Here is a 72,089-nt window from a genome sequence, read left to right on the forward strand (position 1 = left end):
GGTCTGGTTTTAGCTATATGAATTATAATAATAATAATAATAATAATAATAATAATAATAATAATAATAATAATAATAATAATAATAATAATAATAATAATAATAATAATAATAGTAGTAGTAGTAGTAGTAGTAGTAGTAGTAGTAGTAGGATATTTAATATTAAGGTAAATAAATAATTAGCGAAGGTATGTAGCTATTAGGGGAGCTAGGCCCACACGTTTAAATGTAGTAGTAGTAGTGGTAATGATAGTAGGGAGTAGTATTAGCTTCTTATGTATTAGGATATTTAATATTAAGGTAAATAAATGGCGGCGAAGGTGTGGCTATTGGGGGAGGCTGGAGGCCACTTTCAAAAAAAAAAAAAAGTAGTAGTAGTAGTAGCAGTAGGTAATAAAATTGCGGCAAAGGTGTGGCTTTTGGGGGAGACTGGAGGCCACGTTTATACCTTTAAAAAAAAGTAGTAGTAGTAGTAGTAATAATAATAATAATAATAATAATAATAATTATAATAATAATAATAATAATAATTATAATAATAATAATAATAATAATAATTATAATAATAATAATAATAATAATAATAATAATAATAATAATAATAATAATTATAATAATAATAATAATAATAATAATAATTATAATAATAATAATAATAATAATAATAATAATAATAATAATAATAATTATAATAATAATAATAATTATAATAATAATAATAATAATAATAATAATAATAATAATAATAATAATAGCCGTAATAATAGTATTAACAGTAGTAATGCTAATAGTAAAGCAGTAATAAAAGTAATAAGAGTAATAATAATAGTAATAGCAGCAATGCTAGTAACACTGGATATTTTATATTTAATTGCCTGACAAAATCTCGACATTAAGTGACTCAAACCTGCTCTGTGTTGACACTTGACCTAATTACTGTAACTATGAAAATCCAGTAAATGTCGGTTTGCAGTCGTAGTCGGAGTTTAGACACTGCTACATAATTTAGACACTGTACAATGATTTAATCCTTGTATGATATAGACCACTGGCCCTCAAGAGTTGGACTGCGGGCATTGTGGGTAAAGACCGTGGGCATCATGAGACAAGACCGTGGGCATCATGAGTCAAGAACGTGACCATCATGAGTTAGGTCCATGGGCATCGTGAGCCAAGATCACGGGTATTGTGAGTCAAGACCTCGGGCATCATGAGTAGGGGCCGCGGGCATCATGAGTCAAGACCGCGGGCATCATGAGTCAGGACCACGGGCATCGTGAATCAAGACCACCACGGGCATCATGAGTCAAGGCCTCGGGCATCGTGAGTCAGGGCCATGGGTATCGTAAGCTAAGACCACGGGTATTATGAGTCAAGACCTCGGGCATCGTGAGTCAGGGCCATGGGTATCGTAAGCTAAGACCACGGGTATTATGAGTCAAGACCTCGGGCATCGTGAGTCAGGGCCATGGGCATCGTAAGCTAAGACCACGGGTATTATGAGTCAAGACCTCGGGCATCGTGAGTCAGGGCCGCGGGCACAATGAGTCAAGACCACGGGCATCATGAGTCAGGACCTGGGCATCATGAGTCAGGACCTGGGCATCATGAGTCAGGACTGTTGGCATCAAGAGTCAGGCTTAATCTTAACCCCCATCAATGAAGCTAAATTGTTCCCAGGTAATCCTCACTAATGAATTCGTCCACCTGCTCCAATTTATAAAGTGATTATCCTTAATTTAGACACTGCTGCATGATTTGGGCATTGTTTCATAATTTAGATACAATATTGCATAATTTACACAAGAGTGCATGATTCAAACAAACATGCATGATTTTGATACACCGTTCCTTATTTTACACGCACTGACTCTTAGTCCAGACACAGGGACACAACCCCTTCCACCACCCTAGTTTAACACACCACTCTCCCTCTCCTGGGCCACCTCCATTTCTCCCCTGCATATTTGAATTAGTTGAACAGTAGATCTGCTGCTATTTGCGGGGGGTGCGAGGGGCTCATGTCACCCCTCAGGGACAGCATTCTATGACTGGTACAGCAAAGAAGGACATGATATAGTACGCTTTATAGCCTGTTGTAAAGTTATTTTGTTAGGATATGATCGATCCATGACGACAAGTGTTTCCCTCCCACCCATCAAATCCTCTTGTGTTATTTTTTTGGATTGAAAAAAAATTCTTATTCACCTATTCTTCCTCGTTACAAGAACATAAGAACATAAGAATTTAAGAAACTGTAGCGAGCCTATTGACCCATAATGGGCAGTCCCATTTACACCCAACCCCTATTGCTCATACATCCATCCAACCTATGTTTGAAGCTACCCAGCGTATTCGAGTTAATGATGATGTTTGGTAATGTGTTCCACTCATCCACTACTCTATTTCCAAACCAATGTTTACCTATTTAGCGCCTAAATTTACATTTGTCAAATTTAAAACCATTTTTACGAGTTCGCTACTGGTTGGATATAGTTTGAGTACCTTTGTTATATCCCCTTTGTTTAGCCCTTCCATTTATACACGTCTATCATATCGCCCCTCACTCTACGTCTCTCGAGGGAGTGCAAATTAAGATGCTTTAACCTGTCTCTGTACTCGAGGTTCCTAATGCGCCAGATTAGTCTTGCCATTCTCTAAATTTTTTCTAAGGATTCTATATCCATTCTGTAATTACGGTGACCAGAATTGAACTGCGTAATCCAAGTGAGGTCTCACAAGCGCAAGATATAGTTTCAGGATGGCCTTTCTAATCTTGTAACTAACACTCCTTTGCATGAACCTAAGTACTTTATTAGCCATCTTTCGAGCAAATACAAGATTCCTACTTATCATTACTAATAAATATTTTTCACATTCGGATTTGTCTATATTATCGTTGTTCGTCTGATATCTGGTTTCTCTGTTTAAATTTCCTAGACTAAGTACTTTACATTTGTCCACATTGAATTTCATCTGCCATATTTCAGACCATTCGAATTTTATTTTTTAAATCTTCCTGTAGTTTTGCGGTGTCTTCGTCAGATTTAATTACACGCCCCATTTTAGTGTCATCAGCAAATTTACTTATGTTGCTGTCTATGCAGATATCTATGTCGTTTATGTATATAATAAATAATAATGGTCCAATCGGATTTAGTGCCATTAATGCTCACTCACTGTCTTCTGCCCTGTAACCACGCTCTAATCCATTTTAGAATATCTACCCCAATGCCGTGAGCCTCCACTTTTCTTATTAGTCTTTCATGGGGGACTCTGTCGAAGGCTTTACTAAGGTCAAAATACACCACATCATAGTCGTGCCCCTCGTCCACTAATTCGAAAATAGCTGAAAAGAAAGTTAATAGATTAGTTAGACATAAACGCCCGCTTGTGAAGCCATGTTGGGAATTATTGATCAACTTGTGTTCTCCAGGTGATTTCGAATAGAGTTTGAAATTATTGCTTCAACTAATTTGCTTGCAATTGATGTTAAGCTGATTGCACGGTAGTTAGAGTATAGTGATCTATCTCCCTTCTTGAAAATCGGTATTATGTTCGTTATCCTCCAGGATTTTGGTATTACACCCATTTTTAAGAACATGTTAAACAATTTTGCTAAGGGCATACTAAGCTCTTCCTGACATTCCTTTAATACTCTGGCAAATATCTCATCGGGACCTGGCAACTTATTAGGATTTAACTTGTCTATTTGCCTACTAATGTCGTTACTAGTCACTACTATCTCGCTTAATCTATTTTCTTCATTATCTCTGTACAAGTAGAATCGTCGCCCTCCTGTCGGCTCATCCGCTAGGCAACGGTAGGACGCCACCCTCCGGGAGGCTGCACATTGTCTCACTCTTCAGTCCACTAAACTTCTTCTTCCATCAATAGTTCATTAACGGTGTATGTACTGTAAGTTCCACCATGTTTTCACTACAACGGTACAGCAAAGTATATTTTTTTCGCATTAAACTGTTATTATTTTATTGTATAATCATTACTACATATTACACTACCCACCATCACTACATATAACATCATCCATCATCACTACATATAACACCATCCATCATCACTACATATAACACCATCCATCATCACTACATATAACACCAACCATCATTACGACATATAACATCATCCATCACCACTACATATAACACCATCCATCATCACTACATATAACACCATCCATCATCACTATATATAACACCACCCATCATCACTACATATAACTACATCCATCATCACTGCATATAACGTCATCCATCATCACTACATATAACACCATCCATCATCACTACATATAACACCATTCATCATCACTACAGATCGGTAAAGTAGTTCCCGAGATTCTCGTGCGGACACACACTCAAATAGACATACTTCATTGTTTTATATAGATAGATTGTCTGATCATCACTAAAAATAACACTACCCATCATCACTACATATAACAACATCCATCATCACTACATATAACATCATCCATCATCACCACACATAACATCATCCATCATCACTACATATAACAACATCCATCATCACTACATATAACATCATCATCCATCATCACTACATATAACACCATCCATCATCATCACTACATATAACACTATCCATCATCACTACAGATCGGTGTTCAATGTTCTAGGTAATAAGTTCAATATACAGGAGCGAACACAAACACCTGTATAGATTTTGTAGGTTCTATTTACTGGATAAGAGATATGTACACAAAGGGAGTAGTGCTCTCCGACCTGTCCACTGGTCAACTGCTCTATAGACGACGTATGGCAAGTGATACATTAGCAGCTTCCATACGTCGCCAGGCACATTAATTAAGCATGTGGGACATGGTAATTACATTGGAGATGTCGGGGTCGATGCCAGGCCGAACACAGTTCGTTCTTGGCTCGCCTTCACGACAGTCACCGTGGAGCTGAGGCCACCAAACGACGTGCAAGACAGACTGTGTTCCGGCCTGGCATCGACCCCCGACATTCCAATGCTGTCCAGGTAAGCCCCGCCACGTATTACATAACCCAGCCAGCAGCAGGAACTCCTTTATGAGTGACGACAACCCCACCCGCCCCTTGAGTCTGCCAGGCGTCGGGCCGACTTTTCTCTGTGTCAGGAAAGTCCCCTGTTATCGCCGACCGTCTGGCTGCTGGCCGGTTGTCATCAAGTGCGGTAATGACACGACGTCTGCCGCCACCATCAGCAAGTTCCGCCACTACTTCCGTGACGTGGGCGTTCCTGTACGCCTGCGAACCGACGGAGGCCCCAGTTCGCTGCTGACTTCGGCGTTCTGACCGATGGGGAGTCCGGGCATGTGTTGTCATCGCCCCATTACCCGCAGTCCAACGGGTACACGCTGAGGTTGCTGGTCAAATCCCTGAAGCACCTCTATCCCTTAAGGTGGCCACTTCTGGGAACATTGACTGCGAGGCCTTTCTGACTTTGGCCTTCTTTGGAACTCCGCAACACACCGAACTACACCGGACGCCCTGTCCCTGCTCACCTCAATCCTTCTCTCCAAGGAGTGGCAGGCCAAGACAGAGGATTGTGATCGCCGAGCCGCCGAACGTGTTCAGGACGCCGTCGCCCGCTACGACGACCACGCCTGTTCTCTCCCCAGGTTAAGAGTGTCACCCGCGTGTTCAGGACCTCGACCTCCCTGGCTGCTGTAGGGACAAAGTAGGCGAGTCATGGGTCTCGCAGGTCACGGACTACCAGGTGCCGTTACTCCAGGTCGTGTGTGGTGGAGGAACCGCCGTTTTCTCCGCCCCTGTAACAATGCCTCTGCTGACCCCTGCCACCAGTGTTGGAGTCCCACTCTTCCCAGTGATCTAGTCCTCGACGCCTGTAGAACGGATCCAAAGAGGCGGTCCGCCAAGACTTTGCTATGAGCGTATAGGGGGATAGAGGTATGTATATTCTGTATGCCGTATTTATATTATGCTATGTATATTATGTATGTGCTCCATTTATGTATTATTTATTCAGCCTAGCTAGCAGCGTGTGGCAATGTAATTACCATGTCCCACATGCTTAATTACTGTGCCTGGCGACGTATGGAAGTTGCTACACGTATCACTTGCCATACAAACAGAGCAAAGGACCAGTGACAGGTCGGAGAGCACTACTCCCTTTGTGTGTACACATTCTCTTATCCAGTAAATAGAACCTACAAAATCTATATACAGGTGTTTGTGTTCGCTCCTGTATATTGAACTTATTACTCAGGAACATTGAATACCGATCTGTAGTGATGATGGATAGTGTTATATGTAGTGATGATGATGGATGGTGTTATATGTAGTGATGATGGATGATGATGTTATATGTAGTGATGATGGATGTTGTTATATGTAGTGATGATGGATGATGTTATGTGTGGTGATGATGGATGATGTTATGTAGTGATGATGGATGTTGTTATATGTAGTGATGATGGGTAGTATATTTTTAGTGATGATCAGACAATTCATCTATATAAAAACAATGAAGTATGTCTATTTGAGTGTGTGTCCGCACGAGAATCTCGGGGAACCATTTTACCGATCTGTAGTGATGATGAATGGTGTTATATGGAAGAGATGATGGATGGTGTTATATGTAGTGATGATGGATGACGGTTATATGCAGTGATGATGGATGTAGTTATATGTAGTGACAGATGGGTGGTGTTATATATAGTGATGATGAGGAAAAGATATGTAGTGATGATGGATGGTGTTATATGTAGTGGTGATAGATGTTATATGTCGTAATGATGGTTGGTGTTATATGTAGTGATGATGGATGGTGTTATAGTGATGATGGATGGTGTTATATGTAGTGATGAGCTTTTGGATGATGTTATATGTAGTGATGGTGGGTAGTGCATATGTAGTAACATTATAACAAAATAATAACAGTTTAATGCGAAAAAATATACTTTGCTGTACTAAGTTGTAGTGAAAAAACATGGGGGAACTTACAGCACATACACCGTTAATGAACTATTGATGGAAGGAAGAAGTTTAGGTGGACTGAAGAGGGGAGATACAATGTGCAGCTTCCTGGAGGGTGAAATCCTACTGTTGTTTGAAGTGGATGAGCCGACAGGAGGGCGACGATTCTACTTGTACAGAGATAATGAAGAAAATAGATTAAGCGAGATAGTAGTGACTAGTAACGACATTAGTAGGCAAATAGACAAGTTAAATCCTAATAAGTTGCCAGGTCCCGATGAGATATTTGCCAGAGTATTAAAGGGCGAATGTCAGGAAGAGCTTTAGTATGCCCTTAGCAAAATTACAGTTTAACATGTTCTAAAAATGGGTGTAATACTCAAAAATCCTGGAGGATAACGAACATAATACCGATTTTCAAGAAGGAGATAGATCACTATACTCTAACTACTGCAATCAGCTTAACATCAATTGCAAGCAAATATTGAAGCACAATTTCAAACTCTATTCGAAATCACCTGGAGGAGAACACAAGTTGATCAATAATTCCCCAACATGGCTTCACAAGCGGGCGTTTATGTCTAACTAATCTATTAACTCTTTTTTTCAGCTATTAGAATTATTAGTGACGAGGGGCACGACTATGATATGTGGTGTATTTTTGACCTTGCTTCCTCTGACAGAGTCCTCTATGAAAGACTAATAAGAAAAGTGGAGGCTCACGCATTGGGGGTAGATATTCTAAATGGATTAGAGAGCGTGGTTACAGGCAGAAGACAGTGAGTGAGCATTAATGGCACTAAATCCGATTGGACCATTATTATTTATTATATACATAAACGACATAGATATCTGCATAGACAGCAAATATAAGTAAATTTGCTGATGACACTAAATGGGCGTGTAATTAAATCTGGACGCAGAAGACACCGCAAAACTACAGGAAGATTTAAAAAATAAGCCCGAATGGTCTAGGCCATGGCAGATGAAATTCAATGTGACAAATGTAAAGTACTTAGTCTAGAAATTTAAACAGAGAAACCAGATATCAGACGAACAACGATAATATAGGACAAATCCGAATGTGAAAAATATTTATTAGTAATGATAAGTAGGAATCTTGTATTTGCTCGAAAGATGGCTAATAAAGTACTTAGGTTCATGCAAAGGAGTGTTAGTTGGTTAAGATTAGAAAGGCTATCCTGAACTACATATCTTGCGCTTGTGAGACCTCACTTGATTACGCAGTTCAATTCTGGTCACCGTAATTACAGAATGGATATAGAATCCTTAGAAAAAAATTTAGGCAAGATTAATCTGGCGCATTAGAACCTCGAGTACAGAGACAGGTTAAAGCATCTTAATTTGCACTCCTCGAGAGACGTAGAGAGGAGGGGCGATATGATAGACGTATAAATGGAAGGGCTAAATAAAGGGGATATAACAAAGGTACTCAAACTATATCCAACCAGTAGCGAACTTCGTAAAAAATGGTTTTAAATTCTGACAAATGTAAATTAGGCGCTAAATAGGGTAAACATTGGTTTGGAACAGAGTAGTGGATGAGTGAACACATTACCAAAAACACTCATCATTAACTCGAATACGCTGCAGCTTCAAACATAGGCGTTGATGGATGTATGAGCAATAGGGGTTGGGTGTAAATGGATCGCCCATTATGGGTCAATAGGCCTGCCATTTCTAAATTCTTATGTTCTTATGTTCTTGTAACGAGGAAGAATAGGGTGAATAAGAATTTTTTTCAATCCAAAAAAATAACACAAGAGGATTTGATGGGTGGGAGGAAACACTTGTCGTCATGGATCGACTATATCCCAACAAAATAACTTTACAACAGGGGCTATAAAGCGTACTATATCATGTCCTTCTTTTGCTGTACCAGTCATAGAATGCTGTCCTGAGGGGGTGACATGAGCCCCCCTCGCACTCTCTCGCAAATAGCAGTAGATCTACTGTTCAACTAATTCAAATATGCAGGGGAGAAAATGGAGGTGGGCCCAGGAGGGAGAGTGGTGTGTTAAACTAGGGTGGTGGAAGGGTTGTGTCCCCTGTGTCTGACTAAGAGTCAGTGCGTGTAAAATAAGAACGGTGTATCGCAAAATCATGCATGTTTGTTTGAATCATGCACTCTGTGTAAATTATGCAATATTGCATCTAAATTATGAAAACAATGCCCAAATCATGCAGCAGCAGTGTCTAAATTATGATAACCTCACTTTATAAATTGGAGCAGGTGGACGAATTCATTAGAGAAGATTACCTGGGAACACCTCTAGCTTCATTGATAAAGTTAAGATTAAGCTTCCGACTCTTGATAAGAACCTGACTCCATGATGCCCAGGTCCTGACTCCATGATGCCCAGGTCTCCGACTCTACATGCCCAACTTTGACTATTGTGCCTGCGGCCCCGACTCACGATGCCCGAGGTCTTGACTCATAATACCCGTGGTCTTAGCTTACGATGCCCATGGCCCCTGACTCCACGATGCCCGAGGTCTTGACTCATAATACCCGTGGTCTTAGCTTACGATACCCATGGCCTGACTCACGATGCCCGGAGGTCTTGACTCATAATACCCGTGGTTCAGCTTACGATACCCATGGCCCTGACTCACGATGCCCGAGGTCTTGACCTCATAATACCCGTGGTCTTTAGCTTACGATACCCATGGCCCTGACTCCACGATGCCTGGAGGCCTTTGACTCATGATGCCCGTGGTGGTCTTGATTCCACGATGCCCGTGGTCCTGACTCATGATGCCCGCGGTCTTGACTCATGATGCCCGCGGCCCTACCATGATGCCCGAGGTCTTGACTCACAATACCCGTGATCTTGGCTCGATGCCCATGCGGACCTAACTCATGATGGTCACGTTCTTGACCTTATGATGCCCACGGTCTTGTCTCATGATGCCCACGGTCTTTTACTCCACAATGCCCGCGCAGTCCAACTCTTGAGGGCCAGTGGCCTATATCATACAAGGATTAACTCATTGTACAGCAAGGCTCCAATTATGTAGTATGTCTAAATCTCCGACTACGACTGCAAACCGACATTTACTGGATTTCAGTTACAGTAATTGTAATGTCAAATATTAAGAGCAGGTTTGAATTTAAATATAAAATATCCAGTGTTACTAGCATTGCTGCTATTACTATTATTATTACTCTTATTACTTTTTATTACTGCTTTACTATTAGTATTACTACTGTTAATACTATTACGGCTATTATTATTATTATTATTATTATTATTATTATTATTATTATTATAATTATTATTATTATTATAATTATTATTATTATTATTATTATTATTATTATTATTATTATTATTATTATAATTATTATTATTATTATTATTATTATAATTATTATTATTATTATTTTATTATTATTATTATTATTATTATTATTATTATTATAATTATTATTATTATTATTATTATTATAATTATTATTATTATTATTATAATTATTATTATTATTATTATTATTATTACTACTACTACTACTACTTTTTTAAAGGTATAAATGTGGCCTCAGTCTCTAAAAGCCACACCTTGCCGCCATTTTATTACCTACTGCTAATACTACTACTACTTTTTTTTTTTTTTTTTTGAACGTGGCTCTAGCCTCTAATAGCCATATGTTCCTTTCACCATTTATTTAATTTAATATTAAATATCCTAATACATAAGAGTTGCATTACTACTCCTACCATTACTACTACTACTACTACTTTTTTTTTTTTTTTTTTTTTTAAACGGCCTCCAGCCTCCCCCAGTCATTCACCTTCGCCACCATTTATTTACCTTAATATTAAATATCCTACTACTACTACTACTATTATTATTATTATTATTATTATTATTATTATTATTATTATTATTATTATTATTATTATTATTATTATTATTATTATTATTATTATTATTATTATTATTATAATTCATATAGCTAAAACCAGACCTTATCCAATCATGGTCAATAATCAAACCATTCCATACGCAGAAAATGAGAAAATCTCGGCCTCAAAAATTACATGAACGCATACTACCACATATCAGCTAAGAAAGAATTGTAAAGCAAGGTCCAACTAACTACAAACTCAGAAGATTCCGCAAATTAAACTCTGCCAACTACACCTTTACAAAGCACTAGTCAGACCACACCTGAATCCCCCCAATTCGTATATAACAAAATCGAATAAACTCAAAATACAAGCAGTTCAACACGTAGCCCTTAGAAGAGCAGCAAAACTCAGACCACCATATACAAAAAATTCCAGAGAGCTACACACAGAACATAACCTAACCACAATCAACATCAGAACACATAATCAAGCATTAGCAATATGGGAAAAACTACAAGAACTAGAAGACCCCATATTCCAACAATTAATGCAAGAAGCCATTACCAGAACACACAAGTGGTGGCCAAAGAGCATAACATATGACAACACAGAACCAGAACTAATATACACGAAATGAAAACCAAGAGACTCAAAGGACATGGAGGGCCCCCCTCCCCAAACACCACAAACTACCTTAGCTTAGATTAGCTTGGCTTCCCTTCCCTTGCTGTACAATAGTGGACCTGAAAGGCTGACATGGCAGACTTAACCCCGTCCCCGCAAGGTGGACAGCCCACCTGCTATCACTCTCCCTCTTTATTTCCCACTTCCTAACCTTTACCTTCCTCCTACACCCTCTTCCACCTTCCTGAGCCAATTGCTCTCTTCTCTCCATCATCATCATCATCATCATCCTTAGTGGACTGCTGGACCCGGAGCTGTGAAAACTTGCCTTTTTTCTGCTGCATGGACTTGCCTTTTCTGCTGCATGGTTGAGCAGTCTGCAACTTCGTTGTGATTGGACACTCAATCCTAGTGATTGACCTTACCCGTCATAGCGACTGTGCAATTACCATCTCAGATTGTACGAGAAACAATCACGCCTCTGGAAATCATATATTGGGGCTCCCCAAAATTTAGACTATTCCCCATGAGCCTACGTCCAGGATTGACCAATCAGCGGTGCCCCACGGTGGCGTGATACATGCAAATTTACTGCGGTGCTCTGATTGGCTGACCAAACGTGGCGTGGTAGGGAGACTGTCCCTACTCTCTAAGACCTCTTCTTTTCCTTCTTCCATCCCCCTCATGCACTCCGTTCCTTAAATGGGAGGCGGGGCTTAGCGATACGGTCGATCCGGCAAGGGAACCTGTGATAGTGCAGGGCACCCCTTGTCCGGGAGTCACTGCAAGGTGGCAACATATATAGACTCAACTTATAGTCACAGGTAACCTGGGTGCAGAACCCTACGAGCCCGACGCCCGTCCAAGAGGGGGGGGCGGGGTCACTGCTCCCAGGCAGGAGCCCTGTGTTATAGGCAGGATTGTGATGTAATCAGGGAAGATGACCACAAGCATTAGGATTAAACATAGAGATAAGGGACACTCTATTGGAAGAAGAAAAGTGGCAGAAAACACTTATTACAAATTACAAGTCCCATTAACAAGAATATTTAGTACCAACGAAGGTCTCAGAATAATCTGTAAAGATGACTTTGATTCAGACAAACTCCTCTCAAAAGAAGCCAGAGACTTTTTTTTACAATGAAGGACTTGTTGTTGTCATGCCTCTAGAACAAAAAGCAGACAGATCAGTTTTTTGTTCGCCAAGTCGACCAGGAGATCGGGAGGAAGACATCTGAAGATCTGAAAGATGAGCTTGAACGCCAAAACAGTTGGATGAAGATCGAGGAAGTTATCAACATTACACTCATCTTTTCAAGATTACCTTCGAAGAAGTCTCAATGGCTGAAAAAGTAATAAAACAAGGCTTTCTAATATTTAACATGTCAGTAACACCTCATCAAATATACATTTATCAATCTGCAAACTTGCTTTTCTTATTACGAGTATGAAGAACACACAACGAGAGACTGTCCAGAAAAAGAGAAAAAGTACTGTGCAGGCGACGACCACACTGAATGTAAGACCCACATGTTGGCTGTCTCAACTGTAAGAGAAACGGGAATGCACATATAGGATACAGAACGTTAGCAATGGCATGCCCAATGAAAAAGCACATGATAAAGTACAAGGAACAAGAAACAAGGAAAAAGGAACAAGAAAAGAAGGACACGACATACGTTGAAATAGCCAAGAGAACAACATAAAACTCTTTAACTATTATGTAAACCAAAGAAATAAATCGGGCGAGAAAAATGACGGAGTAGCTATAGCGGTTAAAAGAAACTTAAAATATAAACTAATCGATGACTTCCAGGATGAATTTCTAGCAATAAAAATAAATACAACTCAAGGAGACGTAATTATTGCTACTACTTATCTGCCACCGAGACGACCCTACTTACCTATAGAAGACCTATTAAAATTGGCTAACAATAGTCATCCGATGTACATCTTAGGAGACTTTAACGCCAGACATAGGATTTTCGACAATACAAATAATAACGCCGTGGGAAACGCCCTTAATCAATCAATAAACCTAGGGAAAATCAATCATCTAGGTCCTAACTTTCCAACCTGGAGAAATCACAATACATAATCGACACCAGACAAAATTTTTACCAACAACAAAGCCTTTTTCAATTCCCATATAAAACAAGGACCTCTCACAGGCAGTGACCATCTATCAATTATACTAAGACTGTCAACAAACCCCATACAGATACCAATAAAAAGAGACTGAAAATGAGTAAAACAGACTGGGACAGCTTCAAAGACGACTTAGGTAATCACCACTCGATTAACCTACAAGGGAAAACAACAGAAGACATAGACTCAGAAATTGACAGACTGCACTCAGCAATAAAAAACATCTACAACCAAACACACTCCTACTTCACACTTTAGAACATTACCCAACAACAGGCTAACAGAAGAAGTTAAATTAATCCAAACCCATTACAATGAAATAAACAGGTATATGGAAAGACACGGCAGTAACAGATGGCTATATACGACACAGATAGCACTACAGATAAAATTAAGAGACGCATGTAAGGAAGCAAAAAAAAAAAAATGGAATGATATTATGAATGGCCGACAAGACTAAAGACACAAAAACATTTTGGACTTCCATAAACAAGATGATGGGGCACAACAAGCAATACACACCATACATTAAAGACCAAAATGGAACAAAACTGTACGAGGAAAATGAACAAGAGTCAGCATTCAAAAGGGAATGGATAAAAGTTTTTAAAATATCATATGAGGAAAATGTAGATTTTGATAGTGAACACGAAGAAAGGATAGAAGAAGAAATGGGAAGACACATACATAGAATCACCCCAAGGCAATATATAGACTATAACTTATTACCTAATAATCAAATAATAACCATGGGAGAAATGATGCACCGTCTGAGGAAATTTAAGGAAAAGGCCCCCAGTCTCACAGGTATTACACGATATATGATTATAAATCTACCTGAAAACATCTTAAAAACATTATTAAACATTTATAACGCATGCTTAATATCCGGTTACTTTCTAGACAAACTAAAATATGCAAAAACGATATTTATTCCCAAGGAGGGTAAGGACAATAAGGAAATATTAAAGTACAGGCCAATATCTTTATTAGAAATAACCGGGAAACTACTGGAAATTTTTTTAAATTCAAGACTTATAACCTTTTTAACACAACATGGGAAAACTAACAACAGACAACATGGATTTATGCCCAATAGAAATACCCTAACTGGAATAGCTACAATAACGGAAATAATTGTAATAGAAAAAAGCAAGGGTAACCAGATCAATATAATTTTAAGGGACGTTTCTAAGGCTTTTGATAAAGTTTGACATTTAGGCTTAAAATACAAAAATATTAAAATTGGGACTTAACGAACATTTGCTAAGAATATTGTTTAACTATTTAGATGTTAGGAAAGCACAAATTCAAATTGGAAACCTTATGGGAACTATGTTTAATCTTGAGAGTGGAGTACCTCAAGGAGGATGCCTTTCTCCAACACTTTATAAAATATATACCGCAGACATACCTCAACCAACCCCCTTTAGCGAATATGTAATGTTTGCTGATGATATTATTCAAATAGTATCATACCCAGGAAAACCAACCCAATTTATGGCTCTCTACACGGTAAGAGCGATAAAAAAAATAAATGACTTTTAGAAAAAATGGAAAATCAGGACAAATAAGAACAAATTCAAGATAATACCAATAGCCAAGATCAAAACAAGTCCAGTAATAGTCGACCAGGAACTATACCCATACGACACTGAAGGCAGGATGCTTGGACTAAAACTAACAAAAAGCGGATGTATATCATACATAAAAGATAAAGAACGACAGGCAAGAATAAGATTATAAAAAAATAAAACTTAGCCCTTAGTAAAACGAGCATTAAAAGTTTACAAACAGTACAAAATATAGCCTTCAAACTTTTATATAACGGAGATTGACAGGGGTTGAAGAAAAAGTGGTGAAACTGAAATAGAATAGGAGTATAGGAGTAGAAGGAATCTGGGCTCAAAAGATCTCTTCATCTTTCCTATTAGTGTTTTATCTTTGTTTTGCTCCCTTGGGTCGTCAGACCTTTGTATTAATATTGTTTTATTTATATAGTGCTGCTTATTATACTTTTTTCATTTTTTATACTGCGATGGAGTATATATATATATATATATATATATATATATATATATATATATATATATATATATATATATATATATATATATATATATATATATATATATATATATATATATATATATATATATATATATATATATATATATATATATATACACATATATATTATATATATATATATATATATATATATATATATATATATATATATATATATATATATATATATATATATATATATATATATACTGTTAAAAAACTTGTAAAATTTACAGGTATATATACTTATATAAAAAAAAAAAAAAAAAAAAAAAAAAAAAAAAAATATATATATATATATATATATATATATATATATATATATATATATATATATATATATATATATATATATATATATATATATATATATATATATATATACTATATATATACTGTTAAAAAAACTTGTAAAATTTACAGTAAATTCTCTGGCTATAATGTTGCCAAACATTTTCTGTATAATTTACAGAGATTCTGTATATATTTTTACATAAAATATCTGTTGATTTAACAGATTGTTTGTAAAATTTATACAGATTCTGTATATATTTTTACATAAAATATCTGTTGATTTAACAGAATGTTCCTCAAATATACAGAGATTATGTATATATTTTGACATAAAATATCTGTTGAATTATACTAATAATTCCGTGGTAAACTAAAATACCATGTTATATCTGAAAATTACAACTTCAGAAAGTTTGGATTCTCCAAACTATCCAGCACTATTTTGAATATTAAGATGTTTCTGTTGAAAAAGAAAATATATTTTTTAAAGTGTCTTTTTCACCACTTACTAATGCAATTTGTTGCTAAACAAAAAATAATTACAATATATACACCATAAAATCTTCAAAAAATATCTTGGAATATTTGTTTCTACAACATCAATTATTTCTTGTTGTCCTGGTTCCTCTGTAAGTATATTATTGGATTGTGAGTTCTAAACATAATTGCTTTCATATATAGGCCATAACTTTCTTGAAAGAAGTTTGGCCTACTTTTAAACAAATGTTAGAACAAAATATATAGGAGCAGAAAATGTAGAGGTGTTGAAAAGACTTTATTGAGTACAATGCCCTTAACAATAATAGAGAAAACAATATTATTTACTAGAAACTTATATATTTATGCATATATATATATATATATATATATATATATATATATATATATATATATATATATATATATATATATATATATATATATATATATATATATATATATATATGTATATATATATATATATTTCATGTAGATCCACAATGACAACGTGGATAAGATAAATCTTGATAAAATCACACGGGAAGATGGAAACAACGGAGTACCTTAGCTTTCGTCTTTATTCAAGACATCCCGTGTGATTTTATCAAGATATATATATATATATGTATATTGTTACGACAGTGTCGTATTTTTCTATTTTTTTTTTATAACATGCTTCCATGTTGTTGCATATTATTCCTGTAATGATGTGTTATATTTACTATTATATAATCTAGTCACCTTACCCTGTGCTGTTAAGGTTTTAACTGTTATTATTTGTTCAAGCCCATCTTATTTCTTCATTTAGTATTGTAACAAGCATTCTTTATTTCTCTAACGACCATCTGCATCGTTAAACGACCCATGTTTCACCGGCATGGCGGGAGCCGACCTTATATATAGGACCCACCAGCAGACGGAGTTTAGTCCAGTCCCTCTGCTCATTCAGTTCACGTTGTTTTGAGTGACACTTGTCACCTGTTACTTATACTTCATTTTATTTCTGTGTTGTTCCTGTCACCACCAATGTGGTATATCTATGTGAGTACCTATTTATGTCTCTTATGTGTCTATCAGTGCTTGCTTAGTTACATTTAAGTAATTCAGTGTTGTTTCCCGTTAGTTAATTTCAGTGTTAGTTATTTTATATGTTTATGTAATGTTAACGTAATCCAGTGCTTTATTTTTATTCTATATATTTAAGCAGTTCTTTTGATGTTTCGATGTTTAGTATCATTTGTGTCTTAAAAGTTTCGATAGTGAATCTATTTGTTGTGACAGCCTACGAGGCTCTTTATTGTGTTAATATTTAATTTAATTAAATTCTTAAGGGTTTACTTTATTTATTTCTATTCCCTTTTAATTTACTGGTTATCAAAGTAAATTAAGAGACGGCGTAACAATATATATATATATACTGGAATCGCCGCCCTCCGGGCGGCTCTTTCGCTAGGCCACGGTAGGACGCCACCCTCCGGGAGGCTCCACATTGTCTCACTGTAGTGCATTAAGGTGTCTGCTTTGATTCTGACTCTGTACTCGACAGAAGGCATGTTTTCCAGGGCATTTTTAAATAACTGTACATACGTGTTGCGCTCATGCAGCATTTCTTGGGTAGATAGGACAATGTCATGTCTGACACCTTGAATGTTGCCACGCCCGATAGTAGTCTGCTTTTCATGATCTCCCATGAAGTAGATTTGGAGGAACTTTGCCTGCTCATCTTCCAGTGGTAAGAGGGATCCTGCTTTGTGATAGACTTGACCCTGGACTTTGAATGTGGGCATGTATCCATGCTCACGAACTACTCTGATAGCTCCAAAGGACGTCATCTGGAAGCATGAATTGTACTTCCGTATATTTTCCAAGAAGTGTTTTGAATCTGGTGTTGTTCCCAGCATGAGAGTCTTCAATGGTTGTGGTGGTTTTTCCAAATATGGCAGTCGTACTTTCCCATGAGAGCAGCACAGTCCAGTAGATTCTCCTTTGTACTTCTTTGCACCGCAGTATTCACATTTCTCATCCATGTTGCCAATGACAATAGAGGAATACTTTTCATATTCTATATATAGCATCATCCATCATCACTACATATAACACCATCCATCATCACTACATATAACACCACCCATCATCACTAAATATAACATCATCCATCATCACTACATATAACACCATCCATCATCACTACATATAACACCATCCATCATCACTACATATAACCTCATCCATCATCACTACATATAACGACATCCATCATCACTACATATAACATCATCCATCATCACTACATATAACACCACCCAACATCACTACATATAACACCATCCATCATTACTATATATAACACCATCCATCATCACTACATATAACACCACCCATCATCACTAAATATAACATCATCCATCATCACTACATATAACACCATCCATCATCACTACATATAACACCATCCATCATCACTACATATAACATCATCCATCATCATTACATATAACACCATCCATCATCATCACTAATTATAACGACATCCATCATCACTACATATAACATCATCCATCATCATTACATATAACACCATCTATCATCATCACTACATATAACACCATTCATCTTCAGATTAGTAAAGTACTTTCCGAGATTCTCGTGGTTATCAGCATATACCTAGATCACGCGCACCTACAGTGATTTACTTGCATATATATATATATATATATATATATATATATATATATATTTATATATATATATATATATATATATATGTAACCGGTCGGAATTACTGGACTTATCTCTCACTTGACTTGTGGTTTATTATTAGATGGAAATTGCACTGGAAGCGCCCCTCTGAGAAAAAACCCGAACCAGCACAAGAACACTTAAATTTACTAGCAAAATGAATTCTCTGTGACCCGTGGAAGGATAGCATCTGTGATTAGTATGAATGAGACACACTGTAAAATTTAGACACTTATATTCCCTCCAACACTAAAGACACAATCAAATAATGGTACACCAACATATGCACACCTCTTAACCTGAACTTAAAACACTACTCTGGGGAATAAAAGTTATACATGATATTGAAATTATTAGAAACTCAGACAATGCCTCATTAGACAACAATAAATTCAAAGTATTAAGAAGTGTTGCTTGCACACATGAAACAGGCCTTAAGTGTTCTCACCAAAATTATATCAAGCACTGAGGAAATGGTATAAAAATAAGAAAGTATTAAATGCACCATGAATAGGCCTAAAGGGCACTCAATAAAATAATATTACCCCAACAAATGCACACCTCCTAACCTAACTCAACACTACTCTGGGGAACAAATGTTATACCTGAGATTGAAATTATAAAGAAATATTAATTGCATTAAAGGAACTAAATCACAGTATCACTTACAACATAAGGGGGAAAACTCACCTGAAAGAGTTCCCTCATTCTCTGGCATCAATTGGTGACGCAACATTAAAAAAACAATACTATCAAAATTATTTAAGAAATATTAACTACACACAAAATATCACTATTATTAAGAAGTTACTGGGTCCACCAATACCCGTGAACCATGCTTCACCCAACACAACATACACCCACAATAAGGGAGATAAAATATTTCTCTAGGTATCCCCTAGACTCCTGGTCTCAGTTTGTGACCAATAATTTACTCAGATAGCCTCAGTGTACTCTCAGTGCATCCATGGGCGGGAAGAGAGTGAGCCAATCAGCCCTTGTTCAGTGGAGAGAAGCGTTAGCTTCTTGTAGTAAAAGGTTTTCACTAACTGCTTGAAGATATGTGATATTGCGAGCCGAGGTAGAAGAGATCTGGCGACCCCAGACGATCGTCAGTTGTGCACCCAGACAGCTGGTTTCACTTCGGAGATCTCTAGCTAACCCGGCTGACCAGTGACAAGCCTGCACTGATAGTTCCAACTGCGACAATCGCTAATCATCAATCATCAACGGCAGTCTCAAAAGGCAGTCAGTCTCTCCCAGTCAAGTGGGTTCTGATGGAAACCCTGAAAGAACTCACTGTTAGCTCTTGTTTACTTTATCACTGCCCTATCTAAACCCTGTCTGAGATCGAATGAGACTTACTTGTTATACTGCAATAGCCCAACACAGGTGACTAGACCACGTGACCGTTTTGTGGACGGACGGGCAGGTACGTCCTGTCTGTTCGATCGCTTTCGTGTAACTGAGAAACAGATTGGCTCGTGCTTTCCCAAGCCTAGGCCTACGTGACATATTTTCCCGCATAACTGATAGCTTCGTTGGGACACACTTAACATTTTTAGACTGAGAACCGATCTATATTTATATTTCATTTCATAATTCGCCTCCATATTAATTCGGTAAATTACATTTAATATCGTATAGGCCTAGTTCCAGAAATTCTCACTCAGTGCTGGAGCGTTGTCTTCCCTCAGACGACCTTGAACTCAGTATCGCCAATGGCGCGGTGTTTGAAATTACACTGAAATTTCTGAATATTACAATCGATCCCCCTAAAAAAAGACAGCACTGTCCTCAAAGGAGAAAAGCATGCAACGACCCCCAGAAAAAGACTTGTTCGACATGCTGTATCTCACTCTGTAACGGGCAGCGCAGCATTCTCGTCTTGTCTTCTCCCTCTCTCTCAACACACACACACACACACACACATATATATATATATATATATATATATATATATATATATATATATATATATATATATATATATATATATATATATATATATATATATATATATATATATATTGTTACGATACAAAGCGAGTTTTTAACCCGGCCCTCTCATAACAAATTGTTTAATCTGTTTGAAAAGGAAAATTGCCTTAAGAGTTTAAACTTACTATTTATTAACAAAAGTATATCCAAAGCTGATGATGGAACTTTATACAAAATATATACAACACAACAGAAATCAGAAAACTCACAAGTAATAATAAATGAATATTAACATCTTACACATATATATATATATATATATATATATATATATATATATATATATATATATATATATATATATATATATATATATATATATATATATATATATATATATATATATATATATATATATATATATATATATATATATATATATATATATATATATATATATATATATATATATATATATATATATATATATATATATATATATATATATACACCGTGGGAATATTTACACAAGTATCATGGTTAAGGCATTAAATATTAGCTCTGATTAATGTTTTAATTAATATTTATGATGCAAATAAATATTAATAGTTTTACACAACCATAGATAAATAAAAGATTTATCTTTATTATGAATGGACATGTTAACATCTCTTCTATTAGCTTCTCGGCAAAACACATCTGGACATCAATATATAAAAGTTATTGTCAGTGTTTTTGTTGGAGTGTCTGTTCGGAGTCTCTGTTTACAGTTTTAAAGACAGCTGAAATTTGGCATGAAAATTTGTGTGCACCCCAGAAGTGTCCAGATGGTGGGACTATGGAGGTTAGATGAACCCTAATCCCATAGATAGGAACCCCCTCATAAAAACGTTTGGTTTGGTATAGTATACAAGATAATGCAGCGGTGGGGGAGAACTGATGGGAACGAACCCCACCAAATAATGAAAGTATAATGTGGGTGCTTAGCCCTGCAAGGGCCAACCTCCCCCTCATGAAAAGTGAGTGTAAATGATAGTGTAGTGGATATAATGAAGATGCTGGAGAGGATATAGTACGGATATTAGAGATGTTGGAGAAGATACATGGTAGATAACATAGTGGATTGTAGATCATAGTGTAGTAATGGACATGGGCTAGAGGCTGCCCCTCAAAAATAAGCTCAGGCAGAGCCGGGTACTTCAGCTAGTTAACATTACATAACTAATAATGTACACTGGTCTCATTCAGATATGTTCTCGTTCCCTGAAATGGAAATCTGGCTGGCATTCTGTACATCTACTGTTGAACTGTTGTCTTTCTTGTAGTTTAGTGTAACATTGGTTTGGAATGATGATTGTGCTGTAGATCGACCTTCCTCACTGGCCAAGGACAACTTCAGCCCTAGGAATCCACTGAAAACATAAAGGCTGAATATGGCACCGACGAGGTGCTCGTAAGAGGGGTAGAAAGAGAGAGTAGAGGTGTAGACGGCGGTGAAGATGGCGCTGTCCACTACAGGCCACAATACTTCGAGGATGGCCAGAAGCGACATGTATCTTCCTATCTCGTCACTATCACACAGCTGAAACATGAAACTTGCATTATTGAATCATACAGAACATTTTATTAACAAAAGTATCAGGATGAGGAAAAACTTTCAGCGGACCTGCGATTTAGGTGGCGATATAATGGAGCGAAGAGAACACACTCCAAGTGACGGAGTGTCATACTTATAACCATATAGGAAGAGTCTTAGAGGGCTTGATACCAGAGATGTGTTTTATCTATTTTTTTTTGTATTGGAAGGAGGGGGAACCTAACTGTTGTATGATTTTATTCCACTCAATTTAAAACAGGGAACTGTCTGCACAGTAAGAATAGACACATTCAGATAAAAAAAGAGAAATTGTTGATGGAACTCCTCAAATTTACTTGACGTGTCGTGTTGTCTGGTACGTAACTGTGGAAATATAGGTAGTATCACCCAGCCCCACCAATGCTAGAAGAACCTAAAATAATCCTGACGGGAAGAGCGCTTCTAGGAGGTGATGACTTTGCTATGAAGTACAAATCTTCTGGGAAAATTATAGACCTTATCGAGCTTTTGTACCTTCACTATTAGTCCATGGGCCAGGGCATGAAAATATGTAAAATGGTACGTTCCACCTGGGGTGGCAAAACCTACGTAGGATTTCTTAAATGGTTTATGTCTGGGATAAATTTGGACTTGATAATCTGTGCCCTCTCCACCCCCACCGTCCACACACTCCCCCACCGTCCCACCAGACCACCCAGCTGACCACAACTCAGCCGTCTCCACACTGCCAGCTATTCAGCCCTTACTAGCTCCAATATGTCTAAGTTGGCTGCTAGTATCAAACATTCAAATTTCACTAAACAACAGCTGACTCATGTGATAATGGAAGTCCAACAGACTCTCATACAGGACGTCATACAACAAATGAATAAGGGGACCATCAGGAAGCTAGAAGAGGCTAACCGGCGTCTCACTGACCAGCTAAATGAGATTAAAAGAAGCTTGGAATTCTGGCAAAAGGAAATAAGTGACTACAAGCAAAGTTGAACGTTGAAGCTTAAGAGAACCGAACACTCAAGACCAAAGTTCAACAGCTGAGTGAGGAAAATTCCAAGCTCAAAGCGGAACTAACAACAACAGCAGACCGGGTGAATTATGTGGATGACATGGGGCGGCGAAACAACCTCAGGATTGCCGGTATCCCTGAAGACACCCATGAGAACTGGGAGTCTTCCCAACGCAAAATTTCACGCTTGCTGAATGAACATTTTAAACTTCCTGAAGTAAAGTTTGACCGTGTTCAACGCGTCAGGAAACCCAACTCCTCCCGCCTCCTGAAAGGCACCACAATCTTCGTCAACGAGGATCTCTGCCCAGGTACGACTAAAGCCCGTCTACAGCAAATGGACCAGTTTAAAGAAGCCAGGAAACAAGGGAAACATGTGACGTTCAGTCATAAAACTCTTGTTGTGAGGGATTGGGCAAGTGGATACCCGCCCACTCACCCACCTGCTGTACCAACCCCCCAAGCCCCTCGAGAACCCCCTCGAGAACCCCCTTCCCACTGAGGGGGAACCAGCCACTGTCCCTATCACCTTCGGAGTTTCCCCCCCTGCCGGCTAACTCGAGAATTACACGTCTACCCTCTGTGGTGGAAACCAACAACCCTCAAAACCGAGTGACAGGAGCACCTCCCACTCCATCTGGGAATCACCCTCAACAGTACCGGTCATCCTAATTCTGTTGGTTGTAGCACTTGTGAGCACGTTACCCCCCCACTATTATAATGTTCTTAGATCTTCCTTTTTCACACCTCAGTGACCCTGAGTTTTTACTGTTCCTTAATCAATATCAATGTTCCCACAATGATGATGCTAGTGTCATTCCCTTAGATGTGCTATATCGTATGTGTTACACCCCATTTACCCATGGTGTCGACACAATACTCCCTCATATCGATCCTGATGTCTTTCTACAAAACTCACTGGGTTACACCAACCCAAACTGTAACTATTACTTTCCTGACTCCCCCGAGTTTAGTTCTAGTCTCCTACTACCTCATTCCTTTTCCTTGATTAGCCATAACATCAGCAGTATTCCCCTTCATCTAGATACCTTTTTAGATCAGTGTTTATCTTCTATTGCCCATAAATTTGATGTACTTGGATTCTGTGAGACCAAACTCACTAACGATATTGACCATTTGTATAACATTCCTAATTATAATAGACACTGCGTCAACACGTCACGACACAGTGGTGGTGTCGCCCTATATGTTGATATCAAGTAAAACACTTCTGTAAGAGATGATTTAAAGGTTCAGGAGGAGTACATGGAGAGTGTTTTCATTGAATTACGTAACGACACACGAAATATCCTAGTAGGGATAATCTACAGAAGACCCCACACTAATGTAAGGAATTTTCTTGATAAATTTTCGGAGCTTATCTCTATCATAAGTTCAGAGAGGAAAGACTGCTACATCACAGGAGATTTCAACCTTGATCTATTAAAATCAGAAACCGACACCTCAGTATTAGACCTTCTTGCTACCTGTCATTCTAAACTCTTCTTCAACACTATAACCAAACCCACTAGAGTAACTGCCACCTCTGCCACTGTGATAGATCATATCTGGAATAACAACACTCCTAACAACCTTGCAAGTGCAATTATTCATAACAATATCTCAGATCACTTCCCAGTTTTTGCCATGTATAAAACAGCCACAAGACCTGAAAGGTCTAGTAGAGTCTCAATTCAATACAGAGACTACTGCACCGACAACATGCTCCTTTTTTAAAACAACCTAATGATTGCTAACTGGGATCTTGTCTATGCCTCTAGCAACCCTAACGTGAACAGCTGTAACTTCTCTTGCATCTTCAATGCGTGCTTTCATAAATGCTTCCCGCTCAAGACTAAGTCAGTGAAAACTCTATCCATTTCCAAACCCTATATCACAAGCGAAATTAAGATAATGATAAAGGAAAAACACAAACTCCAAAGGAAATTTAAAAAAAGACCCATAACTTTCGATGATGCTTACCGAAGTATCAGAAATAGAGTAACTCAAGCAGTTAGAAATACCAGACGTAACTATTATACAAATAAGCTCCAGTCAGCATTAGGCGACAGTAAAAAAACCTGGAATGTCATAAATTCTATTCAGAACAGGAACACTCAGCCTTCGGCCCCCACTCAGCTTTTATGATAAATGATTCAGTTATAACGGAACCCTCCCCCATTGCCAACCACTTCAATGAATATTTTATTAATGTTGGCAAAAATCTTGCAGAGAGCATCCCTGATCACCATGAGGAATTTAGAGCCTCTGACGTTCGTCTTGATACCCACAAAATGTTCTATCCTACTGAAGGTATACACAAACACTTGTTATCTTAAAAGTAGGTTCTATTCTCGTACGGGAGATATATATACAAAGGGACCCAGAAGCTCACTTCCAAACCACCAGGGCTGGCTGTCTTCACTCTCTATCTATCTATGTATTACTGCGCGCTGGGATGTACAGTTGCCAGCATTCACAAGCTGAATACATACAATGTAAATATGATAATTTATATACATAATATGGTGCACAATAAATGGGAATATTACATAAAATTAATACATGTTCTGTAATACTTTACTATACATAATTAATGGAGTAATATAAGAGTAATATAATAATACACAGTTGAAGGTACTACTTTGTGTCCATATCATACACCTCCCTCCCCCCTATACGCTCATAGTTTCATCTTGAGCGGACCTTTTGTTTCTGAGTCGCTCGGACCTGCGGAGTACTGGGGCAGAAACACAAGGTGGGGATGGATTTACTTTAGAGACATCAACATTAGGGGACTCAATTGGGGAAGGGTCAACACTAAGCAGCTCCACAGGTTGGAGGAAACGACGGTTCCTCCACCATACTCTACCACTAGGAAGACGCACTTGGTAGTCCCTGGACCGGCCAATACCCATGACAACCCCAACCTTGTCCCAGCGGTGAGATACCGGATCTTGAATCCTGATCTGCTGGCCGATACTCAACCTGGGAAGGGGGCGGGCATGACAGTCGTACCGAGCAGCGACATCTGCGGCTCGTTCTGCTGCACGGCGGTCACATTCCTCAGTCTTGGCCTGCCACTCTTGAGAAAAAGACTTCGGGTGGGCAGGAACACAAGACCTGAGATGATGTCCGTATCGAACCTGGGCTGGGGAGCGTCCGGTGAAGTTCGGGGTGTTGCGTAACTCCAACAAACCTTGATCGAAGTCCACGCAGTCGATATTTCCTGAGGGTGACACCTTAAGGACCAGGTGTTTCACAGTCTTGACTGCGGCTTCAGCGTGTCCATTCGCCTGGGGGTAGTGGGGCGAGGTCACGACATGACGGACTCCCCAACGGTCCATGAAGTCCCGGAACTCGTGGCTGGTGAACTGAGGTCCTCCATCAGTCCTGAGGCGGAGGGGAACACCGGCTTCTCTGAAGTAATGCCTGAAGTTCCGGATGGTAGCAGTAGCCGTTGTATCACTGCCACAGGGGACGACAACAGGCCATCCAGACAATCTGTCGGCAATGACGAGGAAGGACTTCCCTGCTACTGCAAAGAAATCGGCCGACACAGACTCGAAGGGTCTTGAAGGGTTGTTGTCGCACATTAAAGGTTCCTGTTGCTGGCTAGGTTGCAGAATTTGGCATGGTTCACAGGCACGGACGGTACTTGCAATGTCCGCGTCGATTCCGGGCCAAAATACAGTCTGCTTCGCCCGTCGCTTGGTGGCCTCCACTCCTCGATGGCTGTCGTGAAGGCGGGTCAAGGTACGGCGGCGTAGGGCAGCAGGAATAACTACTCGTGGACCATACAAGACGAAGTCTCCGTCACAATAGAGGTCCTCGCGTATTTTCCAGTACGGGAGTAGCGATTCATGAAGATCGTATCGGTTAGATGGAAATCCCTGAGACACACAGTCGACGAGCCGGATGTAGGAAGGGTCGGCCCGGGCTGCGGTGCAGAGATCTTCAAGGGTCTTGTCTGCATCCGGTGCTGTAGACTCTTCTGATGTGAAGACGGCCTTCAATGAAACTACTGACTTGAGGGATGCAGTAGCTGTAGAACACAACATCTCGTCCTCTGGGGTGGGGCGACTGACAGGGGCGCAGGACAGGGCATCCGGGATGCACAACAGCTCACCCGCACGCCACACAGCCGTGAAGAGATAAGGCGAGAGCTTCTCTTTCAGACGTTGAAGGCGAGGATTCTCTACTGCATCCAAAGAGTAGTGATTGATTATAGGTATAAGAGGGCGATGATCCGTGAAGAGGGTGAAGTGCTGAAGTCCTATCAGGTAGAAGCGGCACTTTGCCATCGCCCAGACAACAGCCAACATCTCCAGCTCAATCGTGGCATATCGGGTCTCAGCGTCGGTCAGGAACCGGGATCCACACTGAATTAAGCGGAGTTGTCCACCACCATGGTCCTGCAGAAGGGCGTAACCAACGCCGTAGAGTCTGGAGGCGTCAGTCTGAGGACGGTGGGTAGGGCTGGGTCGTAACAGGCGAGGACAGGTGGATTCAAGAGGGCCTGCTTGACTCGCTGGAAGGCCTCTTGATGATCTGGGGTCCACAGGAATGTCCTCCTGGGGCTCAGCAGGGGGCGTAACGGCTGGGCTGCGGCGGAGATGTCAGGTGTAAATTCAGCCAGCTGATTGACCAGACCCAAAAAAGAACGGAGGTCTGTCAGGTTGGCAGGGGTTGGAAAATCCCTGATTCCACTTAACTTCTCCGGGTCAACTGCGATACCTGATGCTGAGAGAGTGTACCCACAGAAGTTCACTGATGGTGCGGCGATTACAAACTTGTCAGCGTTGAGGGTAATCCCGTACTTTCGACATCTGGTGAGAACTTCGTATATCCGGGAGAGGTGGGCACAGTAGTCTTCGTCATGGAGTAAGATATCATCAACCACCTTGACACAATTCGTGACTCGTTGAAGGGCCGCGTCACCACGTTGACAGAATGCATCACCCGTAGCGGCAAATCCCATGGGGCCTCTGCAATACTGATATCTCCCATATGGTGTGATGAATGTAGTCAAATGCTGGTCTTCTTCGGCCAACTCGATCTGCCAATAACCACATAAGGCGTCCATAGTTGTAAAAAACTTCGCCTTCGGGTCCACATTTCGAACAGCTGCGAAGGGTGTGGGTGAAGGGTGGGCTGGACGGGAAACTTGCTGGTTAAGTTTTGACAGATCGGTGGTGATCCGTACTCCACCACGAGGTTTGGCAACGGAGACGAGAGGGTGGCACCAAGGTGAAGGTTCGTCTCCGGCCGGCTTGATGATTCTCTGAGCAACCATGGAGTCAAGCTCTTGTCTAACTAGCTCCTTGTAGGCGTGAGGAATCAAGCGAGGGGTGTGGATGGCAAAAGGTGTAGCACCATCCTTAAGATGAATCTTTATAGGTGGACCCACCATCGGCTTGAGTGGTGTGGATCCTAAAGATTTCTTCGTAACCAACACGTCAGCAAACTCCTTGAGAAGGAAAGCTCTTGCATCAGAAGGGGACGTGTTAGTAGAGATAGGGAATTCCTTCAACCTGTTGACATGGGTGACCTTTAAAATAGGTTCAGGGAATTCCTTGGAAATAATGGCCAACTCTTGACAATGGCCATATGATAAAAGCGGAGTCGGGATACCATCATGAACATCAATTCGGGCTGAGCAAGACTGCTTACCAAAGGTAAGAGTAGCCCAGAAAGATCCCAAAGCTGGAGCCATCTTGGAACCATCAGCTGTCAGTTTCGTTGTCTGAGGAGGGGGCTGTAGGTTGCTCCGGGGTATTCCCAGACATGCTAAGTGTTGTGGACCAATTACTGAGACGTCAGCACCCGTGTCAGGTAACATCTGAAGACTGGATGACGAGTTACCGTAAGAAATGACGACATTAATGTGCTGGGGCGTCGTGTCTGTGGAACAATTTACACGACGGCAGGAACGACTGGACACAGCGTCTTGATGCTTGCCAGAAGGAGGGGGCGCGCCAGCACTACCTGAGGATGACTTCTTGGATCCTAGGTGGTGTCCTTTATGTGTCTTCTTACGACAACATTTGTCATAATGGCCCACACGACCACAAAGTCTGCACTGAACTTTGCTAGCAGGGCACTTGACTGTGTAAGCCCAGTGACCCTGGCGGTCGCAACTTCTGCACACGCTTTGAGCAGCTGGGCACTGGGAGGCATTATGTTGTCTCGCACAGCTGTTACACAAAGCTGCTGCTGAAGGTGTAGCTGGAGGGTGAGGGGTGGGGTTACCTTGCTGCTTCTTACCCTTTCTGTAGGAAGACATCGCCCTCACCTGGTCAGGTTGTGAGCGTAAAGCTGAAGTCGCACACCTGGCGGCCTCGTATGCTCGACATTTTGTAACAACATCTTGAAGGGAGGAAGTGGGGTCAAGGGAAATGAGACGCTGAACTAGCTCTTCATCTCGGACACCCGTTAAAATAATTGTCTTGAGTTGTGTCTCTTTACAGACTTGAGAATGTCCAGGACAAACATCAACTTCCTCTGAACACCTTTTGAGCCTTACAAAAAATGCGTCAAAAGATTCTCCCTCAAGCTGCTTACATTGGAGGAGTTGTCTTCTCCTGAGTGCTTCGTTGCGCTGTCCCTTGACGTGTTCCTGCAACTTGTCGAGCACGGCCTCTACCGTCAGAGTTGTCGTAGTAGGCACTTGAAGTGTGTGCTCGAGAGTACGTTGTGTCTCTAAGGACAAGCACATACGAAGCTGTATCATCTGTTTCAGCTGTGATAAACTTGACAAGTCAACCATTGTTGCGTAGTCTTGCCAACGTCGACGCCATTCCCGAAACATCTGATAAGAAGCGTGTGTACTGCAGCCTTCTGAGGTGTTGTTGATCCGACTCTGGGAAATGAGGTACCAGTACCACTAGTCGTATCAACATTAGTAGTAGCAGACGAATCTTGTACGGTAGATCGTTGTGGGGAGGCTAACAGAGAAATCAAGACTTCAAATTTGGCTTGATCCTCTGTTCTTCTCAGGTCATCCTCACTTCTACGTATGTCTTCGAGTTCTCTGCGTCGTTGTTCCTCTTCATGGCGCCGTTTTTCAGACTTCCTGTAGCGAATTTCTTCCTCTTCTCTCCTTGCAATATCGTCCTGGCGTCGAGAAGTTTCCATCCACTTTACCAGTTGAAGGAGATCTGTGGACGCATGCATCGCAGGAGAGCTGGCTCGCGACGAGCGAGGAGATTCCGTGGGTGACTGGGCGTTGTCGGTGTGGTGTCACGTGCCTGAGCGCTCGGCAACTCGCTGCATCTGTTCACGCTTCCATTTCACACAAGCTACTAATAATTTGTTAATTGTACTTATTATATTATTATTGTTCTTAGCTACTTAGGTTAATTGTATATTTATGTATGTAATTTATATGCATCATTGTCTTACTCTGTTAAGTCAACTCAAGAGTAATATTAATTAATTATATAAAATATCCAGCAAATGTCTAGATCACGTGATATGAGACGCTCCTCCACGGCGTACCCACGCCACGCTCCCCAGTAGCGAAAAATCCGTGGCATACGTTAGACGTGTCTATTCGTTCTCTAGCCTTGACCTTTGTCTAAGTGCTTTATCAAGTCTTCTGCAATGCCCTAGGGGTATCAGGTATTAGTGACACGTTTAGTTAGGCCTAGGAAGGGATCCTGGTGGTAAGGTATCTCCTGTTTGGTAGGGATAATCATTTTGTATTGATTGTTGTATATATATATTTCGTATGTCTTGTGTAATATAGTAATGTTAAGTAATATTTGTTTGGTCTAACTCCTTACAGTATAGTTTCGCCCTTCCGGCATCACTCTTATTTTATTATACAATTACTTATTCACTTAAATTCATGTTTGCTAATCATTACTCCCTTTAAAACATAAATTGAATTAATTAATTATCTTCCCTTTTGTAATTCACTAATTTCAACTGTACTTACTTTTTCAAGTACATTTAGTTGAGTAGGTATTTGGTGGAGATAATTATTGCCGTGTTCCCTGTTTGTACCTTTATTTGTTAATAACTTGGGGTAGGATTCACTCCCCAAGTATAAAGAGTAGTGGGATCGCGACAGTGGGGAGCGTGGGGCCTGAGTGTGGGTGGGGAGAGGTCTCCCACACTAAAACTCGTAACCCGATCGTCCAGGGTATCATTTTGATCCCTGTGAGACATGCCGACTGCTTCTGTACTCTATCTGTGCAAAAGACCGGGTCAGCCCCTCGTAATCTATGCACAGAATTACAGAAGTCTACAGTAAGTCACAAGAATTTAATATAAGGTGAATGCGTGTGTGTGTGTGTGTGCTTGGCGGGAGGGGAGGCTTGGCGCGCTGCCAGACGTAAGGGAGGATGGGCAGTGTCGAGCCCTGGTTCCTCAGTCACCCTCAGACCAGAGACAGGAGAGCACGTACTGTCGGGCCGCTCCCTTAGTCATCTGGCCGCAACTTGCACTGACAATTATGATTAAAATACACAACACAGCACTTCACAAAACACTTCACTTCACAGCACTGTACACAGCATAGCACTTCACAACACTGTAAGTCTAGAGGCTTGTATTAGTCTTGCTGTAGATGGTGAAGCTGAAGACGAGACGCCATTAACAGAGTCTGGGCGGGAAGGCTTGGTCCACTGTATCTCACTGAGAAATAATCACTGCGCCATCTGACGTTCGTCTTGATACCCACAAAATGTTCTATCCTACTGAAGGTATACACAAACACTTGTTATCTTAAAAGTAGGTTCTATTCTCGTACGGGAGATATATATACAAAGGGACCCAGAAGCTCACTTCCAAACCACCAGGGCTGGCTGTCTTCACTCTCTATCTATCTATGTATTACTGCGCGCTGGGATGTACAGTTGCCAGCATTCACAAGCTGAATACATACAATGTAAATATGATAATTTATATACATAATATGGGGCACAATAAATGGGAATATTACATAGAATTAATACATGTTCTGTAATACTTTACTATACATAATTAATGGAGTAATATAAGAGTAATATAATAATACACAGCTGAAGGTACTACTTTGTGTCCATATCATACAGAGCCTACATGCAAAATAGACAGCAAAATGAGCTATTCTTATCCCCTGTCACAGCAGATGAATTACTGGCCATCATAAAAATGTCCAAAGATGCAGCAGCAGGCGAAGACAATATACCAATGAGCATCATTAAGAAAGTGGCCCACTTATTACTTCCTGTTCTACTCCACATTTGTAACTCCTCCTTCATTAGTGGTGTCTTTCCTGATAAACTGAAAATTGCTAAAGTCCACCCGGCAGATAAAAAATCTGGGGACAAAGGTCTCTTCAAGAATTACCGCCTCATATCAGTCCTCCCAGCCTTGAGTAAGATAATGGAAAAGCAAGCATGTAATAGACTAAATTCCTTCTGCAATGCCAATAACATCTTTACAGACTCCCAGTTTGGATTTAAAGGTAAAAGGTCGACTGAGAGTGCTCTGCTATCCTTTACTAATGACATCTAAAATTCCTTTGATGACAGTCAGTTCACAGTCGGTATATTCTTGGACCTCTCTAAAGCCTTCGATACTGTCGACCATACCATCCTCCTTTCAAAGCTTGAACATTACGGCGTTAGGGGCCTGTCCCACAATTGGTTTACCTCATATCTGTCCAACAGGATGCAGTATGTCTGCTATAATAACCCCCAATCTGACTCCTCGCCAATCTTGTATGGAGTCCCCCAAGGTTCCATTCTCGGTCCAGTACTGTTTTTGTTGTACATAAATGACATAGTCCACACCAGCTCACTCATAAAATACAACTTATTTGCAGATGATAGTAATCTCTATGCCAGCAACTCAGACCTCCATTCCATGTTGAGAACTATGAACACTGAATTAACTAAAGTCGGGACCTGGGTAATACGTAATAAACTGACCTTAATCCTTGAGAAAACCCACTACATGATCTTTCACAGAAGGAAAAACTTACCCCCAGACTTGGACCCCCTGTACCTTGGTAATATAGTCCTCAAACGCGAACAAAATACTTAATTCCTCGGAGTTATTGTTGATGAGAAACTTAACTGGAGAAACCACATACAAGCCATTCACAGTAAAATCAATAAACAGTGCGGTATCATGTATCACACTCGACAGCCACTCACTCTCACAGCAATGAAAGAAATCTATCATGATCTTGTTTACCAACGCCTGATGCACTGTCACACACTATGGGGGGCCTCTGGCTCTTCAAAAACACAATCTCTGGTTACTGCACAAAAGAGAGTTGTACGGACAATGACCTACTTGAAAATAACAGATCACACAAACGAAAAATTTGCTATATAGACATTTTTAAAATTCGAAGACATTAACACCTACTGTTGTGCCCTCTTTGTTTAAAATTCTATCAATCACTTGCTTGACGATAATTATTTCCAGTTCCGGAATAATCAGAGATACAACTTAAGGCACCCAGAGCTACTAAGACCACCTCCCATGCCCTCCTCTCAGTCCCAAACCTTCATAAAATATCATGCTGTGAGGGTGTAGAACAACTTACCCCCACACATCCGAGCAAAGACTACGCTCCCTTCCTTTAAATCATTTCTTAAAAAATATCTATTGTTGAAGTATTAATATTTCTTATAACACTTACTATATTTACAGTACTTGCTTTTATTGTACCATCAAAACCGTTTTATCGGAAATTATCATGTAAATAAATAAGTAATTACCATTGAAATAAACGTAATTGCCAACTAGACATAATCTTGACAGCTCTGTCCTCTTGTTCAACTATATTACTGTACAACCCATGTTGTTCTGCTCCGCCATCATACTTATAGCCTCAGTGTACTCTCAGTGCATCCATGGGCGGGAAGAGAGTGAGCCAATCAGCCCTTGTTCAGTGGAGAGAAGCTTTAGCTTCTCGTAGTAAAAGGTTTTCACTAACTGCTTGAAGATATGTGATATTGCGAGCCGAGGTAGAAGAGATCTGGTGACCCCAGACGATCGTCAGTTGTGCACCCAGACAGCTGGTTTCACTTCTAAGATCTCTGGCTAACCCGGCTGACCAGTGACAAGCCTGCACTGATCGTTCCAACTGCAACAATCGCTAATCATCAATCATCAGCGGCAGTCTCAAACGGCAGTCAGTCTCTCCCAGTCAAGTGGGTTCTGATGGAAACCCTGAAATGAACTCACTGTTAACTCTTGTTAACTTTATCACTGCCCTATCTAAACCCTGTCTGAGATCGAATGAGACTTACTTGTTATACTGCAATAGTGCAACACAGGTGACTAGACCACGTGACCGTATTGTGGACGGACGCGTAGGGACGTCCTGTCTGTCCGATAGCTTTCACATGACTGAGAAACAGCCAGGCTCGTGCTTTCCCAAGCCTAGGCCTACGTGACATATTTTCCCGCATAACTTATAGCTTCTTTGGGACACACGTAACATTTTTAGACTGAGAACCGATCTATAATTATTTTTAATTTACTAACTGATATTTCATTTCATAATTCGCCTCCATATTAATTAGGTAAATTACATTTAATATCGTATAGGCCTAGTTCCAGAAATTCTCACTCAGTGCTGGAGCGTTGTCTTCCCTCAGACGACCTTGAACTCAGTATCGCCAATGGCGCGGCGTTTGAAATTACACTGAAATTTCTGAATATATATATATATATATATATATATATATATATATATATATATATATATATATGTAACCGGTCGGAATTTGCTGGACTTTAATTTCTCACTTGACTTGGGGTTTATTAAAATTTAATAGATGGTAAAGGCAGTGGAAGCGCCCCTTTGAGAAAAATCCCGAACCAGCACAAGAACACTTAAATCTACTACACAAAATGAACTGTCCGTGACCCGTGGAAGGATAGCGTCTGTGACTGGGATGAATGAGACACACTGTAAAATTTAGACACTTATATTCCCTCCAACACTACAAACACAATCAAATAATGGTACACCAATATGCGCACCTCTTAACTTAAACTTTAACCACTACTCTGGGGAATAAAAGTTATACATGACATAGAAATTATTAGAAACACAGGCAACAATAAATTTAAAGTATTAAGAAATGTTAATTGCACATATGAACAGGCCTTAAGGGCTTTCACAAAATAATATCAGTCACTTAGGAAATGGTACTAAAAAATAAGAAATTAAATACTCCACAATGAATAGGCCTTAAGGGTCTTCAACAAAATAATATCAGTCACTGAGGAATGGTAATAAAAGATAAGAAATTAAATACTCTACAATGAATAGGCCCTAAGGGCTTTCAGCAAAATAATATCACTCAACAAAATTATAGCACCCCAACAGGTGTACACTTCCTAACCTAACCTAACCACTGCTCTGGGGAACAAGGTTATACCTGAGATCAGAATTATGAAGAATTAGAGGCATTAAAAGAATCAAATCACAGTATCACTCTGGTTCCACTTAATGGCACAAACATTCAAAAAAACACTACTATCAAAATTATTTAAGAAATATTAAACTACACACGTCAAGATAATATCAGTCTGAGGAATGGTGTTAACTACACCCGTGATAAGGAAGATAAAATGTTCCTCTAGGTATCTCCTAGAGTCCTAGACTCACGGTCTCAGTGTGTGACCATTAATATACTCAGATAGCCTCAGTGTACTCCCAGTGCGTCCATGGGCAGGAAGAGAGTGAGCCAATCAGACCTTGCGCAGTTGAGAGAAACTTTAGCTTCCCGTTAGCAAGAGGGTTTCACTAGCTGCTCGGGACATGTGGGGTTGTGCACCGGAGTGGTAAGAACTGATCACCCACTGCTGATGCTGGTCCCGTGTCGTGTTAGTTGTCGGGAGCACTCGTTCACTCAAGAGATCCTTTGCTACCCCGCTAAACAGTGACAGGCCTACACTGATCGGTCCAATGGCGACAATCGCCACCCTCAATCATCAACGGCAGTCAATCTCTCGCAGTCAACTCCGGTCAACTCCAGTCAAGTGGGTTCTGACGGAAACCCTGAAATGAACTCACTGTTAGCTCTAGTTTACTTTACCACTGCCCTATCTAACCCTGTCTGAGATCGAATGAGACTTACTTGTTATACTGCAATAGCGCAGCACAGGTGACTAGGCCACGTGACTATTTCTGATGGACGCGCGGAACGTCTTGTCTGTGTGACTGCTCTCCGGGACTGGGCCTAGCCAGCGTCGCGTCTCCCCAAGGCGCTAGCTTGGGCCTACGTGATATATTTACCGCCTAACTAATAACTCCTTGGGACACCCGTAACATTATTCAGACTGCTAAACGATCTATAATAATTTCAAATTCAATAATAGTCCCTTAACTTCATGAATCGCATCATTATTAATTCGGTAAATCACATTTAATATCATATAGGCCTAGTTCCGCAATCTCTCGCTACGAGCAGGCAGCGCTCCCTCCCCTCAGATGACCTTGAACGCTCAGTATCACTCATGGCGGGGCATTTGAAATTACTCTGAAATTTCTGGATATTACAATCGACCCCCCTAAAAAAAGACAGCACTGTCCTCATGTGCTGAGAAAACATTCATACGACCCCCCTAAAATTTTGTTCTAAGGACTGCACCTCACCCCTTTTGCTAAATGCAGCATTCCCGTCTTCTCTTCTCTCCTTTTCTCTCCCGCTAACACTCGACCCCCCTAAAAAAGACAGCACTGCCCTCATGTGCTGAGAGAACAACTTAAAACCCACCTTCAACTCTGTACTATTCCACTCGCAGCTAGCAACTCCATTTCTTCCTAGCCCAACTCAATACCAACCAGAACATCACGCTCCTCTTTTGCCTGGCCCTTAACTAGAGAACCAATGTCAAAAAAAAATACACAGTCCAAAACAAACATGCTCTCCTTTTGCCTGGCCCTTGAGCTAAGAGGAACCAGTGTCAAAAAAAAATACTCAGTCCATCTCCAACATGCTCTCCTTTGCCTGGCCCTTGAGCTAAGAGGAACCAGTGTCAAAACAATACTCAGTCCAAAACAAACATGCTCTCCTTTTGCCTGGCCCTTGAGCTAAGAGGAACCAGTGTCAAAACAATACTCAGTCCACGTCTCCGAACCTCATGCCGGCAGACCAACCCTCTGACAATGTACCAGCCCATATTAGTGAGGCCCTGGACATTACAACCGTACTCTCAATCCCGCTCATGACAGCAACTCAATCCCGCTCATGACAGCAACTCAATCCCGCTCATGACAGCAACTCAATCCCGCTCATGACAGCAACCACTACTCAACGCACATCTCTGACCTAACCATCTCTCCAATCCCCTCTGCCCTACTCACAACTCCTCCAACTCACCCCCTACAACCTGCCTTTTCTCATTACCATGCACCCTAAACTGTAATCGGTCGGCTTCGTCTTGTCTCTCAGCTGGAGGGCTCGATCAACCTCTCTGAACTACTTACATACCCCTATATTTCCCACTTGGACCTCACACTTCCTTGACTGCTGGACGTGTGCCTGACATTCACCCCTTGTTTCCTCCCTGAACCGTTGAATGTGTGCCTGAGACTCCCACTTGAACCTGTTTACCTGTGCTTGATAATCCCTCTTTAGGTCTCCGAACTCCTCTCTCAGCTGTACCAAGGTCCCGCGGCCGTCTCTCTTCCTCCTCATACACATCTCTATTGTCAAGCCTAACCAACTCAGTCCGGGCACAAGGATGAGCATCAGTGCGAGTTCAATCCCTACCATTGCTAACCAACACATGATGGCGTTCATTATCCCAACCACAGTACTATCAGTCACGACATTAAAAACTACGCTCTGCTACCATTTGTAACCGGTCGGAATTTGCTGGACTTTAATTTCTCACTTGACTTGGGGTTTATTAAAATTTAATAGATGGTAAAGGCAGTGGAAGCGCCCCTTTGAGAAAAATCCCGAACCAGCACAAGAACACTTAAATCTACTACACAAAATGAACTGTCCGTGACCCGTGGAAGGATAGCGTCTGTGACTGGGATGAATGAGACACACTGTAAAATTTAGACACTTATATTCCCTCCAACACTACAAACACAATCAAATAATGGTACACCAATATGCGCACCTCTTAACTTAAACTTTAACCACTACTCTGGGGAATAAAAGTTATACATGACATAGAAATTATTAGAAACACAGGCAACAATAAATTTAAAGTATTAAGAAATGTTAATTGCACATATGAACAGGCCTTAAGGGCTTTCACAAAATAATATCAGTCACTTAGGAAATGGTACTAAAAAATAAGAAATTAAATACTCCACAATGAATAGGCCTTAAGGGTCTTCAACAAAATAATATCAGTCACTGAGGAATGGTAATAAAAGATAAGAAATTAAATACTCTACAATGAATAGGCCCTAAGGGCTTTCAGCAAAATAATATCACTCAACAAAATTATAGCACCCCAACAGGTGTACACTTCCTAACCTAACCTAACCACTGCTCTGGGGAACAAGGTTATACCTGAGATCAGAATTATGAAGAATTAGAGGCATTAAAAGAATCAAATCACAGTATCACTCTGGTTCCACTTAATGGCACAAACATTCAAAAAAACACTACTATCAAAATTATTTAAGAAATATTAAACTACACACGTCAAGATAATATCAGTCTGAGGAATGGTGTTAACTACACCCGTGATAAGGAAGATAAAATGTTCCTCTAGGTATCTCCTAGAGTCCTAGACTCACGGTCTCAGTGTGTGACCATTAATATACTCAGATAGCCTCAGTGTACTCCCAGTGCGTCCATGGGCAGGAAGAGAGTGAGCCAATCAGACCTTGCGCAGTTGAGAGAAACTTTAGCTTCCCGTTAGCAAGAGGGTTTCACTAGCTGCTCGGGACATGTGGGGTTGTGCACCGGAGTGGTAAGAACTGATCACCCACTGCTGATGCTGGTCCCGTGTCGTGTTAGTTGTCGGGAGCACTCGTTCACTCAAGAGATCCTTTGCTACCCCGCTAAACAGTGACAGGCCTACACTGATCGGTCCAATGGCGACAATCGCCACCCTCAATCATCAACGGCAGTCAATCTCTCGCAGTCAACTCCGGTCAACTCCAGTCAAGTGGGTTCTGACGGAAACCCTGAAATGAACTCACTGTTAGCTCTAGTTTACTTTATCACTGCCCTATCTAACCCTGTCTGAGATCGAATGAGACTTACTTGTTATACTGCAATAGCGCAGCACAGGTGACTAGGCCACGTGACTATTTCTGATGGACGCGCGGAACGTCTTGTCTGTGTGACTGCTCTCCGGGACTGGGCTAGCCAGCGTCGTGTCTCCCCAAGGCGCTAGCTTGGGCCTACGTGATATATTTACCGCCTAACTAATAACTCCTTGGGACACCCGTAACATTATTCAGACTGCTAAACGATCTATAATAATTTCAAATTCAATAATAGTCCCTTAACTTCATGAATCGCATCATTATTAATTCGGTAAATTACATTTAATATCATATAGGCCTAGTTCCGCAGTCTCTCGCTACGAGCAGGCAGCGCTCCCTCCCCTCAGATGACCTTGAACGCTCAGTATCACTCATGGCGGGGCATTTGAAATTACTCTGAAATTTCTGGATATTACATATATATATATATATATATATGCAATAAATCACTGTAGGTGCGCGCGGTCTAGGTATATGCTGTACTCACCCTGAAGATGTGAATTATACGAAAGCGCTTGGGAACTTCGTGTTTTCTTTCTTTCCTTGGTTATCATATATATATATATATATATATATATATATATATATATATATATATATATATATATATATATATATATATATATATATATATATATATATACAATCAACAGTTCAACCTGCCAGGATTCGAACTGGCGGGTTGAGGTGTTGATTGTATGTAGAATCACGTATATTGGGCTAATGATATATATATATATATATATATATATATATATATATATATATATATATATATATATATATATTCGTGGGTTTTTGAGTTAATACAATCAGCAGTCATATACTTTGTTGTTGCTAAATTAGTGAAATGTATCTTAACCTAACTTAACCTTACTTAGCCTAACCTTATGTAACCTAACCTTACCTCACCTAATTTAACCTATCCTAACCTAAACTTATCTAGCCTAACATAACCTAACCTTCCTTGGTAACTTAAGGTGATTTTGGAGGTATCGTAAGCTTCTGCAAGGCAGAAATAAGGACGTTATCTCTACTATAAAACTCGTACCAAAACACACGGAGCTGCTGGACTGACGTAAAGCGTCATTAGTGAAGATGGAATTAATGATTGAGTAATACTATAGGACAATGGTTAACGTATGGCCAAAACAATCCAACACAAGATAAGGCTAAGCCAAGGTGCAAATATTACAAGGGAAATTACAATGGGATGATGGAAGAGATGAGGGGTATCCACTAGCCTGACTCATTAAGGCACAAGACCGCAGACACTTCGCTGAATATCATAATTAGTAAATTAACCTATTTGATCAATAAATATATACCAAAGACCAAACCCAGTGCCTCTAGGAAGGGGATCCCTTCACATGAACCATGCGGCGGTTGATAAAGTTAAGAAGAAAACCCAGAAATTCAAGACCTGGGTTGGGGCAAATGATGAGCAGGACAGGAGGATGTATGCAAGAGCCAGAAACCAAGCAAAGATAGAATGTACAAGGGCTGAAAAGGAGTTCCAGAGGCTGGTTGCAAGCGAGGTCAAGTCAAGCCCAAAGGCGTTTTACCGCTACGCAAAGTCGAAATTAAAAACGCGAGTAGGAGTATCAGACCTGAGGCTTGAAGATGGTAGTTATGTACTGTAGATTCTGACCAGGTTAAAGCTGAGGCATTGAACAGCTTCTTTTCCTCTGTGTTCACAAGAGAGGATGCAATTAACCTTCCTGCGTTTGAGGACAGACGGTTCGACACAGCACTGACCCACATTGTGTTCACAGAAGAGGGTATTAGAAATAAACTGTCAAAGCTAAAGGTCTATAAGAGTCCCGGACCTGAAATGGTGCATCCTAGAGTGCTAAGAGGGTTGTGCAACGAGCTTGCCGAGCCCCTGAAGATCCTGTTTTGTAAATGCCTGGATGAGCAAAAGGTACCCAGTGAATGGAAAGTGGCTTGTGTGAGTCCTATCTTCATGAAGGGCGATCGTCACTCCATGAACAACTATAGACCGGTGAGCCTGACCAGCATAATATGTAAAGTACTTGAGAGTATTATCAGAGATGCCGCGATGTATCATCTACTACGAAATAACCTTGTAAAGGATTGCCAACACGGTTTTATGCCGGAGCGCTCCTGTTTAACACAATTGCTCAAGGTATTGGATATTTGGACCCATAGTCTGGAACGGGGTGGTAATATCGACCATATTTTCCTAGATTTTGCCAAGGCTTTCGACAGTGTACCCCACGAAAGGCTGAAAATCAAAGTGGAAGGGTACGGAATTCGGGGAAATGTCCTAGCGTGGATAGAAGACTTTTTACATGACCGCAAGCAGTGTGTGGTGATTAATGGCACGAAATCATCATCCGTACCCGTCACAAGCGGGGTACCACAGGGCAGTGTATTGGGCCCTCTGTTGTTTGTTTGTTTCATAAGTGACATGCCTGACGTTGTACACTCCTCCATACAAATGTTTGCCGATGACGCCAAGTTATTTCGGGAAATAAAGAACCAAGCAGACTGTGAAGAGCTGCAGAAGGACCTCTGTAGTCTCCAAGAATGGTCGAAGAAATGGCTGCTGAGATTCAATGTCACGAAGTGTAAGAGGATGCACCTGGGGCGTACCAACGGCAAGGAGGCGTATCATTTGTCCCAACGGGATGAAGAAACTGCACTATTTGAGACTGTGTGTGAGAAGGACCTAGGTGTGCATGTTGAAAATGAACTGAAGTTCTCGGGCCATTGCGAGAAGAAGGTAAATCACGCAAATAAATTATTGGGTCTTATAAGAAGGTCGTTCAGCTATCTAGACGGTCCGTCCCTCGTCACGATCTTCAAGAGTGAAGTGCTTCCCCATCTGTCACCCCGTCTGGTCCCCGAGATATGCTTGGGACTGTCAGTTGGTTGAAAATGTTCAAAGGAGGGCCACCAGACTGGTGCCTGCACTTCGGCACCTCAGTTACCCTGAGAGATTGGAGCGCCTGAACTTGTCAAGCTTATACTACAGACGGGCAAGGGGTGACCTAATTGATGTGTATAAGCATCTCAAGGGGCACTACTCTGTCGAGTGTCCTTACTTGGAGCTGGCGAACGCTCGCCCCACAAGGGGTCACAGCTCGAGATTGAAGAAGCTGCAAGTCCAGAAAACTGTTTATAGCAAACTTTTTCGGAGTGAGGGTTGTAAACTCTTGGAACAATCTACCAGAAAGTGTTGTGATGTCACCGAGTGTGAGCTCTTTCAAGACAAGACTTGACCAACAATGGAGCGGGTGCATGCCCAGTTCTTGCCAACAGTGCGTAACAGAGACGTGACCGATCGCCCAGGCGGCTAACGAGCCGATCATTTGGTGAAGAGGGTAAAAGAAAAGGAAAAGTAATAAGAGACGTGACCGATCTCCCAAGCGGCTAACGAGCCGATGAGTGGTGAAAAGAATAAAAGTAAAAGTAAAGGCGTTCATGGCATAATACAGTAGGTTAGGTTTGGTGACCATGAGACTTCATGAGAAATTTATCTTATAACAATGACATTAGAAAATGCTAAGCAGTAAGTAGTTTTAAGCCATCTAGCAGTGTGTAAAATGTGCCATATATCTAGTAGTATGATACAACATAAGGGATATTTGATCAACGTTTTAGCAGTGCACAGTACATGATAATGTTTTGTTACTTCCAATTACTAACAATAATGGTTATTCAAAGTGGGCAGAGCTTGAAGAAAAGGAAAACTATGGGGTAAAATACTGAAAAAAACACAAAAGAAACCTTTAAAAACCTTACCTAACTTCTAAAAATCTTAAAACTATAGATGACTTGCCTTATTCTTCTTCTTTTCGGTATTTACTATGTTGATGTACTTTTCGTTGTTCAGATAAAGGTGGATGTCGAGGTGATCACAAGTGCACCCTGCGGGGCCTAATTTTGTGATGACATGATTGGCTTACGTCTCCTACTCAGTTATGTATCAGTCGCAGTTATTGGCCACCACCGCCACCTGTCGGCATTTTAAGAACTAATGCCAGAGCTTGTATGACCACCTCAATAGTTATGAACCGTTAGTGAATCGTTCTTGTGGTAGTTCGTATGGACTTCGGATCTTCCGGCAGCTACTAACTTCGTATCTCAGCAGTGTTAGTGAATCTGGGCCCCGGGCCCACTTTTCTAAGGTATCTTAGCAGTGTGTCTGTGACTCGTCACTGTCCGCAACAAGGCTCTCTGCCGTAAAGGGTGTTTTCGCCCAACGGGTGACTGTTTAGAGTCTCCTCCTTGCTATGGTAAATTTGGAGTTATGACACAGGAGCTGGAACTGGCAAAAATTTATGTTTCATTACATTCTTGATATCCACTTTGAGACCACTTTCATAGTAAGTGATAAGGCACTGAATTACGTCTGTATCAGCTTTCCAAATAACTATGTTGTCCTTGTCTGCTTTGATCTTGGAGATATCATAACAGCTTTCAATGTCGAAGGTTTGTTTCTTTTGAGTATGGTTCTAAAAGGCAAGACAGATTTGCCATCTTTGGTGACAAGTATGTCCTTACCAAACTAAGTTCCTAGCTTCTTGTCCTGCAATAGATCCTCCTGAATAACTTCAGTTGCTAGATCATTGGAACTGTACTTATGCTGTAAAGACACAGATGATGTACTTTTCTTGACATTCTAGCACTTTCACTAGTAGATCTTCAGCTTCTCTGCCTTGCTATTGCCGACCTGATTTAGATTCAATATGTACAGATCTATCCTAAAAGGACTGACATCAGGTAGCCACTAATATTCTTCAGCGAAGATTGCATGAAAGGGACCAACGACTCAGTGCGATGTTTGTTTTGGTGATGCCAACTTTTCCTCCTCCACTTTTCCCAGCTCCAATCAGCCACTTCTCTCCATGGTCGACATCAGCATGGTTGGACTTCTCTGTGAACTCTTGACAACACAGTTATCTTGATGGAACTCATTAAACAATTGCAGTGGAAGCTGCTTCGGATCTGCAAGATAAATGGCACCCAATAATCGATAGTTTTGATGATTATACATTTATGAAGTATGGTAGCATACATAAAAAGCTGGTAAAGCAAAAGTTGATCAATGATTCCCAACATGGATTCATAGGTGGGCGTTTATGTCTGACAAATTTATTAACATTCTTTTCAACTGTTTTCGAATCGGTGGATGACGGACACGATTATGATGTGGTATACATCGACTTTATCAAAGCCTTCAACAGAGTCCCCCACGAAAGACTAATACGAAAAGTGGAGGCTCGTGGAATTGGAGGAGACATTCTAAAATGGATCAGGGCATTGTTACGGGACAGGAAACAGAGAGTAAGCATAAACGGCACTAAATCCGATTGGGGTAAGGTCACTAGAGGAGTGCCCCAAGGCTCAGTACTTGGACCATTACTATTTATTATATAAAAGACATAGATATAGGCATAGACAGCAACATAAGTATATTTGGTGGCGTAATTAAATCTGACGAGGACTCCGCAAAATTACAGGAAGATCAATACAAATTTTTTTCGCATTGTCTGAAAAATGGCAGACGAAATTTAATGTGGACAAATGTAAAGTTCTTCTATGAGAGGTAAACAGAGAAACCAGATATCAGATGAATAAAGTGAAATCCGACTGTGAGAAAGATTTAGGAGTAATGGTAAGTAGGAATCTTAAACCTAGACAACAGTGAGTATTTGCTCGAAACAAGGCTAATAAAGTACTTGGGTTCATACAAAGGAGTGTTAGTTACAAGACTAGAGAAGTCACCCTAAAACTGTATCTTGCGCTTGTGAGACTTCACTTGGATTACGCAGTTAAGTTCTGGTCACCGTACTACAGAATGGATATAGAATCCCCAGAAAGAATTCAGAGGATGACAAGACTAATCCCAGGTATTAGGAACCTTGAGTACAGAGACAGGATAAAGCATCTTAATATGCACTCCGTCGAGAGACGTAGAGTGAGGGGCGATATGATCGAGGTGTATAAATGGAAGTCAGGGATAAACAAAGGTGATATAACAAAGGTACCCAAACTATGCAACCAGGAGTGAGCTCGTAGCAATGGCTTTAAATTAGACAAATTTAGATATAGGTGCGAGACAGGTAAATATTGGTATAGAAATAGAGGAGTGGATAAGTGGAATAAGTTACCGAACTTCATCATTAACTCTAACAGGCTGGGAAGCCTCAAATATAGGTTGGATGGATATATGAGCGATAGGGGTTTCCTCCATTCTTATGTTCTTAAGTTCCCAAATCCCGCTGCGCTCAGACCTAGTGAAATGTGCAACCACTAGTGACTAGTAGGAAAAATATACATTCTCCTGTACCTTTGTATATCAAAAGTATCAATTAAAAATGTCGGAAACCAATAGAAGAAAAATTACAGCGATATTAATTATTTTCAAAGTAGGAGGTCGATTTGTTTTCATTGGTACTTATTGTCCGATATAGCGGTCCGTGTTGCAGGCTACCGTTTGAAGAAACAAAATGCAAACTTAAAGTTGCTGAACTTTTTTTTATTCGTTTTCGACAAATTTGAATTGCGTATTTAGAAAAAGGAGAAAAAACTTCGCTCGAAACAACTATTAAAAAAGGTGGTGACTTGATGAGTGTTAAATTGCAGATTAATCAGTCTCATTTGGAAGGGCATTTCCATATGCATTAAACATTTATGATTCTATCCGATTGTAGTGAAGGCCGTGTCACCCAGGAACAATACAAGAGCAAATACTCTCATTAACTCAAGCATTTTCCCTCCATTTAACATCGTGGTAATCGATATCGTGCTTGAGCAGATTCTTCATGTTTGGAATATACATTTGCAACTGCAGTTGAGACATAATTTAAAGATAACCTTGAGTAAAAAAAGGTGTCAGTAATTTAGTGGCACTTTTCCAGGTCCTGTACATTCAGCAAACTTTAGTGTTAATTTCCTTTGATAGTTAATGCTCTTATTTATTATTACAGATGTGTAGGCTGTTCCTAGTATTCTTAAGAATATCATCAGCTGAATGAATCTCATAAATAGTCTGCAGTTATTATTTTACTGTAAATCTGAAGAGTGGACGCCATGTTGCTATTTTTTTTCCTGTTCCTCCAAAATCAGGTGTTCATTCACTTTAAACTAATATAAATATATTACCACATCAAGGAAATTCATTTATTTTGTATTATAATTACGTTACCTTTACCGTTACCGCCTGCAACGCCGTGCGACGCAAAGGGCCTCCACATACTCGCGCCAGCCATTTCGATCTTGAACCCTTTCTATGACTGTATTCAACTCGTCCTCCGTCTCCCTTCTTATAGTTCGGATCCATGTAGGCCTTGGTCTTCCCCTTCTTGTTCCTCCCACTCTCCACTCGACCGCCTCTCTCAATTCTCTATCCGGAAGCATAAGCAGAACGTGCCTCAGCCACCTCCATCTATTCTTCATCAGTCATTCATCGATATCGGGAACATTTGTGACTACTCTTATTGTCTCGTTTTTAATACGATCATGCCATCTTATGTTCAAGATTCTTCTCAATGCCTTATTCTCGAAAGTTCGGAATCTTCTGTTGTGGGTCGATGACCAGTGCCCGGATGGGCTAATCCCCGTTAAAAAAAAAATCGATACCATTCCTCTCCAGTTTCTACGCTCTCGTAAGTCGCCTTTCTTGGGCAGTTTTATAATGATTCCTTGTTACCACTCATCCGGGACAACCTCAGTGTTCCATATTTCTTGAAATAGCTTTAATAGTACTTGAGATAAGCCATTCGCGTCGGCTTTCAGCATTTCTCCAGTTATTCCATTTAGACCTGGTGCCTTCCAGTTCTTCAACTGTTTTAGTACCCTTTCAATTTCCCTCACCTGCATGACACCCATATGGAAGGCTTTATTCATTACCATCCGGAAATTCTCTTCCCATCGTTCCTTAATACGTTCCTCTGATGTTATCAACTCTCCGTTCATAGCACGTACTGCCTATACCTGCGATGTCTTTAATTATATCGTTTGCTTTACTTACTCCATGCCCATTACCGGAATTAAGTGCTCTGTTTGCTTCTTCTGCCATATTTTCCAGGAAAAGCCGCTTATCATGTCTTGCACATCGTTTAACTTCGCTATTAAGACTCCAGTATTTGGCTGTTTCTATTTTAAGAACATCTTCATCTCCAGGTCTCTTCTGAGATCCATTTCTTCCGCTTAGTTCCTCTCTTTTTCCCAAGAACTTCTTTAGCTGAGCTCTGATACAACTGTTTAATGTCTATTATCAGCATTCCTTATGTTTTCGCCTTCCGACACCGTGGTTCCACTTCATTCAATGTCTCCAATACACTGAAACGGTTGCGGTATTCAACAAACTAATGAAGCCTCAAAGTTGCTACTCGTCCTGACAAACATCCCCAATAGCATGTGTGAGCTGGAGGACCTACCTGAACCACGTGGTGAATGTGCTAAACATCTGCAGCTGTAGTGAGTGAGCGGCCCTAAGCACGACGGCCATCCAAACTATGTGAAGAACTTTGTTGATGTCACTATCAGGTCACAAAGCTGTTTACAAGACCAGCTCCCACAGTACTAGACCTATAGTTAATCTAAAAGTGATCTTGGGCCCTTCGTGCCCTGTGAAAGTTTGAACGCTCGTGCTTAGCTAGCTCGCAACCGCCGTCTGGATGACAGCATACAGCGACAAAATGGTTAATTAATGCCTTCCTAAAGAAACCATCGACATGGGACCGGGTTTGTTCCACTCTACGAATTTTTTGCGATTTTTCCACCAAGTTTGATGAAAAACGATTGTGCCGTTTCGGCTGCCCAGAACAGACAAACAGACACACGGCTATTCCTATAGTATATTTGATATATAATATACTATAGAACTAGCCGTTTGTCTGTCTGTCTGTCTGTCTGTCTGAATTGGACAGCCGAAACAGCACAATCGTTTTTCATCAAACTTGGTGGAAAAATCGCAAAAAATTCGTAGAGTGGAACAAACCTGGTCCCATGTCGATGGTTTCTTTAGCAAGCCATTAATTAACCATTTTAATTACGCTGGAAAGAGGTGTCAGTCTAAGGACTTGGCGCACCCTCATTCGCTGTACGCTGTCAGCCCACGATTGCGTTATCGATTGCGTTATCGTACGGCTCCCTCCTCCTCCCCCCCCCATTTTTTTCTTAGCCTACTTTTTTTTTTAATGTTGTTTGGATAAGTAAAGGAAGGAAGATGAGTAAATAGAAGAATAAAGAAGGGGAAACAGAAAATAGTTAGAGATAACAGGTGGGGGGGGGGAGCTGAGTTTCATTATGCATCTGGATGCGCAGTTTCAACGTTACCAGAGCATTTTCGGACCTTACAGCTACAGTGTGTACAGTATACTTATTCCTGTGGCTGACTGTACATGGAAAAGAAGAAGAGAGAAAAGATAATAACTGGAATGCATGGAGAAGATAGAAAGGGAGAAGAGAAGGAGAAGAAGAGAGACTGAAGCATTGTTATCGTTAAGAGGCGAGGAAAGGAGATGGAAGAGAGGGATAGTGAGAGGTGGAAGTATGAATGGAGGGATGGAAGGACGGAATAAGAATAGTATAGAAGGATAGTAGAGAAGGAGACCAGAGAAGGAGACAAAGGAAGGACAGCGATAAGTAAAACAAAAACCAGAACAAGTATTTGGATGATAACATGTAGAAATTAGTCGGTTAAATGTAGGTAAAAAGAGTAAGAATAATAAGATACAATATAAAGAAGAAAGAGACACTTATTATAACAACCACAACCATGATTATAACAACCACGACCAACCACGACCATGACTATAACAACCACGACTATGATTATAACAATCACGACCATGATTATAACAACCACGACCATGATTACAACAACCACGACCATGATTATAACAACCACGACCATGATTATAACACCCACGACCATGATTATAACAACTACGACCATGATTATAACACCCACGACCATGATTATAACAACCACGACCATGATTATAACACCCGTATGATTATAACAACTACGACCATGATTATAACACCCGCGACCATGACTATATACCACGACCCACGACCATGATTATAACAACCACGACCATGATTATAACAACCACGACATGATTATAACAACCACGATTATAACAACTACGACCATGATTATGACCATATAACAACCACGACCATGATTATATAACAACAACCACGACCATGATTATAACAATCACGACCATGATTATAACAACCACGACCATGATTATAACAACCAAGACTATGATTATAACAACCACGACTGTGATTATAACAACCATGACCATGATTATAACAACCACGACCACGATTATAACAACCACGGTTATGATTATAACAACCACGACTATGATCATGAACATGACTATGATTATAACAACCACAACTGTGATTATAAAAAAAACGACCATGATTATAACAACCACGACCATGATTATAACAACCACGACTATGATTTTAACAACCACGACCATGATTATAACAACCACGAACATGATTATAACAACGATGACGATGATTATATCACCCACGAACATGATTATAACAACCACGACTATGATTATAACAACCACCACTATGATTATAACAAACGCAAACATGGTTATAACCACGACCATGCTAATAACAACCACAACTATGATTATATCATCCATCACTATGATTATAACAACCACCACTATGATTATAACAACCACGATTATGATTATAACAACGACGACCATGATTATAAAGACCACGACTATGACTAAAACAACCACAACTATGATTATAACAACCACGATCATGATTATAGCAACCAACCACGACCATGATTATAACCACGACTATGATTATAACAACGACGACCATGATTATAACAACCACGACCATGATTATAACAACCACGACCATGATTATAACAACCACGACCATGATTATAACAACCACGACCATGATTATAACCACGACTATGATTATAACAGCCACGACTATGATTATAACAACCACGACCATGATTATAACACCCACGACCATGATTATAACACCCACGACCATGATTATAACAACCACGGCTATGATTATAACAACCACGACCAAGATTATAACAACCACGACCATGATTATAACACCCACGACCATGATTATAACAACCACGGCTATGATTATAACACCCACGACCATGATTATAACAACAACGATTATGATTATAACAACCAAGTCCATGATTATAACAACCACGACTATGATTATAACAACCACGACCATGATTATAACACCTACGACCATGATTATAACAACCACATGATATGATTATAACACCCACGACCATGATTATAACAACCACGACTATGATTATAACACCCACGACCATGATTATAACAACCACGACTATGATTATAACCACCAGGACTATGATTATAACCACCAGGACTATGATTATAACAACCACAACTATGATTATAACACCCACGACCATGATTATAACAACCACGACCATGATTATAACACCCACGACCATGATTATAACAACCACGGCTATGATTATAACAACCACGACCAAGATTATAACAACCACGACCATGATTATAACACCCACGACCATGATTATAACAACCACGGCTATGATTATAACACCCACGACCATGATTATAACAACCACGATTATGATTATAACAACCAAGACCATGATTATAACAACCACGACTATGATTATAACAACCACGACCATGATTATACCACGACCATGATTATATACGACAACACGACCATGATTATAACAACCACGACTATGATTATAATATACGACCATGATTATAACAACCGACTATGATTATAACAACCGACATGATTATAACAACCATATGATTATAACAACCACGACCATGATTATAACACCTGACCATATTATAACAACCACGACCATGATTATAACACCACGACCATGATTATAACAACCACGACTATGATTATAACACCACGACCATGATTATAACAACCACGACTATGATTATAACCACCAGGACTATGATTATAACACCAACGACCATGATTATAACAACCACAACTATGATTATAACACCCACGACCATGATTATAACAACCACGACCATGATTATAACACCCACGACCATGATTATAACAACCACGGCTATGATTATAACAACCACGACCAAGATTATAACAACCACGACCATGATTATAACACCCACGACCATGATTATAACAACCACGGCTATGATTATAACACCCACGACCATGATTATAACAACCACGATTATGATTATAACAACCAAGACCATGATTATAACAACCACGACTATGATTATAACAACCACGACCATGATTATAACACCTACGACCATGATTATAACAACCACGACTATGATTATAACTCCCACGACCATGATTATAACAACCACGACTATGATTATAACAACCACGACCATGATTATAACAACCACGACTATGATTATAACAACCACGACCATGATTATAACAACCATACCATGATTATAACAACCAAGACCATGATTATAACAACCACGACTATGATTATATCAACCACGACCATGATTATAACAACCACGACCATGATTATCTTATATACTATATGAATAGCCGTGTGTCTGTGTATGTGTCTGTGCTGGGCAGCCGAAACGGCACAATCGTTTTGCATCAAACTTGGTGAAAAAATCGCAAAAAAATCGTAGAGTGGAACAAACCTGGTCCCATATCGATGGTTTCTTTAGGGAGGCATTAATTAACCATTTTATTTACGCTGGAAAATGATGTCGCTGTACGCTGTCAGCCAGCCCGCGGTTGTGCGCTAGCCAAGCAGAGCATTCGAACTTTCACGCTTTGGTAAACTGTACCACCGGACTCGCCACCGAGCACGAAGGGCCCACGATCACTTGTGATGACTTTATGTTTCTTATTTTTTTATTCTGAAAGTTTTTGTCAATCAAGGGACCCACTCCCCACTTTCACCACATGTAACTTATCATCTCTGTTTATTGTATATTCAATTCAATTTCAATTGTTTATTCCTTGATAGAGGAAGTGGGATCCTAATGCTTTCACTAAGTACCCCTGTACAATGACACCAGAAGCATCTGGCAAGTGTGACAAGTATATACAGTATAAATATTATAAAGGGGCTTACTAAAGCCTAAGGAAGGAAGGATATTCCTTTAACACATAATCAATGTTATTTACAAAATATCTGGCCAGTATGGGGAGGATCATCGTGTCTCCGTCAGGGGGTCGTGGAGTGGTGGTCCAGCAGGCGTCACGGAAACGTTGTGTGTGGGGACATCTTAGGAGGTAGTGGATAAGGGTGCGGCTGTCGGGTCTTCTGCATAATGCACAAGAGCGTTGCTCAGGGGATGCGGGGATACCAATCTCCAAAGCAAAGTCATACCCAATGATGATACGGGCAGCAATCACGTCCCCTTTCAGCGACCCTTTCCCATAGACGTACGAGAGGTCAGGAAGTTTACGGAGGACATCGTACCAGGTGGGCGGGGAGTCCAGGGGGATGGCTGTTTCCCGAGCTCTCTCTGTTTGCGGCGAATTTGGGTCCTAAGCTGTAAAAGTGCTCGAGGAACAACGTAGTCAGGTGTGGCCTTGTTGCAGCCAGTCTTGGCAAGGCCATCTGCTGCCTCATTCCCCAAGATACCGACATGACTGGGTATCCATAGGAATGTTACAGGATGGCCTGCATCCTGAAGTGTGGATGTTAACCCTCGTATTCGGAGGATGAGGTCCTTGTTTTCCCCTGATCCAAATGCAATCCCGTCGAGAGCAGACCTGGAATCGCAGCAGACAAGCAAGGGGCAGAAACCATCTGCTTCTTCCTCAGCGAGAGGGGCAGCAAGGAGGGCTATTAGTTCAGCCTGAGTGGAGGGTGCCCCGTCAGAAACTCTGAGAGACAGTTTGATAGGCTCAGGGGCATCAGGACGGGAGATGTAGACACCAGCCCCGGCCCTACCTGTAGCGGGGTCAACAGAACCATCAGTGTAGAGGACAACCCTACCTGGGGACCAGTGGGCGATCCTGGAGAGTTGGTATTTGCAGAGAATAACAGGGTTCACCTGGGATTTCGGGAGCGGTCCACCGAGGGCAATCACTTCAGGTTGAAAATCCAGCCAGGGAGAAGGAGACGAACCAACAGCAGGGGTGACAACAATTATTGTATATTTTCAGCCTTCTGTCTGCCATTTTATCTTAATAAACCGTTAATTATTATTATCTATTATTATTACTACTATGATACCACACCAGCTCACACCCGACTGTTACTTGCCCCAACAGTATCGTTAATACAGTAGTTCACTGGTGCTCAGCAGTGCTCATGTAGTCCACTAGGGCGGCCCTTATCTCCACTCGACGTGACACTGCTACTTCAACCTCTCATCACATCAACCTCTAGAGCTCCACATTTAGCCTACACATTAGGTAGTAGGTAGTAGACAGCTACCAAACAGGGAGGTACTACCGCATGGGAAGAGATTGGAAGCATTATGTTGTCTAATGGTGGATCCTGCTGCTACATGGCATCACGAAAATTGTGACCAAGTCCCAGGTTGCTGATCTGTCTTTCTGCCTCATTTACACACAATTGCAGGGTCTCAACTGTTTCTCTTAATTTATTATTATTTTTATTATTATTATTATTATTATTATTATTATTATTATTATTATTATTATTATTATTATTATTATTATTATTATTATTATTATTATTATTACTATTATTATTATTATTATTATTATTATTATTATTATTATTATTATTATTATTATTATTATTATTATTATTATTATTATTATTATTATTATTTTTACAGTGTAGTTATTATTAATATTGCTATCATTATTATTTTATTTTTTATTTTTTATTTTTTATTAAAATTTTTATTTACTGTGAATTATTATTATTTTCTGATTGATTTTGTATTTTTATTAAAAATCTTAGTTACTATGAATTATTATTATCGTATTATTATTACATTTTCGCTCCCCAGGCCCCGATGTGGGTCAGTGACCTCTGCCCAGGTGGGCTAATCCCGAAAAAAAAAATAAAAATAAAAGTGAAGCTTATAATTGGTGAGCACTTGTAATATTCAAGTAATTGTACTATAATGTAATATTCCTTAAATGTAATATCATTTTCCTCATGTCTTACAGAAAAAATTCTAGGTCAGTACTTTACCTTGGAAATTTGACTCCTGATTATTGCGGTGGGAAGCTGGTCTGGCACAATAACGAACATGTAGACAACCCACCACTGACTGGCAAGGGTCAATAGTCCAAACGTCAAGTTTCTCAGAAATACCAGCAGTTCTGAACTTGCCCCCATCAGACAATCATGTATTTCCAGTCTGTGAAGAATCGAGGCTGCGGCGAGAACAATAAGTTGCCCTATTAGTTGGTTAATGGTATAATATATGCTGTATTGGTCTTGTCTCCAGTTGAACACCCTGCAAGTCCACAGGTACAGGTTGTGAGGTATAGCGGTATTGTCACCGAGCATAAAAGTCAAGAGAAACAGTAGATGTGATCGTGTACGCCCAGGTCGTCTCAGTAAGGTAATACGGAATAAGTCGACCACATTCTTCGGGTTCCAAGGACTTGCCACCTTAGATTTATTACCTGCGGCTTCACCTTCGAGAGATATTTTATCTTTGACTTTAATTACAGCTACACCAAAAGCGCTGCAGTGTAGAAGGAGAGCAATACTGAAAATCCAAACACTTCCTTCAACAGCATATATTCAAGCTCCCAGAAGTGTACCAAGCATACCTCCTATATTATAAACAGCAGTCATGATGGCTACGCGGGGTGTTCTGGAGTATTGGCTGGTGACGTCTTCCATGTAACTGTACGAAGCCATGAATAACAAAGGCCAGCCTCCGCCGATGCTTTGAAGGAAGTACGCTAGAAGAAAAACATAAGGTGGTCACGACGGGAAGAGCGCCACTAGGAGGCAAACAATACCGTACAGTATATATCCAAATAGTGAGAGAAGGATAGGAAGACGTCGCCCACGCTTATCACTCTAGGACGCGATAAAAGACATCAAGAAGACAAGGATGATTGTATTTGCTTAATTCTAGTAAAACATTAAGACACTGTCGAGATTCTGCATTTTTACTTGCAGGTCTGTGTGGTCTCCGTCGTTGATTACTGCGCATTCCTCAGCAGTCTCATTCAGCGTTACACGACAAAACCTTTCTATTTTGAGGTTTTCTTGTATCACTATTTGTATATAAAATGCTGCATAGTGTAAAAACATTACAGGTTCTACAGTAATGGATGAGAGAAAGTTCCGAGTGACTCTCAGGAGTTGTATCAGTGCACGTCCACTTCCCATGGTTGCCGCTTCCACAACTACTTCACCAGGGTGAATGTTAAGGTCTCATAAAGAACTCAACAGCAACCCTGTCCTGATAATACTGATTAGTTGAGTGTATCACATTAATAAAAATCCTAGCAGTGATAATTATATCCAAGAAACATAAATATGATTGTCGTCTATATGGGCTGACATACAGTTATTAATGCCTTTTCTTATTCTCTCTGTTGAGCAAAAATATTCATATTTAGTAAGCTTCTTTCTTCCTCTCTTTTAACTCACTTTCACCAATATGCAACTGTATCCCATTACTCAACTTCTGTCATGCTTAACTTTTATTCATCTTTTTTATATTAATTTATGGTAATTATGTACTCAGTGATTTAGTATAGTCCCTACTCAGAAAAAAAGGCCAAACCCATCCCCTCTAGAAAGAGGTTAAATGAGATGATATTTATCCAGTTTATTTTTTCTATTACACGAACAACGCAATCCAGTCGCAAATTTAGGGTTTTTGGTCTTATAATTCAGTTCCCCTAATATATTCTACCTGGGGATCGATAAATCACGGGACTTGGTTTATCTGAGGACTAGGTACATTTGCCTTAAATAATTTATTTACCCTTTATGGTGATATTTACGTAAATGTGGCAGAGTCCCAATGCCGAAATTGTAAATGAATGGGTAGTCTTATAACGATGAATCTGATTGGTGGAAAAGTTTGGGTGCTGGACTGGAGATGAAATTTGGGGGAGGGGAGCGGTCCTCCCCATAGGTAAAACTGTGAGGGCTACCCCTTCGCCATAATATCGTGTTAAATAAGTAATCCGTCTCAATCCTCATGACGTTTCTGAATACACCTGTAAGGACGATCCTGATCGCTGCCACGACCACAACACCTCACACCACACTCCACAATACAGGCCTACCACTATTTGCATTAATATGTAACGCCTCTTACGGTCAATATACCATGCTTGCCGTTTTCCCACGATTATCTTATCAAAGGTATTCTGGAGTTTGTAGATTAAGGAATATATGTTAGTTTTGATATAATTTTATGTGTTTCTTTTATGTATCAATAAGAAATGATATTTCAGAAATCAGTAAAAGCTCTCTACTGATAGACATTAGTTGCACCTCTAATGCAGGGCCGTGGGACACATATTCTGTAACTTATTGTATGTATATTCTGTATATGTATTTATATTATGCTATGTATATTATGTATGTGCTCCATTTATGTATTATTCATTTAGCCTAGCTAGTAGCTTGTGGCAATGTATTTATCAATGTCCCACATGCTTAATTAATGTGCCTGGCGACGTATGGAAGCTGTTAATGTATCACTTGCCATACGTCTATAGAACAGTTGACAAGCAGACAGGTTGAGGAGCGCTACTCCCCTTGTGTACATATCTCTTATCCAGTAAATCGAACCTACAAAATTATACAGGTGTTTGTGTTCGCTCCTGTATATTGAACTTAGAACACGAACATGGCGCAGTGAACCGGTTTTACTAGATAATTACGAGTGACAGTGCAAAGTTTGTGGAAAGCCGGCTTACGGACTCCTTCCCTGTGTCAACCAACCGCCGCCCGCCACCCCTCCTCGAAGAATTTAGCAACTTTGAGCAGTGTCAGTGACAGTGATTTTCTGTGAAGTGTTTAGTGCATTGTGTGTTTCGTGCCATTCATGTGTGACCTTGTTCTAAAGGATTCCCAAGGTACACGGCATGTTCTGGGCATTTGTAAGGAGTAGACTTGAGTACACCTCCACTCGCGAAGCCTGGAGGGTAACTGCCGCTAGTCGTCGTCTCCACTCCCCCTCACAGCGTCGTCTCCACACCCCCTCACAGCTCGAGGAGACTGCTCTCACTGCCCGGGACACACACACACACACACATACATGTACTAACACACTGACCGCGGCGATTTCCTTATATATATTTTATATATATATATAATCTACTTATCTATGTATTTAATTAATTTTTTGTCTGAGATCTTGTTGATACGACGGGCAGTACACAGATGAAGTAGTTATGTCTCGTGCCTTACGTAGCCGTGGAGCCAGTGCCCGGATGAGTCAGTCGGATGATAGCCCCGCAGAGATGGATGACCAGGCTGACCATGACGCTCCAGCTCCAACAACATCGCGCAGCCCTTCACCTCGATAATCAGCGTTGTCTCCAGAGATAATTGCTTTAATGAAGTTTATGAGAGATGAAAGGCGCGAGGATGAAGCTAACAGACGTGCGGCAGACGAATGCAGAAGACAAGCAGAGGCAGAACGAGACCACCAACGGAGATTGGAAGACAGTGCACGGTTTGAAGCCTTGATATCTCGCCTCACTGTTAACCAAGCGCCTGGCTCTAACACTGCCTCGGTACTGACTGGTTCAGATACCTCATCAATTCTCTCTTCACGCCCACCAGCCCCACCTAAAGCAGCAGCTCAAACACCACCCATCTTGAAACCTGATGTGAATTTCCAGACTTTTCGTGAATGACGGCGACAGTGGATTGATTATTCTACAATGGTGGATCTCCAGCTGCGTATGTGCCTGTCCTTGGAAATTCAGCGTGTCTTAGAACATACGTTGCAGGTACCTCCGACCTCTTCATTGTCTGTAGAGGAGGTACTGGACATTCTACAACGGCACATCAAAGGACAGCAGAATGAAGCTCTACGCAGGAGGGAATTGTTTAGCTTAAGACAGATGGAGGGTGAGACTTTTGACGCCTTTTATGTACGACTCAAGCGAGCCTCGTAAGAGGTAGATATATGTCCAGGTAACCACCAGCAGTGCGAGGAGACCCAGTTGAAGCAGGTGATCCTGATGGGTGTTAAGGACGAGGAGCTTGTCCAATGCCTCACCTCCCTCGACTCTTCCTCTTCTCTTCAGGATGTGTTGACGATATGTCGCTCCTATGAGGCTGCCAGGTGTGCCACCTCTGCCATCCGAGCTTCCCCTACAGTTGTACACGCTGTGTCCCGGTACAAGAAGGACAAGAAGTCTGCTCCTACGCCTTCGCCCACCACGTCCACGCCCGGTTCATTTTGTAACAACTGTGGTAAGCAGCACGGAACACAGGTGTGTCCAGCTGCTGAGTCTACCTGCAACAGTTGTGACCGTAAGGGCCATTGGTCACTCACAGTGCGGTGCCCAGCTAATTACGTCCAGTGCAATGTGTGCGGTCGTCTGGGCCACTATGACAAGTGTTGCCCTACCCACAAACCCAAGGGACAGCGTCGGCGGAAGCTTCAGCGCCCTTCTACCAGTGAGCGCCGCCCACAGTCGCCAAATCAGAGGCACGACGACCCTGGACAAAGCCCAACCCATATTAGGAGGGTGTACTCCTCGCGTCCCAGGACCAAAGTTCCCCAGTACATCAGTGTCATCGTGACCTATGGCAGTGTGTCATCCCATCTTCAGATGTTGCCTGACACCGGCGCTGATGCTACAGTCATCGGTCCCCAGCATTTGCAATGCTTGGGGCTCTCTCCAAGCGATCTAGGACCGCCTCCCAAGGACCTCTGCGTCACGGCAGATGGTTCACAGATGGCCCCAGCCCTAGGTTCACTCTATGCACATGTCACCTTTGGCAACAGGTCGTGTCAAGCCTGGATTGACGTGCATAATGGTGTCCCGACTCCTTTGCTGTCCTACAGACATTGCCAAGAGTTGGCCATCATCTCCCAGGACTTCCCAACACCGATTCTCGAGGTAAAATACGCCAACAGGGTGCACGAAGGGAGCAGCAACTACCCTGCTGCCGCCCTACCCCGACCTCTGGCCAGTGACACCTCTCCTTCGGTAGTTGTCCCTGCTGCTTCAAGTCTCCACGCCTTGGCTTGCCTCCACGACAGTCACTGTGGAGCCGAGGCTACCAAACGGCGCGCAAGACAGACTGTGTTCCGGCCTGGAATCGACCCCGACATCTCCAATGCTGTCCAGGTGTGTTAGCCCCGCCACGTACTACAACCCAGCCAGCAGCAGGAACCCTTCATGAGTGACGACAACCCCACCCGCCCCTTTGAGTCTGTGTCGGCCGACTTTTTCTCTGTGTCAGGAAAGTCCTTCCTTGTTATCGTCGACCGTCTCTCTGGTTGGCCGGTTGTCATCAAGTGCGGTAATGACACGACGTCTGCCGCCACCATCAGCAAGTTCCGCCATTACTTCCGTGACGTGGGCGTTCCTGTGCGCCTGAGAACCGACGGAGGGCCTCAGTTCACAAGCCGGGACTTTGCTGTGTTCCTCGACCGATGGGGAGTCCGGCATGTGTTGTCATCGCCCCATTACCCGCAGTCCAACGGCCACGCTGAAGCTGCTGTCAAATCCTTGAAGCACCTCATCCTTAAGGTGGCCCCTTCTGGGAATATTGACTGCGAGGCCTTCGACCGGGGTCTTCTTGAACTCCGAAACACACCTAACTACACCGGACGCTCCCCTGCCTTCGTTCTTGTGTCCCTGCTCACCCTCAATCCTTCTCCAAGGAGTGGCAGGCCAAGACAGAGGATTGTGATCGCCGAGCCGCCGAACGTGTTCAAGACGTCGTCGCTTGCTACAACGACCACGCCCGTTCTCTCCCCAGGTTGAGTGTCGGCACCCAAGTCCGTGTTCAGGACCCGACCTCCCTACGTTGGGACAAAGTAGGCGTAGTCATGGGTCTCGGTAGGTCACGGGACTACCAGGTGCGGTTACCCAGTGGTCGTGTGTGGTGGAGGAACCGCCGTTTTCTCCGCCCCGTAACAATGCCTTCTGCTGACCCCGCCACCAGTGTTGAGCCCCATACCCTTCCCAGTGATGAAGTCCCTCAACGCTCAGAACGGATCCAAAAGAAAAGGTCCAGTCAAGACTTTGCTATGAGCGTATAGGGGGGAGGGAGGTGTATGTATATTCTGTATATGTATTTATATTATGCTATGTATATTATGTATTATTTATTTAGCCTAGCTAGTAGCTTGTGGCAATGTATTTATCAATGTCCCACATGCTTAATTAATGTGCCTGGCGACGTATGGAAGCTGTTAATGTATCACTTGCCATACGTCGTCTATAGAGCAGTTGACAAGCAGACAGGTTGAGGAGCGTTACTCCCCTTGTGTACATATCTCTTATCCAGTAAATCGAACCTACAAAATTATACAGGTGTTTCTATTCGCTCCTGTATATTGAACTTATTACCCAGAACACGAACACTTATGATGCATTAATATTACCAACATGATATCGCAATATCTGTGTTTTATTTATCGGATCGTCTACGTATCATTTCGTTTACAGATCATTTATAGATATATAAAATTGGGTGTAATAGACCAAAGATGCAGGTTGGTCATAGCCTCGTGCGCTTCCCTCCCGAAATGCCGATTGTTTTGGCATTATGTAGTCGCTTACGATGTAAATCAATGGAACATTGCAATCAGGTTAGTATAAACTTCGATAGGGCTTAGCAATAGTGATGGACTGGTTATTTACCTGAGTGAGGCATGAGCAACCTCTACACCCCTAGTTCATTACTAAATTTTTTATTCCCTCTGATTAATCTTCTTATGAAGAAAGGTTTGGGGCATCCATTTTCATTAACTTCGTCTGTTGCCCTTGAAAAACCATGGAAGGACAAATTTATCGATTCTCGGGCGTTCCTATTGGATCATCATCACCAAAAAGTCCAACCGCATTGCCTCCCGTGATTGCGGGCAGTGTGCCACCGAGAGCTAGCAATACTGTCAGAGCAAAACAAAGCCTTGAACATTAAACACGAAGAAAAGATTAAAAATGAACAAACATAAAATAAAGATAGGAACATGACTGGTAAATGTTCAAATGTTTGGAGGAAAATGAAAAGATTTCACTGAGACATTTTGTGATTAAGTGAAGTAAGATGGGCAGGTTGAAATAGTATTAACGGTGGTGAAAAACATGAGAGCGGTGTTGGTATTCTTGTAAACCAGAAGTTGAGTAGTAGTGTAAAGGGATATTGGGCAGTGTCAGGTAGAATTTTGGTACTTGGTACTAATACAGGTTTATGTACCGACAATTAATAATGTAGAAAATTTTTATTTAGATTGAAAGACACCAAAAGACACGGTAAAGTTTAATGAATGTCTGATTATAATGGGTGAATGTAATGCAAAAATTGGGGTAGGGAAAGTAGCACCAGAAGTAGGACCACAAGGGTTAGGTAAGAGAAATGAGAGAGGAAAATTTTTAATTGACTTTTGTAAGGAAAACAATATGAATAATTGCAAATACATAGTTTGAACAACACCTTAGGCCTCACTATATATGGGTCTCACCCAAGGAAAATGTAAACAACATATTTAGGAATCAAGTATACTACAGTTTAATTCAGGAAAGGTTCAGAAATTCAATAACCCGAACTGAGACCTTTCCAGGGGCAGATTGTGGGCCAGTTAAAAAGAAAACTATGGACACAATCAAATGGGACTTAGGTAGGCTCAAAGCAGGGGCAGGAATAGAATATGAAAATTAAACTGAAAATAGATTTTCAGTATTGCTAGTGGGTTGCTTTGATGAACAAGGACCAGAAAAACTATATAATAATTACAAAGAAGTAATGTTAGAGACTGGGGAAAAACCTATAGAACGAGACTAAAAGTAAGTGGATGGGAAATTAAATTTCAAAGTAAATAGATAGACGAAGAAGTATGAGAGAAGGAAGTAAGGCTCACATAAAATTTAACAAAGAAATTCAAAGAGAATGCAGACAGGGTAAGAAAGATATTCTTCAAAAAAAATACAAGGACATTGAAGATAATGACAGAAGGCAGAATTATAGATAAATGTACAGAAACATTAAACAAAAGAACCCGAAAAAGGAAATAAATTGGGTAGAGTTATTAAAGCAAAGAGAGTAAGAACCTGTTTGAGGCAGAAGAGGAAAAAGAGAGATGGGCAGAGTTCGTAGAAGAACTATACAATGTATGTGTACCCCGGGTCGGTAATGTACCCAGAGTAGGGCGCGCAACCACCAGCACTACACAAGGGGGTGTAAAAGTGAGCGGGACTCTCACCAGTGTTTCCGGTGTCAAAACCCCACGACTGCGTGTGTTTAATACGTGTGATTGAAAATACACTGTACGTAATAAACCAAAACATGAATAGAGCATAAAAAATAATTTATTAATTTAAAAAGCCTAATGAAAGGGGACATTAACTTCAGTTTGAGAAATGGCTGCTGAAATGTTTTTTATGGCAAGGATTGAAGTACGAGTGAAAAGAGTGGACACTTTCAGCAGACACCAGAAAGAGGTTGGACGCCTTTGAAATGTGGTGTTATAGGCGAATGATAAAAGAGATGGTTGAGGTAACATCTCAGCAAATACAACTATTATATCCCTGTTGAGCCTTGAGCAACTGGCTGGCTAAGAATGAGTTAAAACCAGTTTCTTGGAACAATCAGAATTGTCAAAACGTCCAATCACAACGATCTACCTTAACTCTTAATAGACTGAAAAACTAAAGTACAGTCTGTGTAAAGATAGCCATAAATATATTCATGGAATAAACCGAAAAAAAAACAATCACTCCTATCTTATATGGGAGCTTCCCTTGGCACTGGAGGTCTACCATGTAGTGATGATAGGTGGTGTTATATGTAGTGATGATGGATGGTGTTATATGTAGTGATGATGGATGGTGTTATATGTAGTGATGATGGATGGTGTTATATGTAGTGATGATGGATGATGTTATATGTAGTGATGATGGATGGTGTTATATGTAGTGATGATGGATGATGTTATATGTAGTGATGATGGATGGTGTTATATGTAGTGATGATGGATGGTGTTATATGTAGTGATGATGGATGGTGTTATATGTGGTGATGATGGATGGTGATGTAGATGATGGGTGTTATATGTAGTGATGATGGATGGTGTTATATGTAGTGATGATGGATGGTGTTATATGTAGTGATGATGGATGATGTTATATAGTAGTGATGATGATGGATGGTGTTATATGTAGTGATGATGGATGGTGTATATATGTGATGATGGATGGTGATAGTGATGGTGTTATATGTAGTGATGATAGATGATGTTATATGTAGTGATGATGGATGGTGTTATATGTAGTGATGATGGATGGTGTTATATGTGGTGATGATGGATGGTGTTATATGTAGTGATGATGGATGATGTTATATATAGTGATGATGGATGGTGTTATATGTAGTGATGATGGATGGTGTTATATGTAGTGATGAGGGATGATGTTAATGTAGTGGTGTGGATGGAGTTATATGTAGTGATGATGGATGGTGATATATGTAGTGATGATGGATGATGTTATATGTAGTGATGATAGGTGGTGTTATATGTAGTGATGATGGATGGTGTTATATGTAGTGATGATGGATGTGTTATATGTAGTGATGATGGGATGGATGATGTTATATGTGGTGATGATGGATGATGTTATATGTAGTGATGATGGGTGGTGTTATATGTAGTGATGATGGGTGGTGCTATATGAAAGTATGATGGATACGAAGTAGGCGTAGTGATGATGGATGCGTAGTGAGATGATGGATGGTGGTTATATGTAGTGATGATGGAGATAAGTATGTAGTGATGATGGATGATGTTATATGTAGTGATGATGGATGGTGTTATATGTAGTGATGATGGATGATGTTATATGTAGTGATGATGGGTGGTGTTATATGTAGTGATGATTAGACAATAAAATAATAACAGTGTAATGCTAAAAAAATATACTTTGCTGTACCGTTGGAGTGAAAAACATGGTGGAACTTACATACACCGTTAATGAACTATTGATGGAAGAAGAAGTTTTGGGGACTGAACAGTGAGACAATGTGGAGCCTCCCTGAGCGTGGCGTCCTACCGTGGCCTAGCGGATGTGCCGCCTGGAGGGCAGCGATTCTGCTAGTAATAATAATAATAATAGTAATAATAATAATAATAATAATAATAATAATAATAATAATAATAATAATAATAATAATAATAATAATATTAATTATAATAATAATAATAATAATAATAATAATAATAATAATAATAATAATATTGATAATAATAATCATAATGAAAATAATAATAATATTGATAATAATAATAATAATAATAATAATAATAATAATAATAATAATAATAATAATAATAATAATAATAATAATAATAATAATAATAATAATAATAATAATAATAATAATAATAATAGTGATAATGATGGTGATGATGATGATGATGATGATGATGATGATAATAATAATACTTAATAATTAATCATGAACGGTTTATTGAAAGAGCATGACAGCCGGAAGGATGAAAATATACAGTTACATAATTGGGGAATAGATCACTTAATTGACACACACACACACACACACACACACACACACACACACACACACACACACACACACACACACACACACACACACACACACACACACACACACACACACACACAACGTCGGAGGAGAGGTTGATGTGCATAACCAAGACCGTGGTTATGCACATCAACCTCTCCTCTGACGTTGTCCCAGCCTCCACCATTATTTTAGGTCCCAACACACTCCAGGTAATAGATTCCACTAAGCTCCTCGGCGTCACCATAGACAAAAAAGTAAATTGGAAACCACACGTCAGTGAAGTTGTCAAATCCTCCAGTTTCCGTCTCCACCTACTCTGCCGACTCAAGTCCTTCGGAGTTCCTGCGTCCGAGCTCCTCAGTGTTTACTCAACGTTCATACTTCCTAAGCTCACCTATACCTCCCCTACCTGGTCTTCCTCCTTAAATGCCACACAACGTAAACACCTAGAAAAAGTGCAAAAGAGGGCAAGCAAGATTATTGTCTACCCTTCCTACTCCACATATCAAGAAGCGCTCAACACACTGACCCTCTCGGCTCTCATTGACCATCACCGCGACCTCATCTGCAAATTTGGTGAGAAGCTTCTGCACCATCCTTGTCTCCAACATCCACCAGAGATCCCTCATCCGCGAAGTGCTGTTCGACACCACAATCGCAACCAACCCATACGAGCACGTACTGATCGCTATAAGAACAGCCCAGTCTGAGCCATTATAAAAATTATCAACAACTAGTATTATCTGTTTGATGGCAGTAACTACCTCATTCAGGGATGAGGTGAGATGGGTCAGCTCTGGATGCTGAGGGTCCTGCTGGGTAGTCAGGACATCCACATCGGTGTTTCAGTTGAGCAGTGAATGATAGTGCTCTTTCCAGCGCTGGAGGAGGCCTTCATCGTCTTTAATTATGAAGTTACCGTCAGACGAGCGGAGGGGGGCTCCGCCATGAGTGGTTTGCCCATAAAATGTTTTAATGGAATGTAAAAATTCGCGCATCCTGTGCTGATCTGCATGTTTTTGTATTTCTCATGCTTTATTTTCAAGCCAGTCATTCTTGAGAATGCGAAGTTCCCGCTGGGCTGCCTCGTTCTTCTTGCACAAGGTATCTGCTTTGGTCCGAGACTGAGGGTTGTTCTTTTGATCTGGACGAGGGTCTCCCTGCAGGTTTTTGTCATAACAGTGTTGAGAGTATCCCATTCGGCACTAGGATTCACATTGTTTGCTGTTGGTTGTTTATAAGACCATGTTCCAGCTGATCTCTGTCTGAGTCACGCATGGCACGGGTGATGAGGGCATCTCGGCGATCTCTTTCTCTGACAATGATGTAGTCAATGAGATGCCAGTGTTTGGATCGCAGGTGTTGACAGGAACCCTTGAACTTGTCGACCTGGCGAAACAAGGTATTGATGATAGTGAAGCTGTGCGCAGCATACTTGCCGAGGAGGAGTAGGCCGTTGGCATTACACTTGACTAGTCCATTTCTCCTGATGGTTCCTTGCCAAATGTTAGCATCTCTGCCAACTCTGGCATTGAAGTCACCAAGGAACACAACCTTGTCTTCTGTGGGATAAAAGTTAGCACTCTGTCATGGTAGGCCTAAAAGGCCTCCTTAATGTCGTCCTCTGCATCCAGTGTTGGGGCTTATGCACTGATGAGAGAGGCATGACGAGAGTGATTCAGTAGGACTCGAAGCGTCATGAGGCGCTCGTTGATTTCAACAGGCATTTCAGTTATTCTGTGTAGGATGCGTTGGCCAACTCCATAAATGCGGTTTCTCTCCGCAGCAGGCTTACCCTTCCAGAAGATGGTATAGCCAGACTCCCGATATGTAAGCTGGCCCTCATCTGGGAGCCAGGACTCATTAATGGTTGCTATGTCGATGTTATACCTAGCCAGCTCTTTTGCTACAAGGGCAATTCTTCTTCCAGGACGCTCATTTGTGCTAGTATCCAAAAAGGTCCTGACATTCCATGCAGAGGCCATAAGAGGTTGTTTGGTATATTTTTGTTCGGATCTGTGATTTTGACTGTATTTTCGAGTGCATAAGGATGACCTTACTGGTTGCGGTTGCCTAGTCAGTTTGGGTTTTTAGGCAGGCTATGTTTAGGGCACCGTTTCTAGCCCCCTCCCAATGTGGGGTGAGCAGAGTGGCTCCTCGAAAGGGCTGCTCAGTCGCACAGACAGGACTGGACTGCACTGCTGCATAGATCCTAGTGAATAAACGACCATCTTATCTGTGCCGCTCATGTGCAGAGTTGTTACTAGAGACTCCCGGCAGTCATCTCTGCCTGTTCCCGTCGCCACTCGTCCGTCGCCATAGGACTTTTGGGGGTATAGGGGTTTTGATGGTGATGAGAGGTAAGGGGAACTGGATGATGGCTGTTCGTGAGTTAATTTACGTGGTGAGGCAGGAGTGCAGGCTGCAACCACACATCTTGGCTCTCCCTTTTCTTGATCCAGTGGTGTAAGTGTTGCAACGACTGGGGAGAGGGCGAGTTGCAATGGACTGCCGATAGCCCAGTTTGTTAGGTTTCGCCTAAGTATCTTGTCCATCAGGCATTGCTTTCGTCTGCCGGTGTAGTCGTTGGGTTTCCACTATGGTTACCACTTCCGCCTATACCGCCGTTGGGATCTTATTGGAGCTCTGTAAGCATGTCTGCCTGATGCGGGACTCCACTGCACATTTTTCGTTCGGGGTTTACTTCCATAGCATTACACTTACCAAGGTTAATCCACAAGGTAGCTGGGCAATGGCTGGTAGGCGCCAGAACGTGTCCACATGGCAGTGGGCCTGTGCGCCGTCCCTCTTGGCCCACTGCTATTCTGAGATCCCCTGCTGGTCTAGCCTAGGCGCACGAGGCACCTAGTTACCGTGTATTGCCACGAGGAGGTACAGCAGGAGGTCTTGATGGTGAAGAGGCTGTGTACTGGCAGGGGAATACTTATGTAAGTTGCTTCCCTGTTCGCCACGAGGGCAGCTGAAAGTGAGGGGGAGCAAGCAGTGCTTGTACCTTAACACTAACATAATGCTGCCACACTAGACGCATTTCACCACCGTGTGTGACACACACACACACACACACACACACACACACACACACACACACACACACACACACAGACACACACACACACACGCATGCTCGCGCGCGCGCATTAAAAGAAAAAAACTATATCTTAATAAGAGAATACCTAAAAACACAACAGAAAACAAATTAAAATCATAAGGAAACTAACAGTTACTTTGCTTTACCACCCCTTCTCCTCTACCACTCCATCAACCACTACCACCACCTCTTCTCCTCTAACAACAAATCAACCACTCCCACCATCTCCTCCCCCCTACCAATGCAACCACTACCACTACCAACTCTCCTCTACTACTCCATCAAACACTACCACCCTCATCTCTCCTCTACCAGTCCATCAACCACTACCACCACCATCTCTCCTCTACCAGTCCACCAACCACTACCAACACCCCCTCTCCCTTACTCTCCAGAAATGAGTTGTATTGATATCCGACAAATCCATTTCGTCTTAGCACGTTCTAATACTTCTCACATTTTGTGATTACCGCCAAAACTAAGATGGACTCATACAGGACTCTGTCCTATCCCTTTCTACCTCCTCTCTGCGTTTTGTGGTGTTGTGTTGTTATGCTGTGTGTGTGTGTATGAGAGAGAGAGAGAGAGAGAGAGAGAGAGAGAGAGATAGAAATCATTTATACAAGTATGTACATTGCCAATAAAGATACACGGTGTGCCCCTTACAGCGACCCACCTATGTGTACACAGACCACTCGAAAGCAACGTGTACTCCTTACCCTTGCCGCGAATCCGGAGAACGGAATGTAGACTACGTTGGTGAAAGTTTTCAAGTGCCTTGAGGTGCCTCCTGTATTTTATCCATGTCTCGCTGCCAGGGTGGGCAGGACCACTGCTCGATATACGTGTAACTTTGTAGATTATTTCAGTTCCCTACAGCTGTAGACACGGTTTCAGAGTCCTCCAAAGGATTGAGATGCACATCTGATCTGGTGATGAATCTCTTCATCGATGTACAGTGTACACGGTGGTGGACAGGTGGGAGTCTGAAAAAGAATCCGAGTCTTACGTACATTCACCTAAAGGCCAAGGTGTGCGTACGCATCTGCATAGATGTTCAGGATCTCCTGTAGGTTGCGTTCAGTGTGAGCGACAGGGAGAGGTCGTCTGCATACTGAAGCATAGAAATGGAAGCTGCCGACACCGTGTTCCTACCTGGAGACGTCTTTTGTTGAAAAGACCCTTCATCTGGTATTCAATGTCCACCCCGCCGGCTAAATTGGCGCTGGCACGAGTAAGGAAAGCAGCCAAAAAATGAAAAAGGGAGTTGGTGCCAGGCCACACCCTTGTTTAACCCCCGTTTGGATGGGGAAGAACTCAGACTGGGTGCCATTGTGCAGGACACTGCTGTTCATGCCATCGTGGAGTTGCCTCATAATGGCGGTGAATTTTGGTGAGCAGCCAAAACGGCTCAGGGTCCACTAGAGGGCTTCCCTGTTGACCGAGTCGAAGGCCTTGGTGATGTCGATGAATGCCATGTACATGTCAAGACGCTGTTCTCTGCACTTTTCCTGTATCTGACGGGCAGCAAAGATCGTGTCAGTGGTACCACGTGATGGTCTAAAGTCACATTGAGACTCTGGGAGGAAATTTTCCACCTCAGGAAGAAGTCTGTTTAGGAGGACTCGGGCGATAATCTTGCCAGCTACGGACAACAGCAAGATCCGCGGTAGTTACCACAGTCTGACCGGTTTTCCTTGTTCTTATAAATATTGACGATGGAGGCGTCTTTAAGAGCTTGGGGGATTTCCTCCTTTTCCCATATATTCTCCAGGAGAGAGTGAAGACGACTGGTAAGCAGATTCCTCCTGCTTTAGACACCTCGGCTGAGATTCCATCAGGCCCTGAGGCTTTATTATTCTTCATCTGTTTGATGGCAGTAGCTACCTCATCCAGGGATGAAGGATAGCTGAGGTTGGTCAGTTCTAGATGCTGAGGGACCTGATGGGTAGTCAAGACATCCACATCAGCGTTTCAGTTTAGCAGTGAATGGTAGTGCTTTTTCCAGTGCTGAAGGAGGCCTTCATCGTCTTTAATTGTGGAGTTAACGTCGGCTGCACCACAAGTGATTGGCCAATAAAATGCGTTAGTGGAATTGAAAAATCCACGCATCTTGTGCTGATCTGCAGATTTTTGTGTTTCACATGCTTTATTTCTAAACCAGTTGTTCTTTAGAATGCAAAGTTCCCACTGGAACACTGCTTTTTTCTTGTGGAAGGTATCAGTTTCGGTCCGAGTCGGAGGGCTGCTCTGCCTGTCAGTTAAAGCAGCACATTTATCTTCGACGAGTACCATAAATTGTCTGGACAGTTTCATCAGATTAGTTCTGGTGTACTCTTTCGATCTGGCCGAGAGTCTTTCTGCAGGTTTTTGTCATGACCGTGTTGAGAAAATCCCACTCGGCACGGGGATTTTGGTTATTTGTTGTTGAGTTGTTTATCAGCCCATGTTCGAGCTGCTCTCTCTGAAAGCATCTGCTATTGCTGGATCCTCCAGTCCAGACCCTAAGTGTTAAAACCTCTTCTGGAGGCTTGCTGCCTTTGCCGTTTTGGGGCAATGTGAAGTGAGAGCTTGGCTCACATACACACACACTCACACACACACACAGTTGCTGCCAACGTCGTTGCCATCTGCGAGGCGTGGCAGATTATTCCTGAAACTTGCCACATTGATGGATATCAACTCTTTCATCACCTTCGTTCACATGGATGTGGAGGGGGAGATGCCCTCTTCTGCCTGATGTGGAGATATTATGAGTACGTGTTGTGTCACATGCCCACCCTTACCATACTGCCTCTATTACATAATGTGTGGCATACCATCCACCTCACTCACCCACCAGAGACATTCTTATCAATCACCTCATTACCACATCAGACCACCTCAAAGTTAGGTACCCATGTGCCAAGCTAGTGTAACAATGTCATGAGTTAGTGAGTATTTCCCGCCAAGCGTGAGCCAATCGCAGTGACCTGTGAGTGTGAATGCCTTTGGCTTGAACTAATAAGGAGAGCCTCAGAGACGTGATGTCATGAAGGTGTGGCATCCTAAAAACTGCCTTTACTTAGGACAGAGTCTGGTTAGATATAGTGGCATGTAGATGTGTGTGTGGTCGCCTTCCCACCATGGCGGGTTATATATTATATGTAGGTATACTTAAAGTTTTATCCATTGCACGAAATGTATTATAATTCATGTGACCCCTTTGCAGACAGCTTTGTATCCATCGTTGGTCGTGAATATTCTTGTGAGTGGTACTTGAAAAGTTCCATAGGTCAGCTCCGCAACTCTTTTCCTCC

At 41.2% G+C, this 72,089-nt stretch overlaps 1 protein-coding gene across 1 annotated transcript; it reads right to left on the bottom strand.

The window, feature by feature from the left end:
- Positions 1–22,098: 22,098 nt before the first annotated feature.
- On the bottom strand, positions 22,099–56,059 carry LOC121855522. The gene is made up of 2 exons (XM_042350499.1): positions 55,158–56,059; positions 22,099–22,721 (listed from the first exon to the last, which is right to left on the bottom strand). Exons 1-2 carry the CDS (start codon positions 55,476–55,478, stop codon positions 22,380–22,382), a joined length of 663 nt encoding a protein of 220 aa, XP_042206433.1. The 5' UTR covers positions 55,479–56,059; the 3' UTR covers positions 22,099–22,379.
- Between the last annotated feature and the right edge of the window lie 16,030 nt (positions 56,060–72,089).

This window comes from Homarus americanus, unplaced genomic scaffold, assembly GCF_018991925.1.
Source record: "Homarus americanus isolate GMGI-L3 unplaced genomic scaffold, GMGI_Hamer_2.0 scaffold48406, whole genome shotgun sequence".
Taxonomy (NCBI): Eukaryota; Metazoa; Arthropoda; class Malacostraca; order Decapoda; family Nephropidae; genus Homarus; species Homarus americanus.

Excerpts from the sequence above, each read along its gene's own strand:
- LOC121855522 (XM_042350499.1), bottom strand. The coding sequence starts at position 55,478 with ATGCTCGGTGACAATACCGCTATACCTCACAACCTGTACCTGTGGACT. Across the intron at positions 22,722-55,157 it reads TCAGGAGTCAAATTTCCAAG|CTGTGTGATAGTGACGAGAT; the intron begins GTAAAGTACTGA and ends TTCATGTTTCAG.